At 34.1% G+C, this 72,089-nt stretch overlaps 1 protein-coding gene across 1 annotated transcript; it reads right to left on the bottom strand.

Moving 5' to 3' along the window:
* Positions 1 to 14,230: 14,230 nt before the first annotated feature.
* On the bottom strand, positions 14,231 to 66,651 carry LOC143253670 (failed axon connections homolog). The gene is made up of 7 exons (XM_076507876.1): positions 66,351 to 66,651; positions 59,129 to 59,267; positions 50,515 to 50,711; positions 41,217 to 41,425; positions 32,347 to 32,463; positions 15,893 to 15,995; positions 14,231 to 14,747 (listed from the first exon to the last, which is right to left on the bottom strand). Exons 1-7 carry the CDS (start codon positions 66,533 to 66,535, stop codon positions 14,726 to 14,728), a joined length of 972 nt encoding a protein of 323 aa, XP_076363991.1. The 5' UTR covers positions 66,536 to 66,651; the 3' UTR covers positions 14,231 to 14,725.
* Positions 66,652 to 72,089: the final 5,438 nt, after the last annotated feature.

The following is a 72,089-nucleotide window of genomic DNA, read 5'->3' as shown; positions in this document are numbered from 1 at the left end:
AATTACTGTGAATATCTTTAGTTCGTTCTGAATATCTGTTCTAAATATGTGCTTTCTAATTACTGTAATTAGTTCGTTCTGAATATCTTTATGTGCTTTCTAATTACTGTAATTAGTTCGTTCTGAATATCTTTATGTGCTTTCTAATTACTGTAATTAGTTCGTTCTGAATATCTTTATGTGCTTTCTAATTACTGTAATTAGTCTGTTCTGAATATCTTTATGTGCTTTCTAATTACTGTAATTAGTTCGTTCTGAATATCTTTATGTGCTTTCTAATTACTGTAATTAGTTCGTTCTGAATATCTTTATGTGCTAATTACTGTAAATGAATATCTGCTTTCTAATTACTGTAATTAGTTCGTTCTGAATATCTTTATGTGCTTTCTAATTACTGTAATTAGTTCGTTCTGAATATCTTTATGTGCTTTCTAATTACTGTAATTAGTTCGTTCTGAATATCTTTATGTGCTTTCTAATTACTGTAATTAGTTCGTTCTGAATATCTTTATGTGCTTTCTAATTACTGTAATTAGTTCGTTCTGAATATCTTTATGTGCTTTCTAATTACTGTAATTAGTTCGTTCTGAATATCTTTATGTGCTTTCTAATTACTGTAATTAGTCTGTTCTGAATATCTTTATGTGCTTTCTAATTACTGTAATTAGTTCGTTCTGAATATCTTTATGTGCTTTCTAATTACTGTAATTAGTTCGTTCTGAATATCTTTATGTGCTTTCTAATTACTGTAATTAGTTCGTTCTGAATATCTTTATGTGCTAATTCTAATTACTGTAATTAGTCTGTTCTGAATATCTTTATGTGCTTTCTAATTACTGTAATTAGTTCGTTCTGAATATCTTTATGTGCTTTCTAATTACTGTAATTAGTTCTGTTCTGAATATCTTTATGTGCTTTCTAATTACTGTAATTAGTTCTGAATATCTTTATGTGTTCTGAATATCTTTATGTGCTTTCTAATTACTGTAATTAGTTCGTTCTGAATATCTTTATGTGCTTTCTAATTACTGTAATTAGTTCGTTCTGAATATCTTTATGTGCTTTCTAATTACTGTAATTAGTTCGTTCTGAATATCTTTATGTGCTTTCTAATTACTGTAATTAGTCTGTTCTGAATATCTTTATGTGCTTTCTAATTACTGTAATTAGTTCGTTCTAATTACTGTAATATCGTTCTGAATATGTGCTTTCTAATTACTGTAATTAGTTCGTTCTGAATATCTTTATGTGCTTTCTAATTACTGTAATTAGTTCGTTCTGAATATCTTTATGTGCTAATTTTCTAATTACTGTAATTAGTTCGTTCTGAATATCTTTATGTGCTTTCTAATTACTGTAATTAGTTCGTTCTAAATATCTTTATGTGCTTTCTAATTACTGTAATTAGTTCGTTCTGAATATCTTTATGTGCTTTCTAATTACTGTAATTAGTTCGTTCTAAATATCTTTATGTGCTTTCTAATTACTGTAATTAGTTCGTTCTGAATATCTTTATGTGCTTTCTAATTACTGTAATTAGTTCGTTCTGAATATCTTTATGTGCTTTCTAATTACTGTAATTAGTTCGTTCTGAATATCTTTATGTGCTTTCTAATTACTGTAATTAGTTCGTTCTGAATATCTTTATGTGCTTTCTAATTACTGTAATTAGTTCGTTCTAAATATCTTTATGTGCTTTCTAATTACTGTAATTAGTTCGTTCTGAATATCTTTATGTGCTTTCTAATTACTGTAATTAGTTCGTTCTGAATATCTTTATGTGCTTTCTAATTACTGTAATTAGTTCGTTCTGAATATCTTTATGTGCTTTCTAATTACTGTAATTAGTATCTTTATGTGTTCTGAATATCGTTCTGAATATGTGCTTTCTAATTACTGTAATTAGTTCGTTCTGAATATCTTTATGTGCTTTCTAATTACTGTAATTAGTTCGTTCTGAATATCTTTATGTGCTTTCTAATTACTGTAATTAGTTCGTTCTGAATATCTTTATGTGCTTTCTAATTACTGTAATTAGTTCGTTCTGAATATCTTTATGTGCTTTTTCTAATTACTGTAATTAGTAGTTGTTCTGAATATCTTTATGTGCTTTCTAATTACTGTAATTAGTTCGTTCTGAATATCTTTATGTGCTTTCTAATTACTGTAATTAGTTCGTTCTGAATATCTTTATGTGCTTTCTAATTACTGTAATTAGTCTGTTCTGAATATCTTTATGTGCTTTCTAATTACTGTAATTACTGTAATTAGTTCGTTCTGAATATCGTTCTGAATATGTGCTTTCTAATTACTGTAATTAGTTCGTTCTGAATATCTTTATGTGCTTTCTAATTACTGTAATTAGTTCGTTCTGAATATCTTTTGTGCTTTCTAATTACTGTAATTAGTCTGTTCTGAATATCTTTATGTGCTTTCTAATTACTGTAATTAGTTGTTCTGAATATCTTTATGTGCTTTCTAATTACTGTAATTAGTAATTAGTTGTTCTGAATATCTTTATGTGCTTTCTAATTACTGTAATTAGTTCGTTCTGAATATCTTTATGTGCTTTCTAATTACTGTAATTAGTTCGTTCTGAATATCTTTATGTGCTTTCTAATTACTGTAATTAGTTCGTTCTGAATATCTTTATGTGCTTTCTAATTACTGTAATTAGTCTGTTCTGAATATCTTTATGTGCTTTCTAATTACTGTAATTAGTTCGTTCTGAATATCTTTATGTGCTTTCTAATTACTGTAATTAGTTCGTTCTGAATATCTTTATGTGCTTTCTAATTACTGTAATTAGTTCGTTCTGAATATCTTTATGTGCTTTCTAATTACTGTAATTAGTTCGTTCTGAATATCTTTATGTGCTTTCTAATTACTGTAATTAGTCTGTTCTGAATATCTTTATGTGCTTTCTAATTACTGTAATTAGTTCGTTCTGAATATCTTTATGTGCTTTCTAATTACTGTAATTAGTCTGTTCTGAATATCTTTATGTGCTTTCTAATTACTGTAATTAGTTCTGAATATCTTTATGTGTTCTGAATATCTCTTATGTGCTTTCTAATTACTGTAATTAGTTCGTTCTGAATATCTTTATGTGCTTTCTAATTACTGTAATTAGTTCGTTCTGAATATCTTTATGTGCTTTCTTTATGTGCTTTCTAATTACTGTAATTAGTTCGTTCTGAATATCTTTATGTGCTTTCTAATTACTGTAATTAGTTCGTTCTGAATATCTTTATGTGCTTTCTAATTATCGTTCTGAATATCTTTATGTGCTTTCTAATTACTGTAATTAGTTCGTTCTGAATATCTTTATGTGCTTTCTAATTACTGTAATTAGTTCGTTCTGAATATCTTTATGTGCTTTCTAATTACTGTAATTAGTTCGTTCTGAATATCTTTATGTGCTTTCTAATTACTGTAATTAGTTCGTTCTGAATATCTTTATGTGCTTTCTAATTACTGTAATTAGTTCGTTCTGAATATCTTTATGTGCTTTCTAATTACTGTAATTAGTTCGTTCTGAATATCTTTATGTGCTTTCTAATTACTGTAATTAGTTCGTTCTGAATATCTTTATGTGCTTTCTAATTACTGTAATTAGAATATCTTTATGTGTTACTGTAATATCGTTCTGAATATCTTTATGTGCTTTCTAATTACTGTAATTACTGTGAATATTAGCTTTCGTTACTGTAATAGTTCGTTCTTATCTTGTGCTTTCTAATTACTGTTCTAAATATCTTTATGTGCTTTCGTTCTGAATATCTTTATGTGCTTTCTAATTACTGTAATTAGTTCGTTCTGAATATTATATGTTTTAATTAAACTACAAATTCAGTATTGTTACGTATTACAATTTCAAATAGTCTGAAATTGAGTTAAATGATAATTAAAATTTGGAAGTTAAATAAATGTCGATGTGTATTCATTTTCTGATACTTGCCAACAAGATTGATACGTACAGGTTTGGCCTGGTGGTTAAAGCATTCGAATCTCCGTCACACTAAACATGTTCGTCCTTTGAGGCATGGGCAGGAGTTATAATGCGATGGTCAATCTCACTATTCGTCGGTAAAAAAATAGCTCAAGAGTTGGCGGTGGGTGGTGATGACTAGCTGCATTCCCTCTAGTCTTACACTGCAAAATTAGGGACGGCTAGCGCAGATAGCCCTCGAGTAGCTTTGTGCGAAATTCAAACCAAACGAAACGCACATGTTCTTTTCTTTTTTAATACAAATATATTTAATATATAAACAATAACACAATTTTCAATAACCGTTATTACAAAAAACAGCTATATACAAAAGTTTTACAATATTGTGTCTTCTACCTGATCCAAAGTTTCCTTGATAACTTTTTGAGGGTTCAGGATGAGCGAATTAATTTCGAGCTATTGAAAGTATAATTTATTTAACATAGAGCTAGCTAGTTTTTCCACAGATAAAGTTATATAATGTTTTCATAAAAAATATAATGTTCTATACGAATCTACTGAAATTAGATGGTTTGTAACGTTCGAACTTTGTAAACGTTTCTGATCAATATATCTGAAGTTCCCGATTAATAAGCGTTAATCGCAGTTTTAGCTTCTCAGGTTTATATTATACCAACCATAAGGAATCAATAATATATACTGTCTCGTCGCGTTGGTTACATTTATAGGCGTGAGAAGTGTTTCTGGAAACCAGCTTAGAGAACAATATAGACAAGACACCAGTGTTTACATACACGCGTATATTGTTGATTCTTATCTTCTATAATTTTAATAAACAGGCGGGACTTATGGAATACACAATTAACCGTAGAAGTGTGTAATTTCTAGATAAAAATTTAACGTAAACAAACTTCGATGTTAAAATAGATATATGATAATAAATTCGTCACAGTATCAATTGCTCACAATCATTTGGGTTCTTCCGAGATTATTATATTACTTTATCTCTCCAGTATAAAACCACTCGAACGCCACCTGATACTGATATCACAATTAATTGAACAAGAATTATTATGCCGTGATTAGATGTAGGTAACGTTATTACTATTAATTTTCATGTTCAATTTGATTTTGTATAATATGTTGATATAAAGTTCTTTAGCGACATGGACACCCCAATGGCGTGGGCCCCAGGGCAAATGCCCTGGTTGCTTCCCCTCCTAAAATTGTCACTTAGGTAAATTAATTTTTTACTTTGCGATTTTTTTAGATATTATAATTTATTTCGGACAAGTCTCCGAATATGTTATGTACTTTATGTATTGGTATTTTAAATAACTAGGGCTTTTTAATATTACTCAGGTTGTGGGTTCGAATCCCCGTCGCACCATACATGCTCATCCTTTTAGCCGTGGGGGTATTATAATGTTACAGTCAATCCCACTATTCCTTGGTAAAAGAGTAGCCTTAGAGTTGGCGGTGGATGGTGGTGATTAGCTGCCTTCCCTCTAGTCTAACACTGCTAAATTAGGGACGGCGAGCGCAAATAGCCCTCTAGTAGCTTTGCGCGAAATTAAAAAAAACAAACAAATAATATCACTCACTAATTTAAACAGTATTTTTTGTTGTTACACAAAAAGCAACACAACGAACTATCTGTGATGTAATCACAACTTGTACCAAACCACAGATTTTAGTATTATAGGTCTTCAGGTTTATTTATGAACCACTGCAAAGAGGGAACACTAAAATGATTAGGCACAGTAATAGAATTTGTCGATCAGCATTTATTTGGGATATTTGTACTGTGCTCTTCTTGGATATCGAAACCGGGTTTTTAGCGTTGTAAGCCTTTAGTCTTACTGTTGACTCGCTAAACAAGAATATAGCACCCTAATGAAATGCGTTGATCAGCATATTTTTCTTTGTTAAGTGCATTATTACTTGGGTTCATTCTGGAGAATCTTTCTTTAGGTAAGTGTATTATTACTTAGGTTATAATTTTGGAGAATTTTTCTTTGTTAAGTGTATTATTACTTGGGTTTAATTTCCTCTTGATCTTTTCACTCTCAAGTCTACAGTTAGGTGAAAGATCAGCTACCATGGACCAATGGCAAACAAAATGAAAACGGTCTTTTTAGCCGCGCCGTAACGGCTCTGAGTTTTCTTTCTTGGCCCGGCATGGCCAAGCGTGTTAAGGCGTGCGACTCGTAATCTGAGGGTCTTGGGTTCGCATCCCCGTCGCGCCAAACATGCTCGCCCTTTCAGCCGTGAGGGCGTTATAATGTGACGGTCAATCCCACTATTCGTTGGCAAAAAGTAGCCCATGAATTGGCAGTGGGTGGTGATGACTTCCCTCTAGTCTTACACTGCTAAATTAGGGACGGCTAGCACAGATAGCCCTCGAGTAGCTTTGTGCGAAATTCAAAAACAAAAGTTTTCTTTTTTCTTTTTCTAGTACAAACGTTAACTCATAGCTCCGTCATCTCTTAACTGGTTATAAATGTAATTACAGTTTTGGACTCACGAGATCAAACCCTGTCGGTTGATGTATTTCACCGTGCACAAGGTCTCATAAATTAATTTTACTTTAATCCTGCCTAAACGAATTTCAGTCTGAGTTGACATCCTGGTGTGTAATAAAATCGAGTTGGTATAGGAGCGCCCCACGCTTGGTATTGTTGGAGCACAAAATATAGCTAATAAGAAGGGGGAAAATGTCTAATACATTAATTTACTCTAATCCCGCTTTAACGAATTGTAAGTGCAGCGGCTATTGAGGATTCCTATTGTTTATTTAAACTCAAGTTTGAAACAACACAAAATTACTTAACTTACTTCCTCTTTTTATTTAGTGGCCATTGACTCTTCTATGCTGAGACCCGAATTTGTTTTGTTTTTTTGGCGGTATTTTGTTCAACTTGAGGTATGATGGTGGATAAAAGAAAATACGTGACCTGTCTAACTAATGATTGAGTATTTACTGTAAAATTATTATCAATGTCATAAGTGTAGTTACCAGTTTGTCCGCCCGTTTTGATTTCGTTTAAATTGTACATTCAATCCTTGTTGGTCACACCTTTTTTCACACCTGAGGTGTTTCTGATTAGATACCATGGCACTCAATATCAATCAACATTAGATTTAAAATCGCAACCCTATTATTCGGAACAGGCGTTTACTTTACAGAACCAAATAGATTAACACTTGTCATCACTCGCATGCATTCGGTATAGCCGTATCAAGCATAATTATTCATGCTGATTGCTTAAGCTAATACCGAGTGACATTAAACCATTTTTAATTAAGAGACTTTCATTAAATCTAGCAAATTTATCTTATAAGTTGGCGTTGGCAATGAATAATCGATAATAGTCGTCTACCCATATGATTATTTTGAAAACTAACTTTAAACTGCTACTCTAGTTTACTTGGCCTAACCAATACTTATGTATAAGCACATTATTTCACCCTATAGTTTTGTTGCTCTAAATCAGCCCTCTTTAAACCAAATGACTAAGAAATTGTCCACCTTTACTCGTAAAACTGTAGTACAAATTTTAGACCGATAGGTCACGTGACCTTTTGCGTAATTGTGCGCAAAAATGTTGTCAAAATTATACGGTTTTTGTTGAATAAATTTGCATATGTAGCTTATACGAAATTGACACCCACTTGTAGGTTGTAACGTAATTTACTAAATTTGCAAAATCCATGAATGTTAAGTGTATTTCTCTATCAAATAAAATTTTCGTAATAAAAGAATTTGGAAAAAAAGAGAATCAGACAAGTTGTAACAAACTAATGCAAAAATAACAATTTTGCATTTAAACTACAAGATCACTTACGTCATCGAGTAATAGCCCCCAATGACATTCTTCAGGTAAATCTCGTGAATTAACTTGTTACAACTCAATGTAGGGTTTTTATGCACTTGTTAGAGCAAGAGATAGATCATGTATTCATAATTTACGTACTTTTGTGCATACTATCACTTCATAATTTACATACAATAGTAACTATGGGTCTATACATTACTAAAACAATACAAATAAACTGAAATGCATTTACTGAAACGTAATACAATGAGAACAAGAATACCAATTAAACGGAATACCCTTACTGTATACCACAAAACCTGAAGACGAAAGGTGGAAGACTTTTGAAACGTCGTCCGCTATACTTGTGTTTCTACAACAGGCAGCTGCCGTCCATCAACTTTGTTTCATCAGTAGCCAAAGAGTTGGCGGTGGGTGGTGATGACCAACTGCCTTCATTCTAGTCCATACCGGGCCACTACATCAGGGACAATAGCTTACATATAAAATGAATACCAATAAACCAAAATGCATTTCCAAGTAGTTAAAGACATGAGAGTCGCTGGTTTCAAATTCCTGTCTCACCAGAAATTATTGCCCTTTCTGCCGTGGGGGCGTTATAATATGTCAGTCGGTCACACTGTTCGTTAGTAAAAGAGTAGCCCAAGTCTTAACGGTGGATTGTAATGGCTATCTGACTTCATTTTAGTCTTACACTACTAAATTAGGGACTTTTAGCGCAGATAATAGCCTTCGTTCACGTTTTGAGGCATACATTACAAACATGAATACAAATGAACCGTAATACACTCACTGGAACATTAATACCTATTTACCAGAATGCACTTCCTTCAACATAATACATTTTGAACATGAATAACAATAATCTGAAACCACTTACTGAAATATATCACCTTAAAAACATGAAAACCAGTAAACTGAAATGCACTTACTGAATCATATTTAGAATTTATCTGCCAGTTAAACAGAATATACTTATTTAAAAATAATACATAACGAAAATGAAGGCCAAATAACCGTAATGCGTTCACTTGTACGTAATGCATTACGAACACCACATGAAATAACCAGAATGTATTTACTGACACATAATAACTTACAAACATGAGTACCAATAAACCGGAATACACGTACTAAAACATTTTATAAACTTGAAAACCAAATAACCAAAATGGACTTAGTGAATCATACTACATTACAAACAAGAAAACGAATAAATCAGGGAGATTTTGAACTGTTTTTCCAAAATATTTAATTTATAGTTTTACTATCTTTCCTGTCGAGCTTGTTTACGTCATTGGTTATTTTTTACCTTACATCGATGGTTATATTTAATTTTTCATGTCATGACGGTATAAATCAGAGGTTGATCAGTTCATGACCTGCAACATGATGGAAATAGGTCACAATTATAAGATCATAAACCAAAGATTAGCCCTTTTTTGTTCTACTAGATCATGGATATAGGTTTCAGTTATAATGTTATAAACCAAAGACTGGTTCTTTTTACCCCACTGGATCATGGATATCGGTCTCAGTTATAATGTTGTAAACCAATGCTGTGAGGTTTTTGCTCCACTGCTCCATGAAAATAAGTACCGAAATATGAAATTGATTTTAAAAGTGCTCACAAAGAGAGGTTTGTTTTGAATTTCGCGCAAAGCTACAAAAGCTATCTGCGCTAGCCGTCCCTAATTTAGAAGTGTAATACTAGAGGGAAGGCAGCTATCATCACTACCCACCGCCAACTCTTGGGCTACTCTTTTACCAACGAATAGTGGGATTGACCGTAAGATTATAACGCCCCATGGCTGAAAGGGCAAGAATGTTTGGTCAACGGGGATTCGAACCTGAGACCTTCAGATTACGAGTCGAACGCCTTAACCCACCTGGCCATGCCGGGCCCACAAAGAGAAAGAGAAATATATCTACTGTGAAAAAATGATCCGAAACGCCCAGTGTGAGAACGACAGTTACTCAACAAACACCCAAAAGGAGAAACAAATACTGTTTATTTTAAGCATGAGAGATGAACTATCTATAATGTGCCCACCACGTGTATATAAACCTGGTTTGCAGCGATGAGATCCCTCAGAACAATAAGTTAAAATTTTGATTTTACGAGGAAAGGTGTTGGCAGAATCAGAAGCAATTATTTTACTGAAATAGGAAGTATGAATCATAAAGCTTACTTTGGAATGGTTAATTGTGTTCAACTATCCTTTCTTCACAAGCATCCATACACTACATATGAGTAGTTTAGGATGAAAAATTTGAAAACCACTGGCAAACACTCATTCCTGTGTCTTCGCCATGTGGGTTGAGGCGTTCGACTCGTAATCTGAAGGTCGCAGGTTCGAATCCCCGTCGCACCAAACATGATCGCCCTTTCAGCCGTGGGGTCGTTATAATGTATAGTCAATCCCACTATTTGATGGTAAAAAGAGTTGTCCAAAAGTTGGAGGTGAGGGGTGATGACTAGCTGCCTTCCCTTTAGTCTTACACAGCTAAATTAGGGACGGCTAGCGCAGATAGGCCTCGAGTAGCTTTGAGCGAAAATCAGAAACAAACCTAATTTCAACAATTTTGAGCTTACCTGCTGAACTACAAGGTTCGGCCTAATTAACGATGTAGTAGAATTGTCACACGTAAAACTTTATTAACCCTGACTCTCACCTTTAATCAATGTAGTTATTACTGTTTAAGAAACTCGGTGTAATACTGTAAATAATTTAAATATCTATATTAAAAACAAACATTTTTTGGGAATAATGAAATGTGAAGTATGTATTGTTTCAGCTGGTTAGTTTCGGTAACACAATTACAATAAAGCTTGTAACTTCAATGGTTGAAGAATAATACAGGCTACGCTATATTCAAAAGCTCTAATGAAACTAGTAGGACAAAACAATTAACACAAATTCATCTTTCACTGTGCCGAAAGACGTTGTTTTTATCTAATATGCCTGGGAAGAAGCATTTTGAAATAGTTAAATTGAATACTTTAAATTATAACTTAGAAAAAGTTACAACCTTACCAGTCACCCCATTAATTCATGAATTTTATTCCAGAGCAACACATGAAAACATGAACTATCCCAGATAATTTGTTTTAAGTTTTAAAATTGTGATTTTCATATTTGAAAATGTAATAGAGATTTATTTTTAGCCGTAATAAATAAACCAGTCAGTTTTTATACCAAATCAAAATAAGTGTCTACTTTAAATTTTATTTTACAACTAGAATTTCAAGAAACAAGTGTATTTATATGTGCCTTAAAAGAAGAAATTAAAAATAAAATCATAAATGTACGCATGATTTTAATAGAAGTACTAACGATCGTATCAGTAGCATGTACGTCCATAATTCCTGGAATAGCTTTAAAATAAACAAATTGCTGTTGAATATGAGAACTATCACATTCTTCTTTGGATACATAAAAAAGGCCACAATGTTTAACTATTGGTTTGATACCGTCAGTATGTAAACATCTTCGGCACTTTGCCTTGTTTAACGGCTACATCAGCAGAGAATCTGACACTAACTCCAGAGTCATCACATTCCCATGTCCTGCCTCTAGATAATTCAGTGTAGCATTCATACCAAAGTGCTGTTTATGTTAACACACCATCATGTTTACTGATTTATTCCTGTACTGCGATACTGGTTAGATTTAAATTGATTTCAACTGGGAGTACTCTCCCAGTGTCATCGAAATTAATTTTTGATCATATTGTTTACCTTATGACATTATGTGGCAGTGCTTACGTCAACTGTGCTTTCATGCGACGTGTTGTGGTCTTTCAGGAAATAAATTACTGAGGTCAGCACGGTTTAACCATTTCTGATGTTTAGTAGGCAGATTGAACTTCCTCTAGCACAAAATAAATATGTAAAAACGGATCGTTTGGATAGAGGAGCTCCTCTACGTAAAAATTTTTCTCAACCCAAACGAGCCGTTTTTACATGTATATTTTTCTTTACCAGTGGGTTTTCACGACATCACTAATTATTCCTCTAGCGCAATTCTCGTAAATGTTTCAACAAAGTACATTCATATTAAAACATGACATTCTTTGAAATTTTCTCTTAGTGATTTAATTTCTCTTTGTTACTTGTTAATTCAATGCACATGTTGTCTGAGTTAGCCAGCATCTTTCAGAAACAAATTACTGAAGTCAGAAGAGTAGATTGCACCTGCTTCCATCATAGTTTCTTTTTCTGATGCTTTCTTCCATTAATTGAAGTAGCTTCGATTATCTTGAGTTACATCAGTTTTGTTCTCCATTTCTTGTGCATCAAAATACACTTTTCCTAAACTTGCTCCACAATTTTTCAATACTCTGAGCGCCATGTTCTGTTGTCCAGAATATAGACATATGCTTATATTGCAGAAATTCACCAGCAAAACGTGTTTTCTCGAAGTGTGCAAAATAACGATCTTGATATTTTAGGGGGATTAACATTCTTCTTTTTTGCCTCCTTGCCAATAGTCTTTTTTTTCTTCATAGTTTATGATTCTCCATGAGATCTACCTGATATTTCCAGTACCTTGAGGGTTCTTTCATCAATGTTTATTTTCTTAAAGCTCTCATTATTCTGCATTTCTTTACAATCTTCGGAGACAAGGCCACTTCAGGTTTTTTCTTGTTAGGCTAGGTCCTTTGCTAAATATCCTCTCCCAGTACATCTGTGAACAACCATTTCTTACCTAACTATCTTCTGGGACAGAGTTCCATGTCCTTTTGCAAATTTTATGAGCAAATTTAGTGTGTAAAGTGGTAACGTAATTGTTCATTTGTACACATGGCCAGGTAAGTTAAGGCATTCGACTCGTAATTTGAATGTTGCAGGTTCGAATCCCCGTCGCATCAAACATGCTTGGCCTTTCAGCCGTGGGGGCATTATAATGTTACAGTCAATCCCACTATTCGTTGGCGAAAGAGTAACCCATGAATTGGCAGTGGGTGGTGATGACTCGCTGCCTTTCCTCTAATCTTACACTGCTGAATTAAGAACGCCTAGCGCAGACAGCCCTTGAGTAGCTTTGTGCAAAATTAAAAACAAAATAAAAAACAAATTATTTGTACACTTACCCTACTTGCTGATGTCCGAACTTATTCCAGGAATCCTTCTTTTCTCAATAAACAACTTTTATTAGATCTCTCCAATGACTGTTTATTGTTCAAATGTAACCATCATTATCGATTTCTGAACATCATTTCATGTACTGACAAGCTCTTTTACAATGTACTTTATTAATTTTTTTGCAGCATAAGTTATTTACTCTTTCATTAACGTCTTTCTGCATTTTTTTAGTACAGCCTCTGATGGTTCATGTCTACTGACATGTATGGCTTTCGTTTCCTTATGCACTTTAGAAGGATCTACTTTTTTTTTTTTTTCTCTCTACACTGTATTGGTCCTAGACAGAACCAATCCCCAAATGATACAAGTAGCGTTATTAGTCCATCTATAATGTGTATTGAGCATGCTCGTTAGTTTAAGTTTTCTTGGTTCAGACCAATTCTTAACATCTATTCAATATCTGGACCTGTTTTCAGGTATTATATATGTAAAAAAACGGCTGGTATTGGTAGAGAAAACACTATGTAACAGAACAAACAATGTTTCGACCTTCTTCGGTCATCATCATGTTCACATACCAGTAGTTTTTTACATAATTTTCTCTACAAGTGAATTTTTTCATCATTGCGGATTATGTTTTCAGGTGTATTGAGACATGTTTGTAGAAGTTAAAGAAAACAACTTTTTTTTGTATTATCTTTATAATACTGCAAATTAGCCACAGTTGTTATGCTATACAACATATGCCAGAATACGTCTTTGTACCTATTTTAACACATTTCAATACAAAGAGTACAGTATGAAAATGAAAACACAATGTAAAGTGTATATGCTACCTTAAATTAGAAAATGTACTATTAGTCATTTTTGTGCAATCTTTTAAATATTTGAGATTTTAAGTATCATCCACTTTTGACAAGTGGAACCTCTCTAAGTTGCAGATAATAAATGGTTAAATCCTCATTATACGTATTAAATTATTTTAATGCGTGGGCCTAATAAGTTTTTAACCATTGATGACTGCCATGCACAAAATATGACTATCAATCAGATTTCCTCCTGTGAAAAATACTGTAAAAGCTTCAATGCAGTTCGATTTCAGCAACTTTTGTACAACCTATTAATAGAGAATAAAAGACAAGTGTCCTAATATTCTTTATAGAGTTGAGCCAATCAGATTTGTCACTTACTTTAGTTTGGGTAGAAATGCTTGTTTAAATAAACATTCAAAAGAATCTATCTTTCTATAGTTCCTCAGTAATTATCCATTTTATGATAGTCAAGGTGTTAAGATTCGACTTAAATATAGTCTCCTGAAACCTCAAACCCAAAAAAACATACATACACAAGTCATAGACCAATCACACTTTATTACAATATAACGAAAATACATCACAAATTCAAATAAGTTTTCAGCCTACAAAAGTATTTTATTATACGATAGAAATGTATCATTCTAGAGTATGAAAGTAACCTATACAAACAGTATATCAAAACTATAGTTTGACTATCAACACTAGATGTTATAACAATAACAATAGAAAGCTCAAAATTTCCCACATCAATATACTAAGCATTTTTAACTTTGTTCAAAATTACTAATTTTACTCAAAAACATTTAAGTTAAAGTAATACATCAAAATCCACAAAAGAGGAATGAAAAAAAGATGGTGGCTAAAGTTGGTTAAACTCAAACGTTCTATACTCTTAGTAGAATGGTTTGAGGTACTTCGCACAACTTGAGAGAATGGGTCTCTAAAAGTTACATTAGAATGCTGATACAAAAAAATCTGACTTCAAGGAAATGACGTCTTTCAGACAAGCAATATGCATATTTCCACCATTTCACAGATTGTACTGGGCACCGCTAGAAAAGGTGACAAAAAATTGAAAATGGATGAATAGAAGGAGGTAATTTAATGAGTTTTCTGAAAAGTATGGAGAAGCTCCAGGAAAACAAATCAAAAACCAAAAAACTGAGAGGTGGATTGATGTTAAATTTATTTAGTTCAGTCAGTATGTCAATGTGACAAGAGTCAAGTTCTACCATAAGAAAATGTTTTAAAAGAGAGTGACCAATTCAATATGGAATTGAAAATACAACTTATAAATGATGGATTGTTTTTTTGTTTAGACTGTTAAATGACTGGTTAAATGAAACTGGCTAAACATTTATAGTTTGTATTTTTGTAATAGTGCAAATAAGAATTAATTTGATATATTTCATGACTCAAAATATACCAGATAAGAGTCAATAAGGTGGCAATAAATTTGGCAGGATACATTATATTCTTTATAAAGCAATAGGTGTTTAACACTAAACTATTTTTAATCTCTTGTATCATTGTAACTTTGAAAACAAAAAATATTAAAACTTAATTACAAGAACTTTAGCTAACAAGTACAGTATTATTAATACTGAAACAAAACATGAAATGGAACAATTTGAAGTTAACATTTTAATACTGATTCATCAAATAACTCCATGTGTGGGACAGCATAAAATACAGTCTCAATCTTCAGAATTATAACCACTTCAGAAAGAATGTAATTAAAATTAGCACTTATAAATTTATTTTCAGAAAAAATTAATTTGATAAAACACACTGGATCTTGTGTCACAAACAATAATAATTTATCAGTTAGAGTCCACAACCACTTAATAATAAAATGATTACATGTTAGCAATTAACATTATAGACAACTATCATGAAGGCACTGTTAGCTTCATAATAAAGTGCTTTCACATTGTTTTGTAAGCTAAACAGTAAGTAACAGTATATTAACCTATTTTATTACAGAAGACAGAGAACATGAAGTTCTACAGAAATGACACAGTTAGGAATCATTGCAATTAGAAAAACTCTAAAATAAAAGAAATAAACTTCTAAAAGAACAAAAAATGTATTAAGAGTTTATAAAAATCCAAATGGTTGTAATGTCTGCTTTTTATTAATCTTAAATCACTTCCACATATAAATTCCTTCAGTGGCTTAGGAAACCAACACTCACTGAAGCAGAGCCCTAGGTCGTGGAGGATCCAAGCAACTATCCCAGTCATCCCAGTAACGTTCCTTCATACGGAAACAATAGTCTTTTAAGTTGGAAAACTCTCCTATAGCAAATGAAAATCACATTCATTATTTACAAGTTACACACAAAATAATCATAACTAGGTTTAAACTGGTTGACACTGAGCTTAATTCATAATAATGAGATCCTTCATTAATATGTAGCATCTGTATAAAAGTTTAAATTTGTACATTAACACTGGCACCTCCAAAGTTTAATTTTCTTGGTATATTAATCAATAACTACGTTTCACAAGCTGCAGTTTTAGGAACAAAAGTATTTCTACATTATACACTCTTTAATACTGCAGATCTTTTCTATACTTGAAGTATGAAATGACAAGTACGTATGAATGATACATAACATAGTATTATTCATACAAGTTATATCCAGGTATTTGTTCATCTATGCCTTAAAATGTAATCTTTCATGAAAAAGTTCTTGAAAAGATTTGTTTTTAAATATTAATGGAAAAAGAAATTTTAAAACAAAACAAGGCTTGAAATTAGCAGGGATCCAGGAGCTATTGGCCCCTAAAAATGCCAGCAGGACTGTAAAGTGTCTGATAGGTAGTCCACACGACCTAAAGTGTCTGATAGGTAGTCCACACGACCCCTTAAAAATTAAAACAGTAATTATCAATTTTAACTTAATGACATCAACAGCAAGATGTGTAATTCAAACAACTGACACCACCTCTATTGAAAAGTAATGGAACATCACAAATTTCCTCTTCAGTAACCTCTCCAAAGAGCTACAATAAACAGCTTCCTGTACTGTACCTGTGACAATACTGTACATCACATGATATACAACTGTGCTACATCTGCAGCTCTGTGGAGAAACTTCATATTTTGCATCATGCACATCATGTATACTATGGTACTTTTGTTACCCTACCTTTGTTACTACATCTCATGTTCTTTCACTTCTATACGTAGAAGATAGTTTAATGTCCAGATCTGGGTAACCAGATGCAGGTGACATGAAAGGATGCTCCAACCATTTAGAAAAACGCTCACCTGTGTCTAAGGGCTGATCCTTAGACTCTGTAAAGAATTTCCCAAAAAATGGATCCTGGAGAGTTCCTGTACCTTAAAAATAATTGAAAATGGCCTGGACCTCAAGTTTTAATTGAAGACTTTACATCTGGTGCAGTATTCTTTTAGTGTTGTGTGCAAAGTTAAACATGGTTTCTGTGCATTTCTTTGGATATGGATATAAAAACACAGTGGCTCTAACTATTTATAACGATCAAACATTTATTATATGCATAAGTGATGTTCTCTTTGCAATATTCTTCAATCTTGTTGGGAAGGATAGAGGAAGACTTAAGTAAAATTAGCCTGAAAGACTCTGGTAAGACCTTTTTCATAGTAAATTCTCTAACAACTGGCCTTACATCCTGTGAAATTGACACCGAAATTGCATAAACATTAAAAATTATAACTTAGATATCTGTACTGTGTGTAACCTATTCACCTGCATGGACAAAGGACACAAAAAGTCAAATAATTTCAAAATTACTTTATTACAGGGATTTGTAAACATCTGGGGTACCACCTTTTTGTCATCTTTCCTTAGCAGAGATTTACAAAAGGTATCTCTGAAGCAGCTTAGTTGAGATAGGAGGGAGGTTTCTTTTAACCTCTTTCCAGCTAGCTATAATACTAAGCATAGAATAAACATTTGTGGGACTCCATTATTTAGCCTAAATTAGTCTTATGATAACTCTGCAAATAAATATTGTAAAAGCTAGTTCTGATCTGGCAGTTTACATTTAGAGCACACATTTTCTCACAAAAACAAACCATTAGCTAATAAACAGTGATGTTCTAACGGGAAGAAGGAGGAGCATATCCTGAAAACTTTACAGAAGAAGCCTGTCAGACAACGAGCTTGTATTAGCTTTATCTATAGTGTGATATTATTGACCATTTGCTAATATACAGTCCTTAAAGAAATGGTTATGCTTTGCAATATGTAGAGCATTGTTTAACCTATTTTCATTTACTGTATCAATTTATGTAAATAAATGAGAAATAGATAAAGATTGTTTAGCTTAATTTATTTTTTATGTTTAGTGTCTAATGAAAAAAGTAAACTGTACAGTACTGTGATTGTAAGCATGCTAACAAATAACATTTTTGTTGCAAATAAAATGGACTGGGTGATCAGGAAATTTGACAAATTCTGTCAAATCTGATTACTGAACCCAGTTATCAGTAAAATACTGCAAAATATAATGTTAAATTAACACAATTTTTAAACAGGAATAATCATCAAACTCTCATGATGGTCTCTCAAACACATTTGATACATCAATCTCATCACTTAATTTCACCAGACATGGGATTATATAATCACTGGGATTACAGAGGCACTATCTATGTCAACCAGCTCTGCTGAAGCTGAGAGGATTCAGGAAAATAAAAATGTTCCAAATCAAATTGAGATCCTATCTGTGATATGACAGGATTACTGATCGGCTTCTGGATATACTCTACTTGCCTTCAATGAATGACTTTAATCCCATAATAGCTATCCATCTTTGGAACTCAGGATCACTTTGCACAAGGAGATTAAATGCCAGTAGGGTCCAGAATGAAAAACAGGAGTAGGAGAGTGATGAAGGAAGAATTCAAGAAATGAATGTTGTGACATTATTGGACATTGATGCATATCAGATTTCCTTTCATTATTTATTTTGATTAGGAAGGGTCACTAAGTTTAACTCGTCACCACTTAAGCCATTTTAGAGTTTTTTGCATGTCTTCTGGTATGTTGCCAATCTGAGATATTGAATATTACATATTCAGATTGAAGAATGACTAACAGTAATTTCAGGATATGAAAGATTTGGTTGGTTGGTTGATTTAGTGTTTTATGGCACAAAGCAGCTAGGCTATCTGTGCCAAACATCCAGTAAAAAGGTAACAGTAAATTCAGTAAAATTCATAAAAGAAAATTAAGGTAAAACAAAACAAAGTTAAAACATAAATAAGTAGCATAGAGCTCGTTTGCAACAGTAAGAGGGAGTTGTTCAGTGATGGCATTAATTTTTACACTGAAAAGTGTGACACTTAGAACACAGCCCTGAGGGACACCAAGTTCCTGTAGAAAAGAACGGAAAAGTGTCAAACCAACACAAACTTGGAATCTACTGTCCATTAAAACATTTTAATAAAAGTGGGCAAGTGGACATATAACCCATATACATGGAAGTCTTGCAAAATGCCATACTTCCATGTTGTGTCGTAAGCCTTCTCAATGTCAAAGAATATTGATACAAGATGTTGTCGTTTGAGAAAGACTTCTCTGATTGACGTTTCAAGTTGAATCAGATAGTCCATGGTGGAGCACTGTTGTCGGAACCCACACTGAATGAGCGAGAGGAGGTTGCTTGATTCGAGGAACCAAACAAGACAAAGTATTAACTATCCTCTCCAAGGTCTTACAGAGACAGCTCGTCAAAGCAATTGGACAGTAGTTTGAAGGAATTTTGAGATCCTTCCCAGGCTTAGAGAAAGGTAGGACAATAGCCTTGCACCAGGAAAAACATTCTCCTGCCAGATCTGGTTAAAAACAATCAGAAGGATAGCAAGAGAAGCAAGAGATACAAAGCTCACGCTGTCGCTCACCATATTTGCCAAAGACTATTATTTTTGTTTTTTGGTGAAGAAAAATTGTAATTGGTGAATATACCGGCAAAACACTGTTGTTTACAAAATGCTAGACTGGTTCACTACATCAACGTTTTTTTAATGCAAGTACGTGGTAAGCAGATAAAAATCAATAACCCGTCTGCATTCATGCAAGGTCATGGTCAGGATTAACAAACATGTGAAAAATTGTCCAATCAACAGCGACTTAACGGCTTGACACGAATAACTCGTTTATATGTGATTGATTAGCGGCACTATAATTAAAGGATGACCACAAAGATTGTGATGGCTTTCACACCTGTAATTACATTATCTAATGGTGCATAGCTTGGCCGGTAAGTTTAATTAAAAGCGATTACTGAATTAGTACCATAATAAACACATACTTGTAAAAAACTAAATGTTAATTAGTGGAAAGATTCTTTATAAATTGAGCCAATATGCAGCAAATTCATCAGATCTCAGAATATATATGATATGCAAAAACGGCTTGTTTGGGTTGAGAAAATATTTTACATAGAAGAGCAAACAACGTTTCGACCTTTTTCGGTCATTGTCAGGTTCACAAAGAAAGTTTACTGACCGGAAGCTGACCACATGCTTGGAAGGGGTTGTGTAACTGAGTGTCGGAATGTAGAGGGCGGTGTTAGATGTTTGAATATATAATTTTATTTTATCATATCAATATAGGTATAAAGGCATTCCTTTATATTGGTTTATTTTGGGTTTAAGTTGTTGTATAAGTAAGGCTTCTTTAATTTTGCATTTGTTTATGTTTGTTTCTTTATTTAGTATTTGAGTGTTTTTCATGGTTATGTTGTGTTTATTTGATTTGCAGTGTGATGTGAAGGTGACTTTTTGTGTTCTCTGAATCTGGTTTCCATTTTTTACTTGTTTCTCCAATATAGAAGTTGTGGCCATTATCACATTGTATTTTATAAATAATGTTGATGTGTTGTTTGTCAGTGTAGTTTTTACCCAGTATAGACCTTAGTTTTGTGCCTCGTTTTTGAATAAATTTGGTATTAACTGGAATGTCATTTTGTTACTAGTTTTTGCCAAATGTTCGTTATTTGTTTGCTGATGTCAGGAATATATGGTATACAGCAGTATATGGTTTCGTGATTTTTTGATTCGCGAGATACATTTACTTTTGTTGGTTGATTTTGCTTTCTGTCTAGGTGTGTGCGTATAATGTTTTCTACGGTTTGTGTAGGAAACTTATTGATGTTGATGAAGTATTGTTTTATTTTGTCTAATTCATCGTTAATTTTATCTGGTAAGCACAGTTTTATGGCTGTATTTATTTGGTTTCTTAGTACGTTGAGTTTTTGTTTTGTTTCATGTGCTGAGTCCCCAGGAATGCATAGTCCAGTATGGGTGATTTTTCGGTGGATTTCTGTGTCGGATCTTGTAATTTTGAGGTTAAGAAATGATATATGATTGCTTTCTTCCTGTTTACATGTGAAGTTAATGTTCGGATGTATAGAGTTAATGTGATTGAAAAAATTAAGTATGTGTTCTGTAGATTTGAATCCCGCAACCGTGTCATCTACATATCTGTACCAGTATAGTGGTGGATGTAATGCTGTGTTAATTGCTTGTGTTTCAACTTGTGTCAAAAATATTGGCTAGAACTGGTGATACTGGGTTGCCCATGCTTAGGCCATTTGTTTGTATATAGTTGTGGGTGTTGAACATGAAGTTTGTCTTTATCGTTGTGAACTCTATAAGGGTTGCTAATTGGTTGCTGGGAATGTCTATAGTTGGGTTAGGGTCTCGGATATAGAGTTCTGAGGCTATCTTGCAGGCTTCACTGGTTGGAACTTCTGTAAAGAGGGATATAACATCAAAATTGGCCATTAAGGCTTTATGATTAAGGTGGATTAAGGTTAGGCTTGAAATTAAAAGTCTTTGATGAATGAGCTAGCTGATGTTACATATTTGGAGAATGCCCATGCTATGTATTTACCAAGATTATAATTAAATGATTCATATGTGGACATTATTGGTCGTTATAGACAATCTTGTTTATGAGGTTTGGGGATGCCGTATATTTGTGGGGTGTGCGAGTCGATTTTACACAGGTAGGAATAAAGTGTTTGTGAAATTGTGTTGGCTTTTTTAATTTTAGTAGTGATTTGTTTAGTTGCATCTTATGTGTGTTTGTTGGATTTGTGTGTATTGGTTTAAATTTATTCGTGTCTGATAGGATGTTCTTTATTCCTATCTACTAAATAAAGAAACAAACAAACAAATGCAAAATTAAAGAAGCCTTACTTATACAACAACTTAAACCCAAAATAAACCAATATAAAGGAACACCTTTATACCTATATTAATATAATAAAATAAAATTATATATTCAAACATCTAACACTGCCCTCTACAGTCTGACACTCTCAGTTACACAACCCCTTCCAAACATGTGGTCAGCTTCCGGTCAGTTACCTCTTTCTGTGTGAACCTGATGATGACCGAAGAAGGTCGAAACGTTGTTCGCTCTTCTATGTAAAATGTTTTCTCAACCCAAACGAGCCGTTTATGCATATATATTTCTCTAGAAGTGGGTTTTCTCGACATCACTGAGATCTCATAATGGCTTCTTCGCAGGTCAAACGCCCCTAAGACAGTGAAAGTTGTCTGATGCCTCCATCAAAAAAATCCAACTCTGAAACTGACAGTTCACGATCATTCCAAGAAAAATGGTTGAATGAATTTAACTGGCTGAAATACGAAGTCTCTACAAAACAAATGTTTTGAACATTGTGCATTGAAGTACAGAACTCAAACACATTCACAACTGGTTGTGCAGTGATGAAAAAAGACAACCTAACCAAGCATCAGAAAACAAAAAGTATTTATTGACTGAGTAAATATTGAGATGGATCAGTTCAGTTCAGTTCAGTACAGTGACACCACAGACTTATTTCCTATTTCTGTGAACTTTACAAAGCTAATGATGAAAACATTTTTACAAAAGTCATTAGTATGTTATCAGAGAAGGGTATTGAAGTGAAAAATTTATGTAGTGTCAGCTCTGATGGTGCTGTTGTGATGGTTGGGTCAACTTCTGGGGTAGTTACTAGACTAAAGCAATTTGTACCAGGTGTCCTAGCCACACACTGTATCGCACACAGACTAGCTTTGAGTTGTGCCACAGGAGCTGACAGCATACCATATCTTGTCAAGTACCAGGATATTATGAATTCCATCTGTAAGTTTTTTAAGTACTCGCCAAAAAATATGGCAACTTTGACTGCAGTGCAGAGCATTATCAATGTAGAAGAAAAGAGGTTTAAAGAGATCTTTCACACCACATGGTTAAGTTTTGAAGGTGCAGTAGATGCACTGCTTTCCAACTACTCCAGCCTTGTGTCTGTATTTATGGAAGAGACCTCTAGTAAAGCTCTTAGCTTGTATAAACCCATCACTTAATTCAAATTTCTGTATGTGTCACATTACTTGGCTGATTGTTTGAAGCCATTAGCCATTTTGTCAAAAACATTTCAGAGGAAGAATCTTAATTTCTCTGAAGTTCACCCACTGCTTGTTTCAACTATTGAGTGTCTGGAGGAAATGAAACAAAACAAATCTGGTGAAATGCTGTCAAAATTTCTGAATGAGGTGCCAGCTGAGCCTCAGTTAGATTCAGATGGACTGTACACTTTTCAGTTTGGTGGGCATACCATAAGAGACAGCACAGTTCAATGGTCTGAGGCAGAAAACATATGTGATAAGTTCACAGAAAATATGATAAGAAGTCTGAATGACAGGTTTTCAGATAATGATGAGATAGCTATTTTGACTTCCCTCACAAATTTCTTCAACCCACTGCTCAAAGACAGACATTTCAGCAGACATTGACACAATCAATGATTATTTGTCAACCTTTGGCCACGAGGGAACAAAATAAGAATTTATATCATTTTGAAAATTTGTTAGATCTACTTTTGAAAGTGGAAGCAAGTCTGTAACAGACATTAAAAGTTTCTACAGTAAAATACAGAGAGTCCTTTACTGCAAGTGTAGAACTGGCAGAGAGACTGCTGGTAGCTCCAGTTTCAACAGCTGATTGTGAGAGAGGTTTTAGTTAGCAGAATTTAATAAAAATGTGTCTGAGAAATTCAATAAGTACCAGAAACCTGGAAAATATCGTGTCTGTCAATGGATGGTCCAAACACTGGAATTTTTTATTTTAAACGTGCCTTTAAGATCTGGAGTACAAAAAAGAACAGATGTATTCTAATGTAATCACTGAAACAAAGGCACCAGTTCTACCTGTAAATGGGTAGTAAGGCACAACAAAATGACATGCTTCAAGGCATGTATATATTTTTATTTTGTCATGAATTTGTGTTCAGAGTTTCAGCATGAATGTTACTGAAACTTTCAAGTTTAGTTTGGTGATGTTTGAGTGATGATATACATTTTATTAAGCAGGGCTCTCACTAGAGAGACTTGGGAAAAGTGGTCTCCCAAAACTCACCCTTCGTAAGTTTAAGGAAAAGTCATCTTATATAGATTATATTACAGAAGAAAAGAATGCTATTGACTGTAAACTTTTCCATAATTTTGTAAAATTAGAGCAAAACTTCTACCTGGTTTGTAAGTCTAGAGAGACCCCTGTTTAGCAGCACGTAATAACAGTTACTTTTAATTTAGTGACTCGTCTTCCCATGTCATTATTGTAATGATTTGTGTGTGAAAAACATTGAACTTTGTAACTGTGAAACTGTTGTTTTATAATAAATTTGATAAATGATAAATTCATTGAAATAAAATGTATGATAAGAACTTAGTTGTCATTTATTCTTTGACTGTCTTATCGTATGTGACCTTTCAAATTTTGTCCCAAATGAATTTGGATATGTTGGTTGTGAACTTAATCCAAGATTCCTTCTGGCTTTGACGTTTCACCCATCGAGCACGTGCACAGGCCCGCCAGAAAGCAATGCTGTTCAAGAGTGCAGGATAGCTACGGAAAGTATCCCAGGCTCGTTTTCGAGCCTTCCATGCCGCGTGGTAGGCAGGATTCCACCATGGACGAGGATGTAGTGGAAAATGTGTCGAGGTTTTAAGAATACATTGAGCAGCTGTTTGTGCAATACAGTAAGTTACTGCTGCCACACAGTCGTCTATTGATGGCTTACAGACGATGGCAGGATCAAGTTCTGCGAGAGCATTGAAAGAGGGCCAGTTTGCCTGATCCAGCTTTCACCAGGGTATGTGGGTTGAGTGGCATCAACCACGGCCAATTTCTCTCAAGATTACAGGAAAGTAATCACTGCCTCGTGGATTATTGTCAGCCCTCCATGAAAAATGGTAAAATAATGAAGGGGAGCAAATTGAGAGATCAATAGCAGTAAAAGACTGACTAGGTGCATGGATGTAAGTAGAAGAACCAGTATCCAAAAAAGAAAAGTTGTGATCATAGAGCATACGCTCTACAGATCGACCCCTCCTATCAATATCAACACTTCCCCAGAGGGGATGATGTCCATTAAAGTCCCCAAAATTGAAAAAGAGATGGTAACTGTTCAATTAGAGCATCAAGGTCTGATTAATCATGTTTTTCTAGATGACAGATAGAGAGAACAGTGATGGTATGACCCAAGGAAACAGATGACTACTGCCTCCAAGGGTGTGTTGAGTGGCAAAGACAGGGTGGGCACATGCTGATCAACCAACAGTGCCACCCCTCCATGCACTCATCCATCACACAGCCTGTCATTTTTGTATAAAGAAAACTGCCAAAAGGTGACTGTATCAACAGGTTTCAGAAATGTTTCCTTAAGGAGAGACAAAGAGGATGGTAAGAAGCAATCAGTGTTTTGACATCATCCAGATTAGAATGTAAACCTCGACAGTTCCCTTGTATCAGGGTGGCCATTTTTATTTATGTGTAGACAAATTAGGCGGAGAACCCTTCTGTTTACAACCACGCCTTTTTTACATAGATTCTGCCTTGGGTCGATTGGGCAGGTCTTTGCTGTTGGAAGGGTATTCTAGAGACTGAGGACGTGAACAAATGGTTGTTTTGCATTTTGGGGTGAGAGAGAAAGATGGATCTGAGGAAATGCCTGTACCTGGAACCAAAGGATGTGGATCTTGGGGTCTGGTGGAATGTATATCAAAGACAGAGATAGGTGGCAAAGTTGATTCAACTTTTTTAACCATGGAAGTCAATAGACTTTTCATTTGTTTGGAGAATGATTCTTTAGGATGCACAGAGATCTGTCTGCACTCCTACAGTAGCTGTGGAACGAAGTGCAGCAACATTCGTTCGAGATGAGGTGGTGGACAGCAATTTGAGAGCCTCAGGATAAGTCATGTTATGAATCATTTTCAAATGCTGCACATCTTTTCCTTCGAACTATTTAGGGCAAGAACGAAAGTAGAACAGGTGAGAGCCATTGCAATTGATGCAATGAGGATCTGTTTCACACTCATAGGCATCACGGTCCTTGCCACTGCAGAGAGCACATCAAGGAACCACGACATAATGTCTTCGGGTGACTGAACTGTTCACACTGGAAACATCGGAGAGAGTTTGGAATGTATGACTGTACCTTGCAATTAAGATAACCTGCCTTGATTGTGGCAGGTAGACGTGGTGACGTAAATGTCAGAATAAGGACATTGGTGAGCACCATAATTCCATCTTTGCAAGTGAAGGTATGCCTCACTGCAGAAACTTGTGAGAATCTCCAACTCTGGGATGTTCTTCAAATCCCTCTCAACAATAACTCCTTGTGATGAATTCAAAGTAGCAAGAGGTGTAACCTCTATATCCCCAATTGCCTTTGAATGCAACAGGTGTTCAATGTGTTGAAATGTGGATGTTTCCACCAATATGTCACTAGATCGAAGCTTTGTTACTGACTTTGTGGAGCTAGCAAGTCCCTTTACTTCCTTCTTAATGAAAAGGGGAGACATATTCCCTAAAGTTTGTCTGAACAAGAACGTAGTGTAAAGAAATGGAGGTACAGGTGGTAAAGACGGTGAGGATTGCTGTTCAGAATCTTCAAGATGTGGTCGTTTACCTATAGACTGTTTTCTCACTGTTAAGATTTTTAATTGGAGTATCTACAATAAAGAAAAAGAAATTTCGAGTCCACTGATCCCACCCACCATGGAACCCTATGGGGGGGGGATGCACTACAGTGTCAAACAAGGCAACAACACCAGGATTTTGCGAGCACTACACCCAAACACCAGCATCCAATATAATGTCCAGAACACCTGTTGAGGACATCCAACACTGGTACATGGTTCACCCTAGCCTGAGTAAACCAGCTGACTGACTCAAGGGGGGCCACCCCAAGGCTGCCCCATCTACAGGAATTCAAGGCCAAAGTGGTGTGTTAGGAATGGACCCCTCAACCACCAGGATTCTCTCCTCCACTTCAAGGGTTTCCATGAATAGTAAACATGTGGGTGGATGTTTAGATCCCAGAAGAGGTAAATTGAAAGAACAGAACCTTCCCTGGGAGGTCCTCTCACCACATACAGGAATCCACACCGAGGTGAATGAAAGAACTGACTATTATAAAGTTTAGTGGTAATGTATGTTGTATAATATTCCATCTCTCCATCAAAAGTGTTTGTCATTTTATTTATAAATATGTCAACTAGATGGTAATGGGAACAAAAATAGGTTAAAGTGGCAGTGGGACATGAATTTTTCTTTCATTAAGGATTCTACTTTAAACAGGAACAAAATGTTACTGTTATACCATTAACCTTTTCACCATGGATGTAGTCCATAGGACCAACCTAGTAACCATTTTGTACTTCCTATAGTTTATATAGACCCTATACTTGATTTTTTCTCTCTACAAAAGGATTACTTTTTAACTGAATCAGAGGTAGAAGCAAACAAACAAGTTCTAGTGGACATGCATGAACCAGCTCACATGGATCTGCTGATCTGGAGGGAGTAGAAATCTTGTGAAACTCAATAAATCTACAGATGCAGGAGAATAAAACAAAATCCTCTACTGGTATACAGTGCAGACTATATGTAGACAGTGTTATGTTTTAGTAGCTTTATGGCCCTCCCACAAAAATGACCTTGTTGCTCCAAGAAGGGGACGGTGGTAAGAATCAATAGATGTTGGACCCATCTTCAAAGTTATGCAATTACAGTCAAGAGAATACCATAATTTCTAATTAGTATCTATGTTCACATACTTTCATACAAACCCCCCCTTCGAAAAAAAACAACAACTTTGTATCAGGTTGCAAGATTTTTTAAGTAACTATTTTATGAGCATTTATTTCTTTTTGAATGTTGACTATGCAACATACTGAATAATTTTGATCTTAAGATAAAAAATACTTTCATCCATCAGTAAATAGTGAAATTTCACAAGCAAAATCTTTATAACCTCTTAACCTCTTTGATGACCTGAGTGGCAATTACCATACCCAGTTGACATGAAGACCCCATGGTAGGATCATTTTTCAATATTTAGCAACAGGCTAGGCATCTGGCAACTTATTTGCATTGAAAACAACATGTAATAAAGTTGGGAAATTTTGAAGTGAATAAAAGCTAAAGCTTGTAAATTCATAAATATATACTGAATAGAGAAAGAATTATATTTCTTATTTTCCAGGGAGTAAGAAGACAAGTACTAACCCTTGCCACCCCATGCAAATCCTCACATGTATAACTATAGAACTACATTCTACTAGTGGCTTTATATATATTTAAAAAAACAGCTGGTATGGGTAAAGAATGCACTAAAAGAGGAGCAAACAACGTTTCAACCTTTTTTCTGGTCATTGTCAGGTTCACAAAGAAAGAATGGGTTACTGACCAGTAGCTGGCCACATGTCTGAAGGCAGTTGTGTAATTGAGTGTAGGAATGTAGAAGGCGTGCTTAGGTGTTGGATATTTATTAATACAGGTATAAAGGTATTCCTTTGTATTGGTTTATTTTGGGCTTGAGTTGTTTTTCAGTAAGGCTTCTTTAATTTTGCATTTGTTTATGTTTGTTTCTTTATTTAGTATTTGGGTGTTTTCTATGGTTATATTGTGTTTATTTGATTTGCAGTGTTCGAAAGCATGTGAAAATGACTTTGTGTTCTGTGAATCTGGTTTCCATTTTCCTACTTGTTTCTCCAATATAAAAGTTGTGACAGTTATCACATTGTATTTTATAAATAATGTAAGTGTTGTGTTTGTCAGTGTAGTTTTTACATTGTATAGACCTTAGATTTGTGCCTGGTTTTTGAATAAATTTGGTATTAACTGGAATGACATTTTGTTGCTAGTTTTTGCCAAATGATGGTTATTTTTCTGTTGATGTCAGGAATATATGGTATGCAGCCGTATATGGTTTCATGATTTTTAAAATCGTGGGGTATATTTACTTTTGTAAGTGGATTTCGCTCTTTGTCTAGGTGTGTGCATATAAATGTTTTCTACAGTTTGTGGAGGAAACTTATATTGATGATATTACTGATATTGATGAAGTATTGTTTTATTTTGTCTAATTCGTTGTTAAAGTTATCTGGTGAGCATAATTTTATGGCTGTGTTTATTTGGTTTTTTAGTATGTTGAGTTTTTGTTTCATGTGCTGAGTCCCAAGGAATGTATTGTCCAATATGGGTGATGTTTTGGTGGATTCCCGTTTTAAATTGTGTATTGGTGGACATTTTTGGTCAAAATGGACAATCTGGTTTATGAGGTTTGGGGATGCTGCATATTTGTGGTGTGCGTGAGTCGGTTTTACGTCGGTAGGAATAAAGTGTTTGTGAAATTGTATTGGCTTTTTTCATTTTAAGTAGTATTTTGTTCAGTTACGTTTCGTGTCTTTGTTGGATTTGTGTGTATTGGTTTAAATTTGTTTGTGTCTGATAGAACGTTTTTTTATTTCTTGAATGTATTCATTCGTGTTCATTATAACTATAGCGTTACCTTTATCTGCTTTTAGAATTTTAATGTTTTTGTGTTGTTTTAGGTTTTTAATGGAATTAATGTCTCTTTTTGTAAGGTTGTTTTTTAGTTTTCTGTTTAGTGAAATTATGTTAATGGATTTGCAAGAAAATGTTGAAAAAAAATTATGTTTTTAGGTGTTTCTGGAAAATATAAATTAATTTTTTCTGGGAAGTTTGGCTGTTGGATGCCAAAAGAATTGTAAAAGTTAATTTCTTTCTCTTGATTGTTTTCAGTTTTTGTTTTCTGTGGAAAGTATCACAAGTCTCCTGGCTAGGTCTTCTAAACATTTTAATTTCTAAGGTTGGAACATACCTAGGTGCTATTGCAAAGTTATGTCCTTTGTTAAGTAGATGCATCTTGTCTGTGTTTAATTGTCAGTTGGATCTGTTAATTACGAGGTTAGCCAACAGTTTGTTGTTGGTGTCTTAGTTTTTCTAGTTTTTTTGTTGTACCAGATCTTTTTGTCTCTGTCATTCCTAGTGTTGATTTGGTTGATGTTTCGTTGTACAAGTCCGTAATTCTCTGGTTTAATACAACATGCCAGTTGATAGTCTAGGTTCATTTTATGTTTCTGTAAATCATGTAGTTCTTTGTATTTCGTGTTCAATTTTGCTTTAAGTAGTATTTTCTATAAGGTTTGGATAATGTTTGATAGTTTTACTGTTACAAAGTTAGATGTTAGTTGTTCCTTTCTACATTGTTGAATGAAAAAGATGTAATTTCTTTTGCTGATAATTTTTTGTTTTAAGTTTTTTAGTTTCTTTATGATCATATGAGCATGTACTGTTAATAGTAGTGTACTGTATGTAGGTTCAGACATAATGGCTACATAGATAAGTACAAATACATTAAAAAATTCAAAGACTTACACTTTTCGTACAATTGCTATGATGAAATAATCCGCGATGATGAGAAAACCCACTTGCAGAGAAAATTATATTTAAAAACAGAAACCCACAAAAAAAAAAAAAAAAAAAAAATCACTCATACTGGGCTATTCATTCCTTGGGACTCAGCATATGAAACAAAACAAAAACTCAAAATACTAAGAAACCAAATAAACACAGCCATAAAACTATGCTCACCAGATAAAATTAACAATGAATTAGACAAAATAAAACAATACTTCATCAACATCAATAAGTTTCCTCCACAAACCGTAGAAAACATTATAAGCACACACCTACACAGAAAGCAAAATCAACCAACAAAAGTAAATACATCTCACGAATCAAAAAATCACGAAACCATATACTGCTGCATACCATATATTCCTGACATCAGCAGACAAATAACAAACATTTGGCAAAAATTAGTAACAAAATTTGACACTCCAGTTAATACCTTATTTAATCAAAATAAACGCACAAAACTGAGGTCTATTCTATGTATAAACTGCACTGACAAACACTACACCAACATCATTTATAAAATACAATGTAATAACTGCTACAACTTCTGTATTGGAGAAACAAGTTGAAAAATGGAAACCAGATTCAAAGAACATAAAAAGTTACCTTCACATGTTTTTGAATGCTGCAAATCAAATAAAGACTCCATAACCATAGAAAACACCCAAATACTAAATAAAGAAACAAACATTAACAAATGTAAAATTAAAGAAACATTAATTGTATAAGAACTCAAGCCCAAAATAAACCAATACAAAGGAACACCTTTATACCTATATTAATAAATATATCCAACATCTAAGCATGTGCTCTACATTGCTACATGCAATTACACAACTGCTTTCAAAGATATGGTCAGCTACCCTTTCTTTCTTTGGGAGCCTGATGATGACTGAAGGTCAAAATGACCGCTACTAGTGCTTTTTCTACCCATACCAGCCGTTCTTAATGTATAATTTTCTCTACAAGTGGGTTTTCATCACAGTAGCTTTTTTGTGTGTAGGTTTTTAAATTTTCATGTTTGAAATGTGAAAACCTACTGCAGTAGGTTATTACAATTCAAACATGTGAAAATTAATTTTTTTTTTTTTTTTTTTTTAAGATATAGCACATGCCCCCTTTGACTTTGTCCCTCCTTCAAATCCACACGTTGTATATATTTTTACTTTTTCATATACTTTGCACTCATTTTCATACTTCAATTTTTAAATTTTTTTTACACACACTATTTTGTGGAGAAAATTCCATCTTGCATTATTTTGTAAACCAAATTTAATTATTAATTTTTATATTCTTTATAAAGATGCTTGTTTCAATGAAGTTAACTTCATTTATTTTAAAATGTTAATAGTTTGTTCATATTAAATAAATACATGACTGATTTTAGTAATGAAATACTAGATGTACTTTTGCAGGGTTCCTGAAAATGTACTAAGTCAAAAATTAATAAAATCAAAACTAAGAATAACAAATTTTTCTTCCTTTTGAAGTTCATATGCCTTGCTGTGTTGTAGCCTATCAAGTGCATAATTCATGATTTGTGCACACATTTTACTGATGCAGTGACAGTACAAGTTGCAACATTAAGTGTCCTTATATGATTTCATCTTATTGTCTACTGACTGAGTGATGGATAATATACTACTGGGTTTATAAAACATTCCTTTCTATGCTGCAAGTTTTAATTGAAAGCATCCTATTTTTTCTCACATCATGTACTGTATGATGAAAAACTACAATCTTCCACCATACCAAACCTAAACTATCAACACACATGATGATATCAAAATCTTTTTTACCTGCAGTTCAGCTAAAACTAGTAAAATATTAATTTGTACTTCAACCAGTATAATAGCTTGTTTTACCATTTACGAAGTCCTCCAGCACACTTCCTGGAAAGTTCCACACTAGTTGTCCCAAAAGTCCAAAAACTGCACAGTCTACTTCACATGGCTCATCTCCCATGAAGAATGCTTTTTTCCCTGTTCACAGAATTATAAACCACATTAATTTATTTTTAAATGCAATAAACAAGATTCATTTCATATAATAAAAAATGAGGGAAAGAATCTCAAGATTACACACAGGGCTTAAAAAAATCTATGACAAAAATCAAAATATAATTCCTATAGGTCAAGAGTTCCTTGACTACTTGTAGCTAGTTTCTACATTTTAAAATGTACCATGAGTCGAGCTGTATCAAAAAGCTGATATTTTTTTTTGCAACAGAATTTATTTCAATAATCCTACCAGAAATCTTTTTAGGCTCCAACACCTGAAACCTGATTACTCAGAATAGTTTGAAATTGGCTTAGTTTATATGAACATTAATAATGCAACTAAACCTAGATAACACCATGATCACACAGGGTGAGAATAACAAAAAAGTGTCAGACAGAAAATGCACATAACATACTCACAACCACAGGTGTTATATTGTATAACATACTCACAACCACAGGTGTTATATTGTAGTTCAATAACAAATTGAATGATTTACGCAACCAAGGTCTCAAAAAGTGAATATAATTTTATTATTTCAAAACCTAAATTTATAACAAGTTTAAGGTCCTGCCCACTAATATTCAAACATATATCACATTCTAACACTGTGTGGCATATCATAGGTAGTGTAATGCACTAAAAACTAGTCACTTTTAAGAAGAGTAAGCAACATCATTTTCCAATGCTAAATTTTCCATTTGCTTCGATCACAAAGATGTGTAATGAATGGGATCTAGAAGTTTAAAGAGAGAAATATAATTTGTTCTTTATGGCATTAAAAAGATAAAAGTAATATGGATGATGAACTTAAGGTGCAATAACAATCCAGAATGAGACATGAAAAAAGTAGTACTAGTCATGATCCTGAAAGCAGCACATATAGATTTCTCTCCAATCAGGGTTGTTGCAATACATGGAAGGAGTGGTTCATTCAAGACAAAACAGCCTTACAATGGAGTCTTTTTCAATGAAAACTGTTGCAGAGCTCCAAAATTTTAATAGTCTATTCAACCTCAGTACATTAAAAAAATCTTTGAAATTCAAAATTATCTTCCTCAAAATGATTTATAAAATGTATTAGAATGGTTGGTTTGGTGTTATATGGCACAAGGGCAACAAGACTATCTGTGCCAAACATCCAGTAAAAAGTTAAGTAAAATTATTAAAATTCATAAAAGGAAATTAAAAAGTGAAACAAACCAAAGTTGAATTTTTGAATTAAAACAAATAGCATTAAATCCAATTTTTACATCTAGTCTACAACAGTAAGAGAAAAACTACAGTAATACAAGTTGTGAAGAACTTTCTGTAGCATAATTGTAATTATCATAACTCACCAGGAAAACTAACACAAGTTCAAAAACCATCGTCAGTCACCTGAAGTTGGCCTTTCCAGTCCTGGTTTCAAGTTATTTGACTTTACTGCAATTTTCTAATTTAAAATCAAACTAGGTGGACTGATTCTTGAAAGGGAATCACATTATAAAATGTCTAATATATAAATTAAAAAACTTAAATAGCATTAAAAAAAATTAATGGCCTTTGAAAAACTAAAAAGATTTCTAAAGTGACAGTGTCCCCATCACCAATAACACTGTCTAATGTCAAGGATAAACCTTGGGACAAAGCATGTTTAAATTGGTGCTGCTGTTGAGAGTTGTAATGACAAGACAGTAAAATTTGGCTTATTGTGACCTGAGTGTTACACAGACAACACACTGGTGAAGTGATTCCAGAGAAAGAATACTATGAGTTAAAAAACTGATTAATGCATAGTCTAGTTAGGACAGCATCTTTCTGATTCTTATGGAAGCAAGATAGCCAAAGACCAGAGGTTTTATTTGGAAAAGCTTGTTTCCATGTTGCTCACTTCAAGTTGATGGCCAACTGGCATAGAGCTGAGCCTTGAATACAGAACCATAGTCCATGTATGGAACAGGCACAGCAGTGATAATGCAAGAGCAGACAGATGTAGCTGCAATGTCGGCCAGCCTGTTCCCATAAATACCAACATGAGCCAGTATCCAGAAAAACTGGAAAAGAGTAGATGTTAAAGAGAAATGGGCCAGTCCATTTTTAATCTCAGTGAGAACAGAGCGAGAACTAATGTGAAGTGATACTAGGGCCAGTATAAATAGTGTAACTTGAGTACTGCTTAGCTTCTATGCACTCCAGGGCAAAAGAAATAGTCTACAGTTTTTGTGCTCACTGCTGAACTGTACAAGAGATCCCGCACACAAGCACTGAACCATAACAAATCATGGCAGATTCCACACAGTCATCTTATTTTGATCCATCTTATAAATAGGAATGGAAGGATGGTTCCAAAGATGTTTTGCAAATAACAGACAGTATTTCCAATTGGGAGGGGTTTACTTTTCTCAGATGACTTAAAGAAAGATCACACTTAGGGACTGTAATAAGCCATGGTGAAATAGGCTGACCAGTGCATACATCAATGTTATCCAAGGACAGACCCATTTCATCCAACTGCACCTGGATAGGAAGGCCAAAAGGAGCAATGGCAGATCATCTATTCTTAAAAAGCATGACCCACTGAGGAAAAAAAACAACCCAGGAAGGATGCTTTGGTAAGAAATGAAGTTTTGAAGCATATAGTAGAGATAGTTGCAAATGGCAGAGGTGTAGAGGAGGTTTATGAAACTGTATAAGCTCTGAACTGGGGTAGTCCAGAAATCCCCGGTGCAGAGCCAAAGTCCCTGATGATGAATAAGGTCCAGCATCTTTAAGGCTGAAGTCCTGGCAGAGCCATCGACTAGTGATCCATAGTCTAGTGTCAATCTAATAAGAGCATGATATATCTTTAGCAGAAAACATCAATCTGCTCCTCAAGTGGTGGGAGAGAGGACACAGAGGGTGTTCAGTGTTCTTGTACATTTGACCTAGAGCTGCTTGATGTGTGGTATAAAAGGTGAGCTTATGGTCAAAGATAAGCCCCAAGAACTTTGTCTTAGGGACCACAGGCAGCATAACTTCACTGATACGGAGTTCAGGATCAGGATGAATACCCTATTGGCAGCAAGTGCATGCAAATGGTTTTAGAGAAAGAGAAAAAGTTAAGACCCTTTGCTGTGGTCCACTTCAGTAAATAACTGATGGAAGTCTGTAGCTGCCGTTCAATGTACCTCATGTTCGACGACCGACATGAGATGTGAAGTTCATCAACATAGAGCCTGTTTGCAACAGTAAAAGAGAGTTGTTCAGTGATGGCATTAATCTTTATACTGAAGTGTGACACTCAAACCACAGCCCTGAGGAACTCCAAGTTCCTGTAGAAAACAGGAAAGTGTCGAACCCACACGAACTTAGAATCTCCTGTTCATTAAAAAATTTTAATAAAATTGGGCAAGTGGCCACATAACCCATATATATATATATGGAGGTCTCACAAAATGCCATATCTTCATGTTGTATCATAAGTCTTCTCAATGTCAAAGAATATCAATATAAGATGTCATTTGAGAAAGGCTTCTCTGACTGACGTTAAGTCAAATCAGGTGGTCCCACAATGGTGCTCTGTTGTCAGAACCCACACTGGGTAGGCAAGAGGAAGTTATTTGATTCAAGGAACCAAACAAGATGAGCATTAACCATCCTCTCTAAGGTCTTACAGAGACAGCTTGTCAAAGCAATTGGATGGTAGTTTTAAGGAATCTTGGGATCCTTCCCAGCCTTAGAGAAAGGTAGGACAATAGCTTGGTACCAGGAAAAACACTCTCCTGCCAGATCCAGTTAAAAACAATCAGAAGAATAGCAAGAGAAGCAGAAGGTAGATGGTGCAGCATTTCAATGTACGTCATCAGGTCCAACCGATATAGTGCCAGACCAATGAAGGGCCAGTTTCAATTCCACCATTGTAAAGGGATGATTATAGTCAGAGACAATCAGCTCAGAAGGACAGAGGTGATTGCTATGCCCAAGTCTTGATGGCTAAGAAGGTGGAGGAAGAAGCAGAAGTGCTAGATACCTTTCAAAATCTTAAACCTAGAGTATCAGCAATGCTCCAGGTATCAGTTATTTCCTGGCAATCAGAGAGCAAGATTGAAAGGAGGAGAGAAGTATATTGCCCATGCCCATTCAAATCTTGTCCCATATGACTTTGGAACTGGTGGTAGAAGATATGCCAGTTGTGAACTTAATCAAAGATTCCTTCTGGCTTTGATGTCATATCCACCAAGCTCATGCATAGGCCTGATGCAAAGTGATGCAGTTCAAGTGCGAGATACCTACAGAAAGTATCCAAGGCCTGTTTTTGAACCTTCCATGCCATGTGGCAGGCAGAATTTCACCATAGATGAGGATATAGTGGAAAACATGTCAAGGTTCTAGGAATACAATGAGCAGCTGCTTGTATAATACAGTCAGTTATTGCTTCCACACAGTCTTCTATTGATGGCTTACAAATGATGGCAGGAAAATGTTCTGCAAGACCAGTGAAAGAGAGCCAGTTTGCATGATCCAGCTTCCACTGGTGCATGCTGGTCGACTGACATCGATCAATGCAAGTCTCTCTCAAAATTATAGCAAAATGATCACTGTCTCATGAATTATTGTCAACCCTCCGTGAAAAATGGGAGAATAATGAATGGGAGCAAATTAAGATATCAATAGCAGTAGAGGACTGACTAGGTTCATGAAAATAAGTAGAAGAACCAGTATTGAAAAGAGAAAGATTGTGATCAGAAAAAATACACTCTACAGAGCAATCCCTCCCATCAATATGAGCACTTCAAGAGGGAATGATGTTCATTGAAGTCCCTCAGGATTAAAATGAGAGACAGCAACTATTCAATGAAAGCATCAGAGGCTGATTGATCATAGGTCTCTCCAGGAGACAGGTTGGGAGAACAAACAGTGATGGTACAACAAGAAAATACGGATGGCTACAGCCTCCAAGGGTGCTGATCAACCAACAGTGCCACCCCTCCATGCACTCGTCCATCACACAGCCGGTCATTTTTGTACAAAGAAAATTGCTGAAAGGCAACTGTATCGGTAGATTTCAGAAATGTTTCCTGTAAGGAAAGACATACAGAATGGTAGGAACCCATCAGTGCTTTGATGTCATTCAGATTAGAAGATAAACCTTGACTGTTCCATTGTATCAAGATGGCCATTTTTATTTATGTGTGGGTGAATTGGGTGGAGAGCCCTTCTGTTTACAACCATGTTTTCTTCTTTATTGTCTTTATCAAAGAAAGGTCTGTTAATCTCCATGGATCCTGCCCTGGCTTGATTGGGCAGGTCTTTACTGTTGGAAGAGAATTCCAGTGAGTGAGGACATGAGGGAATGATCGTTTTGCATCTTGGGGCGAGAGAAGATGTAATCGAGGATATTCCCATATCCAGAACCAAAGGAAATGGATCTTGGGGTTTGCTGGAATGTATGTTAGGAACAGAGATGGGTATTGATGTTGATTTATCAACTTTTTTAACCATGGAGGTCAGAAGACTTTTCATTTGGTTTCAGAAAGATTCTCTTGAACGGACAGAGAGATCCGTCTACTCCCACTGTAGTAGTAGAATGAAATGCAACAGCATACGTCCGAGATGAAGTGGTGGGCAGCAACTTTTGAGCTTCAGGGTATGTAATGTTTGTAATCATCTTCGAATGCTGCATCTCTTTTTCTTCCACCCATTTAGGGCAAGAACAAAAGTAGGATGGGTGAGAGCCATTGCATCTGACACAATGAGTCCATTTTACTCATAGGCATCATGGTCCTTGCCATCGCAATGATCACACGTCAAAGAACCATGACACAATGTCTTCGAGTGACTGAACTGCTGGCACTGGAAACATCTGAGAGGGTTTGAAATGTATGGTTGTATGCTGCAATTAAAATAACCTGTCTTGACAGTGGCAAATGGATGTGGTGATGTAAATGTCAGAATGAGAACATTGATTACCACCATAATTCCATCTTCGTGAGTGGAGTTACACCTCCATGCAGAAACATCTTGGGTGGAGAAACCAGTGAGAATCTGACTCACAGGTGTTCTTCAAATCCCTCTCAAAAATAACTCCTTGTGAATGAGTTCAAAGTAACATGAAGCATAACCTCAATAGGTATATCCCAAATTGCCTTTGAATGTAAGAGTTCACTTTGTTAAGATGTGGATGTTTCCACCAATACGCCACCAGAGCAAAGCTTTGACTGACTTTGGAGAGCCAGCAAGTCCCTTTACTTTCTTCTGAATGGAAAGGGAAGACATATGCCCTAAAGGTTTGTCTGAACGAGAATGTAGTATAACGGAATTTTTCAGTGCCCACTGACCCTACCCACCATGGAGCCTATTGAGGGGATGCCCCACAATGCCAAAAATGATACTGCAGCAATGCTAGGGTTTCGTGAGCACTATATCTAAACACCAGCACAAGATACAATGTCCACAACACCTGTTGAGAATATCCAACACTGGTACTTGCTTGACCTTTCCCAAAGTTAACCAGCCAATTGACCCTAGGAGGGTCACCCCAAGGTTGTCCATCTTCATGAATTCAAGGCCAAAATAGTGTGTTTGGGTTGGACCCCTAAACCACCAGAATCCTCTCCTCCTCTTCATGGGTCGCCATGCAGGCAAACACGTGGGTAGATATTTAGATCCCAGAGAAGGTAAACTGAAAGAACAAAACATTCCCTGGGAGGTCCCCTCACTACGTACAAAAGTGTTGTTATAGATTCTAATACAGACCCAATAAATCTGTGCTACATTTCATGAAACGTATCACCATGTATTGACACAGTACAATGTTACAAAAAGCATTGAAATACACACAAAATGTAGAATATTTTTTATTATTTTGAATGCAAAAGAACTAGGGTGAGTTCCTGTTATATGTTGCATGACACGACATTGTTTCGTTATTAGAGCATTCACCAGTTACTGTGCGTGCGTGTGTACACACCTATATATCTCACAATGTTGCCTTGTTACTTCAGCAAATGAACAACAATGACTACTTTGTCAGGTGTAATGCTCAACAATCACTACCAATACTCTTGAAACAATGTCATCTTGTTTCACTACTAGTGTTACACACCTCTTTGCCCAGGCATCTTTTATTGTTCTTGTCATTAGGGTTTCAGTGACATTCAAAATTTTAAACTACTTTTTATGCTACACTAATTACTTTGGTATAAAAATGTAGTTAATAATCCATAATTTAACACTATACAAGATTTAGGTTCTTAATTTCATAAGGCAATATTAAGAAAATCCTGAATTCTCTTACTATGAGAAAATACTTTCTCTAGGCATCTCCTCTTTTCTGATTTATTTACCACCCCTCCAGTTAGCATAATTTTATTAGCCTTCAATCCTGTGTGGTTACAAGCTATATTCCCATAGAGAAGATAATGTGGTTGGTCAAAATCAACTGAATCTGGAGTACTTGACCAGGTGCAATGCTCACTTACTGCTGTACTACCAAATGTGTGTGTAAAGGAACATTGTGTTGTCAAGATGTAAACATTTTTGTTAAATAACAGGAGAATGTTCTTTTGTTAAATAAAAGTTTTAAAAATTTCTACTTTCATCCTGTACAATTTTATTCTCAACAAACAAGGTTAGAATAAAGATCACGTTTCATTTAAATGTATAATATCTTGATAACATACCTAGAACAAAACTGTCTGCTTTAAGTTACTGACAAATACAAAAGCATATAACAGAATCTTCACTATGTACAAACTTTTTCAAAAACTGGGATATAAATATTACTAAGGTTGTTTAATATATGCCTACACTTGAAATAATTAGTCTAACTTTACATCCTTCTTCGTGAATCTTGTAAAATTCATAAAAATATCATTAGTCTGATTGTTGGGCTCTATTTAAGAAGGGTTTTCATGCGAGGCAGACTAAAATCTTGGTTAACTTATCAAACTGAGATCCATGTATTGTATAGGACCTGACAATGGTGAAGTTGCTGACCAAAAGTTTAAGACTGAATATTTTATGTTAAGACTATGTATACTTCTGATTTTGTTTTTAATTTCTCTTATAAACTTATGTAACAGTTTATGCTCATTGTATATATATATATATTTTTTTTTTTTTTTTTTTAATGGTGTTTAAACCGTGAAATTCTCAAACTTCTAATTATCATACCAGACTTTCATTTCTTCACATATTTAGTCACTATCATTTCCAATCACATAAAGAAACCACTGTAAATACAAGATGGGATACTTTAACTCCTACATAATCATTTTGACACTAAAAGTAATATCTTATCCAATGATGTAAAGTAAAAATGAAATGACTAACATGAAACAGAACATTACTATACTCTAGCAATCTTTCTAAAAGACCCCATTAAATACACAATTAAGTTAATGTTTTTCAAAACTCATTTTCAAACAGTACTGTACTTGCACTTGTTACATGGAAGCAAATAATTACACTAGACTCATGAAAAATGTGTATATTTTGGTACAGTATGCAATTAATACAAACAGGTGAAGTATGCATGTTATAGGTGACAAACAATTCTTGCTTGACAAACTATGCTACTTTACTAGTCATTTGAACCAGAACTTCAAGAATTATTAGCAGCCTGTCATGTTTACTGATCTCACTAGTGTTGATTTTGCACATGCAGCTAATACTGCCACTTAAAGTCAGCATGTATATAGAATATATTCACAGTACAAAACTACCTAGTGGATAGAACCTTGCATCAATAAATAAATATGATGTTACATACCCAGAAACACAGAAATTGCTTGCAAGTCTTGTTTCAGCATCTTCATTATTTCTTCTTCTGAATGACGTCCAATGCCATGATACCAGCTATTTTTTCTCATGTGTTCCTTAACAACATGATAAGCCATAAAATTCCATGGAAATGGCCATCTGGAAATTTTCATTATTGTTTGATTCTTGTCAAACACCCAGCGATGTAGAGCAGCACCCCTAAAATGTAAAGTGAAAAGAAGAACACTAAATTTCGTATCTTCATAAATAATAATGAGCATGATTATAGTTCCTTTAAACTAAGATTGAGAATGTTTCAGATTTTATAACAATAATGAATTTTGTTTAGCATTAGAAACTACTGTAATAATTTAAACACACATACACACACTTGTACTTACTCATTGATACAGAATATAGATGCATTTTCAGTACTTAAGGTTTACCAATGTCCAAAGCCCAATAAAACTGAACAATGTATAAAAGCTCTTCTAATATGAGCACAAATCCATATTAAACCAATACTGTTCATACCCACATTAACAGTGTGGTTCACCTGGTCAAAAAATATCCAGTGGAAGCACATTGCATAAGGCTGTGGGTTTCATATTGTGTATGAAAGTTATTGAGAGATCAACAAGTGCAGATTACCTTGACAAAAACATCCAGAGGAAGTGTCTTGAATTGAAAAAAGTGAGTGCATAATACAAAATATAACAACAGCTCTATTTTCATAGAGTACATATGAGTTAATTACCATATAAATCTTACATGTGAAGAAACCTCCATGGTCCACCCCTTCTTCAGTGACTGGAAACTAGAGATAACAAGGACTCCCTTTTTTCAGAAGAAGAGGGGGTGGTGTGGAGAAAGACAGAAATGGCCATTAAAAAACTAAAAACTTTATCAAGGTGGACAGTGTTATGGACAAACCCTGGGACAGAACATGTTTAAAATAGTGCTGTCGTTGAGAGTTGTAATGATGGCAAGAAAATAAAATATGGCTTTCACTGACTTGAGTGTTACACAAACTACACACCTGTGCAACAGTTCGAGATAAAAGAAGACGATGAGTTAAACCGTGACCAATGCGTAGTCTAGTCAGAACAACTTCCTCCTTCTGAACCTTATGGAAGCTAGACGGCCAAAGCCCAATATAGGGATTTATTTGAAAAAGCTTGTTGTCACTTCAAGTGGACTGCCAGCTGGCATGGAGCCAAGCCCTGAATACAGGACCATAGTCCATGTAGGGAATAGGCAGTGGTGATAGTGCCAGAGCAGAAAGATTTAGCTGCCATGTCTGCAAGCTCGTTCCTGCAAATACCAACATGGCCTGGTATCCATAAAAACCGCATAGAAGTAGATGTTAATGAGAAATAGGCCAGTTTGTTTTGAATATCAGCAAGAACAGGGTGTGAGCCAACATGAAGAGATTCCAGGGCCAGTAGAGAACTAAGCAAGTCAGTATAAATAGTGCAGTTGCAGTACTGCTTAACTTCAATACGATTCAGGGCAAGAGATATGGCATACAGTTCAGCAGTTAACACAGAAGCTGTAGAGAGGATTCTGCATGCAACCACCGAACCACAACAAAACATGGCAGAGCCCACAGAATTACCTGATTTGTAACTATCCATATAAATTGGAATGGAAAGATTGTTCGAAAGATGTTCAGTAAATAAAAGAAGGTACTTCCAATTGGGAGTATCTGCCTTTCTCAGATGACTTACAGATAGGTCACATTTGGGGACTGTAATAAGCCATGGTGGGATGGGCTGACCAGTGGATTCTGCAATGTTATCCAAGGACAGACCCAATTCATCCAATTGTGTCTGGATGCAAAGGCTAAAAAGGAGCAATGGCAGATTGTCCGTTCTGAAAAAGTATGGTCCACTGAGGAAGGAAAACATCCCCAGATGGGATGCTTTGGTAAGAAACGAAGTTTTGAAGAATATAGTAAGGACAGTTGCAAACAGCAAAGGTGCAGAGAAGGTTCATGAGATTCTATGCATAAGCTTTGACCTGGGGAGGTGCAGAAAGCCCCAGTGCAGAGTCGAAGTCCTTGATGATGAATGGGGTCCAGCATCTTTAAGGCCAAGGGTCTGGCAAAGCCATAGACCATTGATTCATAGTCGAGTTTCGATCAAATAAGAGCATGATATATCTTTAAAATAGAACATCGATCTGGTCCCCAATGGTGGTAGAGAGGACACGGAGGATGTTCAGTGCTCTTGTGCATTTGACCCGTAGCTGCTTTAAGTGTGGTATAAAGGTCAGCTTACGGTCTTTGAGTGGCTGAACCTCTGACATTGGAAACATCGGAGAGGATTTGGAATGTACGGCCGTACCCTGTAATTTAGATCACCTGCCTTGATGTTGGCAGATGCATGTGGTGATGTAAATGTCAAAATGAGGATATCTGTCGACAGTGTAATTCCATCTTTGCGAGTGGAGATGCGCCTCACTGCAGAAACTCCTTGAGTGGAGAAATCAGCGAGAATCTCCGACTCAGGGATGTTCTTCAAATCCATCTCAGCAATAACTCCTTGTGATGAATTCAAGGTAGCATGAGGGGGTAACCTCAATAGGTACATTCCCAATTGCCTTTGAATTCAAGAGGAGTTCAGTGTGTTGGGATGTGGATGTTTCAACAAATATGTCTCCAGATCTAAGCTTCTTTACTGACTTTGGAGAGCCAGCAAGTTCCTCTTGTTCATTCTGAATAAAAAAGGGAGATATTTGCCCTAAAGGGTTTTCTGAAAGAGAATGTAATATAAGAAAATGAGGTACGTGTGTTAGAGATGTTGAAGGTTGCTGCTCAGAGTCAAGACGTGGTCATTTACCTGTTGACTGTTTTTTCACTATTATATCTAAATTTTTCATTGGACAATCCATAGGAAAAAAGGAAAATTTCGGTACCCACTGACCCCACCCACCATGAAGCCTTACGAGGGGATGCACTACAATGCCATGCAAGGACATTGCAGCAACGCCAGGGTTTCGTGAGCACTACACCCAAACACCCTCATCTGACACAATGTCCAGAACACCTGCTGAGAACTTCCAACACTGGTACTTGGTTGACTCTAGCCCAAGTGGACCAGCCGATTAACCAAAGGGGGGGCCACCCAAAGGCTGCCCGTCTACAGGAATTCAAGGCCAAAGTGGTGTGTTAAAGTTGCACATCTCAACCACCAGGATCCTCTCCTCCGCTACACGGGTTGCTACGCACAACAAACACATGGGTGGATGTTTAGATCCTAGAGGAGGTAACCAGAAGGAACAGAACCTTCCCTGGGAGGTCCCCTCACTACGTACAGGAATCCACACTAAGGGGTAGGAAGTGAAGAGTGCCCCCCCCCCCAAATGAATAATTTATTGTGTGGGGATTAGAAAAAATGTTTTCCAACTTAATGAGGAACTCAATCCAAGCAGACTCTTGAAGAAGGAAGTTGGTGTGAGTGACAGACTGGGCTTGGAAAAATGCAAGCAGTAGCTAGTTGTTCATGTTAATGAGTCCAAAGACTCAATGACTGAAATACATGACAGAACACGTATGAAGCCAAAATAACAAATGGCAATGCTTGGAACTGAAAGATCCAGGTGGTGAAAAGCAGCCTCAAAGTTGACAAATGGGCCATGGTGCACCACAGAAGGATCCTGAATTCTGTTGGGAATTGATCAAGAGACTAGTGGAAGGATTTAGATAACTATAATCAGGTAATAACACAAAATAGTGTCAAAAGGTGAATTTTCGAAACATGACAGGTTAAAATAAATCAAAATATTAGGATTCAACCTTGACAAGGGAAGGAGAAGATCCACGTATTGAGAATTCAACTAAAGATTCAAGGCACAGTGGTAAGCAAAAGGATCCTGGTCCAACAGTTAAAGAGGATCAGGAATACCCATACCATACTACAATTAATCAACAAAACAAGTATGAACAAGGATGTTGGGTGAGGGAGGAGGTTTGTCACTTAACATGTAAAATTTGACATTTCTGATCACCGAGTTGTAGAAAAAAGATGTGGTTGGCAAATTTTCCTGACTGTCAACATTACGCAAATAACAAATAATTCCAGGACCAGAAAAAACAGAGTTGAAATTGTCCTCATTCTGATAAAAAATGTCCTCACAGAAACATTAATGGGGAAAGGGAAAATGAACTGAGAAACAAGCCAGTGTCTAATTCCCTATAGATTCAAGCTTGATCCTCCTCAGACATTGCCAACCTGTCATGCTGGAGGACTAATGACATGACCATGGTTCATACTGGTGGGAACTTCATCATTCACAATAAAATTGAAATTCCGTATTCAATTCTGACTTCCACAAAAAAAAGTCATAGATGACTAAAAATATATGCAAATAAAGCATAGAAATTAACTATTAACTTAAAACATAAGATGAAACTAGAAAGGAACCATATATGAATGAGCAGTATTCACATGAATAACAGAGTAAACACACATTTAAGTACTGTAATGTTAATCAGGAAACTAAAGATTGTGCTATATAGGTGGCACAGTATAACTGATGGAGGGTAATCTGATGATTAGCACCATTTTTGCAACATTGCAGCAACATAAGGGCTACAAAAAACTTGTGCACTATTCAAAATTTTAACAATGCTCAGACAACAAATCAATTTCAATATAGCTTTAATTTAGAAACAGTAGTAGCATTTTGGAACAAACTTGAGTATTGCATATCTCAGAACAGCTGATATGGGAATTAACACTTATTTATAATGAGAGAACAATGTTTTGATTTACCATTGCCAGACACGTCTTAGAGACAAGAATATAAATGGGTATGGGATTGTAGGGGGAGTTGCAGTAAACGTTAGGTTATTAATTAGTGTAGGTATAAAGGTATTCTTTTATATTGGTTTAATTTTGGGTTAGTTGCTGTACAAGTAGGGCTTCTTTGATTTTGCATTTGTTTCCCTACTTAGTAGCTGGGTGTTTTCCATGATTACGTTGTGTTTATTTGACTTGTTCAAAAACATGCGAAGGTTTTTGTGCTCTTTAATTTACTCCACTTTTCTGCTTGCTTCTCCAATATAGAAGTGATGGCAGTTGTTGCATTGTATTTTATAAATTATGTTGGTGGTGTGCTTGTCAGTGTAGTTTTTTTTTTTTACATAGTATGGACCTTAGTTTTGTAACTGGTTTTTGAATAAATTTGGTATTTACTAGAAATGTGTTTTGTTACAAGTTTTTCCAAATGTTCACTTTGTTTTCTTATGTCAGGAATATATGGTATGCAGCAGTGTAAGATTTTGTAGTTTGTTGTGTCTTGCGATTTGTTGTTTGTGGTTGGTCTAGGTGTGCACGTACAATTTTTTCCATGCTTTTTTTGAGGAAATTTATTGATGTTGATGAAGTATTGTTTTATTTTGTTGATTTCATTGTTAATTTTATCAGGTGAGCATTGTTTTGTGGCTGTGTTTATTTGATCTCTTGATATATTGAGTTTTTGTTTTGTTTCTTGTGCTGAGTCCTGTGGAATGTATAATCCAGTATGGGTGATTTTTCTGTGGATTTGTTTTAAATTGTGCATCAATTCTAATGATTTTAAGGTTAAGAAATACTATTTGGTTAGTTTTCCCTGGTCAGAGGTGAACTTAATGTTGGGGCGTATAGAGTTAACCCGACTGAAAAAAACTAAACATGTTCTGTAGATGTGAATCCAGCAATTGTATCATCATTATGCCTCTACCAGTATTGTGATGGGTGGAAGGCTGAATTGATCACTTGAGATTTAATCTGTGTTAAAAATGTTGGCTAAAACTGGTGACAGGATTCCCATACTTAGGCCATTTAGTTGTAGGTAGTTTGGTTATTGAACAAAAGTTAGTTTTGGTGGTAGTGAATTCTATTTATTTCATCCAACAATGCAGAAAGGAATAACTAATCCCTAAGTTTGTGAAGATAAAACTATCAAAGAATTTTACCCAGTGTACAAACATTATCTTAATTTACAGAAAACTAATAAAAGCCATATTAGACTCAAAATATAAAGAACTAAATGACCTAGAGATAAACGAACCTAGACTATTAACTGGCCTGCTGCACTCAACCAGACATTTATGGACTCATAATGCAACAATCAACTCAATAGTAAGAACAACAAGGAAAATAAGGTCTGCCAAAATAAGAAACTAGATAAATTAAGGTGTCAACAAAAAAAGACGCCAACACAATGAACCATAGAAAAACCTTGTAATTAACAGATCCAACCAAAATATTAAGTAAAGAAATACAACAACTAAACTTCGAAGTAACACCTAGAAATATTCCATCCATCGAAATGACGACCTGCCTGGAAGAGCTAGTTAGAAGACTGCTGATCCACTCTACACAAATTGAAAAACACCAACAAAACAACCAGAAAGAAGACAACTTCGATAACAATTCCACTGACAACCAACAACCTATCTTTCCAAGTAGAACTGAAAAGATCCGTTTCCCTGAAACACCTCAAAACAGTATTTTATGCAACTTTTTCAAAGAATTTTCACACAAAACTATCAACATAATTTCAAAGAAAAACCTTAAAACAACCTAACACAAAAAGATTAATTCTATAAACAACTTAAAACAAGACAACATCAAAATTCTAAAAGCAGATAAAGGCAATGCTATACTTACAATGAACATAAATGAATACATTTAAAAAATTAACGTCTTATCGGATACAAACAAATTTAAACTACTAAACAAATCCAATAAACACACATGAAAACCAATTAAAATACTACTACAAGTGAAAAACCAACATAATCTCAGAAAATATTTATTCTTGCCTATGAAAGATCAACTCACGCACACCACAACTATACAGCACCCCTACAACCCATAATGTCGACATATGAATCATTTAACTACAACCTAAGTAAAATATATAGTGTGGGCATTTTCTAAATGCATAACATCAGCTGGTTCCTTTTTCAAAGACTCAACTTTAAATTCATTCTTAAATCAACTAAACCATAAAGCCTTAATGGCCAGTTTTGATGTGATCTTCCTCTTCACAGAAGTTCCAACAACTGAAGCCTGCAAGATAGCTTTAGAACTTTATATCCAAGGCCCTTAGCCATTGATACACATCCCCAACAACCAATTAGCAGCCCTTATAGAATTTAACTATCATCAAAACTAACCGTGTTCAACAACAAAAACTACCTACAAATAAATGGCCTAAGTGTGGAGAATCCTGTGTCATCAGTTCTAGCCAACATTTTTATGACACAGACTGAATCAAGTGATCAATTCAGCCTTACACCCACCACTATACTGGTACAGGTATGTTGATGGCAATTGCTGGATTCGCATTTACAAAACAGTTGTTTCAGTCACATTAATTCAATGTACCCCATCATCAAGTTCACCTGTGAATAGAAAGAAATTAATCAAATAGCATTTCTTAACCTCAAGATAACTAGAACTGATACACAATTCAAAACAAATCCACAGAAAAAAATCACCCACACTGGACATACACTCCCTGGGACTCAGCACATGAAACAAAACAAAAACTCAACATGTTGAAATACCAAATAAATACAGCCACAAAACTATGCTCACCCGATAAAATTAACAATGAAATCAACAAAATAAAAAACACTTCAAAGTTTCTCCAAAATCCATGGAAAAAAATTATATGCACACACCTGGACCAAGAACAAACAAACAATAAACCCCAAGATACAACAAGTTAAAAAACCTTATACTGCTGCATTCTATATGTTCCGTGACACCAGTGAAAAAAAATAACCAACATTTGGAAAAACTTATAACAATACAACATTCCAATAAACACCAAGTTTATTCAAAAGCCAGGAATAACTAAAGTCCATACTATGTAAAAACTACACCAACATAATTTACAAAATACAATGCAACAACTGCCGTGACTTGGTAAAACAAGCAGTAAAATGGAAACTAGATTCAAAGAACACAAAAACACACCTTCACACATTTTTGAACACTGCAAATCACATAAACACAACATAACCATAGAAAACACCCAGATACTAAGTAGGGAAACAAATATAAATAAATGCAAAATCAAAGAAGCCCTACTTACACAGCAACTAAAACCAAAATTAAACCAATATAAAGGAATAGCTTTATATCTATATTAATTAATAATCTAATATCCAACTGCAGTGCCCCCTACAATCCTGTACCCAATTATACTTTCATCCCTAAGACATGTCTGGCAATGGTCACTTTCAAAAACTCTCTTTCTTAGCCTGAAGATGACCTAGGAAGGTCAAAACGTTGTTCTCTCCTTAACAATAATTAATACCCAACACCAGCCATTCCGAAATACATTGTTATTTCAAGTGGGTTTCTCGTTATTAAGAAACTTGTGTACTGCTGAATATTTACAAACAATGAGAGTTATTTACTTTAAGTCACTTCTTACAATACTGTAAAGAAGTTTTAATTCAGACACCGCATTATTGTTTTAAATGTTTATAAAATCACATAGATGACACTATTGGAGTCTTAAATACTGTATCTATGATTACACAGTCACTCAAACACTTTGTAACTAGCCAAGGGAAATGCAAAGTCATAATGAATTTTAAGTAACAATCTAGTATATTACATATTCTTCAAGAAGCCTACATTTAAATTCAAAAACAAAATTTAAAATCTCAGTTCATCTTGTATAACAAAATATTTTGATAGCTATAACTTTACATTACAGAGTTTGAAAACTAAGAATAAAAAAATGTCTATTCAGCTTATTACTAAGTTAACACTGCTTATCTTTACACTAGCTACTGTGATGTTTTATTTTTACAATGATGACATAATAATGGTTAACTTTTAGGAAGTTACCTGGGTTAAAATGGATTGTATGTTGTGATTATAGTCTTAGTCCTTTTACATCACATCCATTCCAGTTTTTGGGAAGGACAATTTCCTGTGTAATATTATCATGACTCACTGATCAAGTCCTGTTTTTATTTCCTTTCCTAGTGATCATGTCCTTCATTCAGTCCTCTTGCTTCAAACTTGTGTTTCTTTCTCATTTGCACTAATTAAAGCATTTTGATTTGAGTTTAATACCTTGTCTTATTTCTCTAATTTTTGCTGCAGTACATTACTACACCTGTTCTTCAATGCACGGAGATTGAGTTATTGTGATCTATGTTTATACTTTAATTATCACAATAACAGTTTTACCTTCCCTACAAGTATACTTTCATTTGTTTGACCAGCAATATTAAGTAATTTTGCCAAAGAGTACAATAAAAATTCTAGACAGAAAAAAATGCTTACCAGTATGTATAGTTTTCAATCATGATTCTGAAAGCATGTGCAATGGATTTGTCAACATCACTCAGTTTAGCATTCAGGTCAATACTGAGCTTGGAATTCAGGAATTCTATAATAAGTTGAGAGTCAGCAATATCTTCTCCATTAAAAGTGATGAAAGGAGATTTTCCTTTAGGTCCAATGAAGTCAGTAAAATCATTCTGTATCATAATAAAATAAAATAAAAAGTATACTATCAACACTAGCCATACTGTATACCAACATTTAATGGTCTATGTAGAACCTCATTGCTATAAAAAACACACACACAATTAAACCACAGTTATCTGGTCATTGGTGTGAAATCTCAAATGTAAAATCAAGCCGAGAAGTGAAATAGCTTTTAACACTTGTTATGAAGATGTATAATATAACCAAAGCTCTTAATCCTCACCAAAAGATATAAAGTTCCATTCTATACCATTAAACTAGCTGATAGAACTCGAGAATTGCGGTTTCCAGCTGGTTTTTAGTAGCATGCTTTGACACATCTGTTATGAAAGATTCCAATGAAAATACTTCTGAAAACCTAATTTAAGACAAATATCTTGAAAAGTTAATATTTCAGATTTCTCACTGGTTAGGTTTTGTAAGCCAAATATTTTGTGAATCTTAGTTGTATACATTCCATATTACAAATAAGATTTGATAGACATAAGCAAAATATAATCACACAGATATTAAAAATGAACATCTAGTGGCTACCATGAAAAAATGCAGGTACAGGACTGACACTGATATTTCTGATTAGCAGTTAGAGTCTGAAACAGATTTTTCTTAACACTGGATATTCAAGCAAGACATCAGTTAAAACAGTTTTTGATTTAAAAGTGAAAATATTAAACCAGTCAAAGCATATCACACCTACTTTAGGTGCAACTAGGCCCAAAACTGTTGTGCAGGGAATAAGAAATTAACTAGTATTTAGGTTTTGATGATCACATTGGCTATTAGCCAAGAAAATAAGGACACATACATGCTTAAGAATTTTTAAAAATTGGTATTTACTTTTCATAAACAAAAAAGTATTTCATGTCAAAAAAACTGCAAATGTAGAACAAGCAGCATTAAATGTTACTAGCATAAACTTAGACAAAATGACATCCATTTTTGTAGATGCATTATAAAAACTCAAACTTAGCCCTTTTGAGATGGGTACTGGGTTAAAGGCCACATCACACACGCTTACTTGCATTCAAGATTTTATTGAACTACTAATTTATAAATTTATGTTGATAATTTTGGAATCAAACTGTAGATTATAATACAAACTTTAATATTGAGTTAAAGTCTTAATATAAAAGTAAATATTAAAAGAACACACCTGATATACTGAATGCAGCACTGGTTAAAATTAGATGTCTGCGATGTCAAAATACTAAGTATAGTTTAGTACAAATTAAGAACTCAAATTATAATGCCAAAATAGTTTTGCAGAAAACCTCTAACAACAATGAGCACTGAGCAAGGGAAGATGGGTTTAATGCTTTATGTTCTTCACTTGATGCAGATTTCAGACAAGCACTCCCTATGAGGCAATGTTGGCAACTGAAAGAGTTTTGATGAAACCAAGCATAAGGAACATGCAACATCTGATTTGACAAGTCTTGCCTCTTCTTGTTTTTTGTGAAGGGACATATCTTGGAATGTGTACAAAAATCACAGTACACATATGGAGGTGCCACGAAACATGAATGAACAAAAAACAAAACAGGCATAACTTGTCCAATGAGAACTTGTAAGCAGACCAGAGAATGACCATTGGAGAGAGGCAAAAACCAAAAGGCACATGATGCCACTCAATGATATTACTAATGGGAAACAAATGGATATTAGATGTAGTTCATGTATCAGCCTTCAAAAATATCCTACAAAGGCTGAAAACTAAAAGAAGCGAAAGGCCATGACATGCCAAAACCAGTGATTGGAAATGAAGAAAAAGCATACAGTCAAACTCACTAAAAGAATGTGTGTGAAAGATGTGCTAGTGAACCCAAACAGTCGAAGCGTAAAGGGACAAGCTCAAAAAGATGGAAGTCCACCATAGTAAAAGCAGACAGTAGCTTTTACGGAAAAGCAGCAGTCCAACAAGACAGCAATGGACAGCTCTAACTAGACATAAAAAATAATTGGTATTGGAATTATTGTACAACATAACTGAAGGAAAAGTGGGGGGGGGGACTTCAATTTGATTTGCACTTTCACTTTTGTTATGTTGTTTCAATATATAAACAAATAATTCACACCAAATTTTATACATTAAATAACACTTAAGGTTTCCCAAAGTTATTTTAAAATATTTAGAATATGCAGATATAATGCAGGCTATAATGTTCTTGAATATTCTGAGTATTGTGAACCACTCTCAAATATTCCATAGTATGCTACAATATTCTAGAATGTGCTAGAACATTCCAAATATAAATAACTCATCTCTTGCTTTTAACTACTGGAATATTTTTATGACCAGCCAGTAGTTTCTAGAAATTCTGCAAGATTATAAAAGGACTTAAACAGATTATTCTACAATGTTTCAGCCAACTTCATTGGTCATGATTACAAATGGGTTATATAATAAGAAGTAACTAAACTTTGGCTGCTTGTATCAGAAGATACTGAATTAATAGGAAGCATGCTGCCTTCAATTCAAATAGACAAATGTACTGTGTTTCTGTCATCATAAAACATTAAATACAGTTCAAGAACATCAAGTCATTGTCAACCTGGAGACGTTTTTTGAAAAGTGTAAAAAACTGAAGATAACTAAGAAAAGAAAGCTGATATGTAGCAAGTTTATGAAGCAGAGTTTGTCAATAATACGTTTTTTTTTCTTCATATCACCCGTAATGATACTCTTATCCTTAAAAGTCTCAAACAACTTATTTTTAATCAATTCCAGCAATATTGGGACTACATGAAGAAGCCCAGATGTCCCACTAGAGAAGAGGAACTGGACAAGGGAAGGCAAAAGGGATTATTGTCTAGCAAGAGGTGGAAGACTGGACAATATAAAAGGCTGCACTGGTTGAATTACACCAGACTCAAATGAAATAAGATAAGGAAGAACAGGGAAATCATGTTTGACAACTCATATATAGTGATAGAAGGCTAATAATGAGCATAAGAAAAAGGGGAACTATGGAAAACCCCCCATAGAACATGCAAAAGTGGGGAAATTTCACAAAAAAAATAAAAATGTGACAAAGTTGAATGAGGTTGACTGAAGAGAAATCTCTAAAGTGAATCAGTAAAACATCATTTGAGAGGTTATAAAAAGGGAACAAATCCACAGAGAGACAGAAGGATGCGAGCACCATTTTATGAGACAATTCTTGTCAAGGCAAGAAGAAAAGCCACATGATACAAACCCCAGAAACAAAACATGCCATGAACAGAATATGATGACTAACCTCAAAAAAAGAAGTCCAACAGCTGGTAGTTGAAGTAATTACATAGCACTGTCAAAGTAGATCACCACAATATTATCAGAAAAAACTAAGTCTGATAATTAGCACTCTTCTTCAAAAAGGTGGCATGCAGATAATGTTACTCTAGAGATCAGACCACAGATAGAGTAATGGTGTTGAGAATAGCTCCCTACTGAACCAGAAAGATACTGGTGTAAATATGCACATCAGACCAAGAAAGGAGTAGTACAAGTTGTGTTGGAATGATCAAGCTACCAGAGTGATGCAGAAACAACAAGAGTTTCCAAACGTGAGAGAGATTCTCTGGACACCAAAACCTCCATGGCATGAAACAGCAAGGGAGAGGGTTGAGCTCACCCTTCACAGGTGGACAAGAAACTGAGTGGAAGTTAAAATGAACTTAGAAAGTTATAACAACCAGCTGAGAAGAGATGCCTCCCAATGAAGAGTGTAAGAAGCAATTACCAATTCTTATCAAAAATGGGCAAGAAAGACCTGAACAATCAGATAAAAATGGAAATAAATGCAGAGGAAAGAAAATTATGATCCAGCTGTAAATATAAAGGGCCATATATGGAGTGAAGGAATGGCAAAGAACTGAAAAACATGGTCATTGAGAACAAACTTGAGGAATAAAATAACACAGAATAAATAATGTCAAAGAAATCATTTGAAATGTATACTATGGTCAAACAGCCTGGAAAATAAAAAAGAAATGCCAAATTCCCCACTTTGTGGGGATGACAAAAACTGGAATAAAATGCCCAAAGTGGTGTGGGAAACAGGTTTTACAGCTCCCACTACCAACCAAGAAGAAACCCCATCTTGGATATGAAGAGAATCAATAAGAGGATAAAAAAAAGAAAAATGAGAAAAGATGGCATAAGAAAGAGGACAGAATTGATTAAAAATCTGTGGAAGACCCCAGAGTTACTGATAAAGGAAAAACATAGAAGGGTATATTGGAAAAATGAGGCATTGATAGGATCAGAACCCAGGACTGGTTCTAAAGAAAAGGTATCAAGAGCCATAATGGCTAGCCAAGGAACAGGAGAGAGGTAGCCCTACATAACTTCTGAGGATGGCAGTAGAAAGAGGTACCAGTGGACCAATGAATCAGAAAATCAAACAAATAGCAGAATCTCACATGTGGTATCCCAAAATCCAGGATTCCAAGACAAACAGGATATGCCCAAAAAGGAATATGTTTTTTTTTTCAATATATATTTAACCTATCACACTTTGTTGACAGTTGCCTAAAATAAAAATGTGGTGGCTCAAAAATTTCAATCAGCTGGATATAGTAAAAGTGCAAAGCAATAGCAGTGAAGCACTACAAAAGGAAAAGCAGTCAATTAAAGAAACCAAAAACTCAAAAACTACAGGAAAAACACATCTGAATACAGACAGTGCTGAGGAAAGAATGAGCCCATGATCATATACTAGTGGTCACAGGATTACTGGCAGAGGGCTGCAGAATTATGATTACATCACAATCATTGATAAATCAAAGCCAATTTCTACAACATGTTAATTGAAATTAACATGTGCAATACATGTAGATAAATCTAAAAGCGGAAATTTTTAGTACACACAGGAAATTCCACGGCATTTGTGCACGGGAATAGCTTTCAGTGACATTCCACGGCATTTGTGCACGGGGAATAGCTTTCAGTGACATTCCACGGCATTTGTGCACGGGGAATAGCTTTCAGTGACATTCCACGGCATTTGTGCACGGGGAATAGCTTTCAGTGACATTCCACGGCATTTGTGCACGAGGAATAGCTTTCAGTGACATTCCACGGCATTTGTGCACGAGGAATAGCTTTCAGTGAAATTACCCGGCATTTGTGCACGAGGAATAGCTTTCAGTGAAATTACCCGGCATTTGTGCACGAGGAATAGCTTTCAGTGAAATTACCCGGCATTTGTGCACGAGGAATAGCTTTCAGTGAAATTACCCGGCATTTGTGCACGAGGAATAGCTTTCAGTGAAATTACCCGGCATTTGTGCACGAGGAATAGCTTTCAGTGAAATTACACAGCATTTGTGCACGAGGAATAGCTTTCAGTGAAATTACACAGCATTTGTGCACGAGGAATAGCTTTCAGTGAAATTACACAGCATTTGTGCACGAGGAATAGCTTTCAGTGGTATAGAAAGGCAAGTATCATTTCAGAAGTACCTCTAAATATGGTAATGCTTTGTACATGTATCCTTACAAAAAAGAAAATGTTTAATGGAATCAAGAAACAGTGTGTCTTGGAAGAAAAACCCTACAGGACACACAGAAGTTATAATTTAACAATTTTCCACCTTCCATAGTTCAGACTGTGGTAGTACAAACTATACAAATTTTAGTGGATGGGCTTTATCAAACTCTTACTTCACATACCAAATTTCAAGGCAATCCATTAACTCTTGCACCACAGACTTGGTCCCTGAGACTGACATTGTAACCATTATGTGCTTGTTATAGTTTTCATGCTACAAACCTAAATTAAGCCCATGTTAATGTAATTTAGCAGATTATCAGAAAAATTAAAATGCTTTCAGGTGTAAAGTATCAAATTTAATTATTACCAAGTTTTAAGATTTGTCAACCACCGATATTCACTCCTCTTATTTTTGTACGTTGCCTATCGAACGTACAATGTAATTTTAATTTTGATATCAAAAATACTTGTGTATCAGAAGATTTTCAAATTTCACACGCAAAATCTTTATATTGTCCAGACAGTTAAAATATTTTCCAAGAATAAAATATTTTACCTGTTATTTTCACTTATGAATCTCTGTACAGGTTTGGTAGAATAGATTGTTCTTATAACCACCAAACAAGAATTAGGAAATAAATAAAAATTATGCATCTTTCATTCTCTAATTATAACAGAAAAACAAATGTTTAGATAAAACAGCTAAAAATCTCATAAAATTACACATTTATTATTTTTATTATACTGACATTTTAGTGATGCCTGGCTAACAATACAGAAGTTGCAATGATGCAGCATGTGTGCACTTGTGTTACTGTATCTAATAGTATAAAACTGACCTTTAGTCCTTACAATGTGAACCTGTCTTGCCTGTGTTTTAATAGACAAGTATTTTGTAAGATACAGTTACATTTAATTATATATTATATGTATATAGATATTATTATTATTTAGAAATAGGTTTTAAAAACTTATTTTTAACATATAGGACAGTAAATACAGAAATAAAGCAAACAATTATTTCATCTAGCTAAAACCTTTGAACTTGGTTGCTGCTTGATGTAAACTTAAACTTGTGCACATGGAGAATGTGAAATGAAATAATTTATTTTAGGTTTTATATATACAGTTGAATAACCAAAAAAATAAATTACAATATTGATACCAAAGATTTCCACTATAATTCAGCAAGCTTAGAAACTAAATTGTACTTAGGTCTAAAAACATGAAAGTTCAAGCTCCTTGAAACCTTGGTTCAAAAGAATGTGGAGGACTTATAACACATTAAAATAGCCGAGAAAAACCATTAGGGAGACATTCAAAGCTGTTAATTAATTACTTAAATGTCATATATTGAAGTACATGTACATAAAGGGCTATTTCTAAAAATAAAGAGATGAAAAGGGTCACCATGTTTGATTTATTACATAAGCCATATCTCAGCAAAATGGAAAGATACGAGGTTATTTTAATTCTAGCTTTTCAACATTGGTAATTTAAATGCCTAATTAATAAGAAACTATAGACTTAGTATGTTGACATAATAAATATCTAATTTGTACCAATGTTGCATTCAACATACCATGTGGCATACAAATCGATGTTTAACTTTAATATTTACTTTTAAATTTAAAAATAACATATAATACTAACATTTGAATTATAATCTACATGTGGATACCAAACTTACTGAAATAAAATCATAAAAGAGTAGTTCAATCAAATTGTGAATACACGTCAACAAATATGATGACATGACCTTTGACCCACATGGAAAGGGTTAAAAAATACCCGAGATGTAACATTTCAAATCTTGAGTTTTTTTTTCTGTTTTCATACCAAAAGTACAAAAAATTTATTTGATAGAAAAACACTTCAAATTTTGCACAATAGATTTTTTATGACCTACAATTACAAGTCTCATTTGATGTGAATATAAACCACATGTCCAAAAGATACACAGTTCATAAGAGTTCACTGTTAGAAAAGTGCAAGATACCTGCTTTTCTGCTTAACCTTGACAGAAGCATAAACAATTATCAATAAAAAATAAAAATTACAACATTATGAATTTCAAATATGGTCAGTCTAGAATAGAATGTTGTGAATATTTTCTTTATCATGTTTTTGAAATTATTTAAAAACTTGACATTCCAACAAATTGTTATCTATAGCAGTGCTTCTCAATTGGGTGAATGGCTCATCTAGGCATTAAATGAGATCAGAATCAGGGTGAATAGGTATTATTGATTATACAATAAATATAAAAAATTCATTGGTTATTTATTTTACTTGTTTTATAAATAAACTTATTTCAGTGGTGTATTTGACTGTAGGTATGCTCTGCCGTACACTTAAGTCACAATAAATAATTTTTCATTTTAATTTAAAGATTTTTTTTCTAACCAGGGTAAATGAGCTGTTGTGAAAAACATAGGTATGAATGATATTGGGAAAGGTTGAAAAGCACTTATAGTATAACACAATAAATTTACAATGCAGTACATGTTTTTTGAAGTTCTGTAGAATATATAGTGTTTAGTTCATCCAAATATGGCCTGAACATATAGCTGAAGATTTGGTACTAAGATGGAGTTAATGTGATGTATATTGGTTCTCAGTGAGAAATGTCTTAAATGCTTTGACAACTAATTATATTAAAATTCATAATTAATATGCTAATGATGAAAATTGCAGAATGTCAATTTTATATGTAGCATTTAATGCTGTACTTAATAAATCACTAAACAATAAAGTTTAGCAGGTTAGATAATGTTAGATTGTTTATAGCAATAGGCCACTACATTCTACAATAATCTATAACAATGCTAAGTTTATCCAATGATGAAAAAAAGAAAGCTTCCTGTTCCACTCCTTATACTAAATGATATAAAAAAAAAAACAACTGAGGACTAAAACTTATATCTTACCTCATATTTAAGGTTTGCCATTCTGAGATAGGTTTCCAGCTTAAGTGGAAAGGGTGAAATACTTGGTGCATATAGTCCACGTGGAAACTGATGTAAAATAACTACATCTTTCTTGGCTCTACTTTGTTGCTGGCGGTTTCTGAAACATTACACGATAGGACAGTTCTGCATGTCAGTGTTTACTTATACGGCAAAAATTAGTAACATTTTAGGTAAATAGAATGGAACTGTCAAAATTTTACAAGTTATTGTAAAACTAGTCAAACACTTTATATTTTGAATGAAAAACAGTACATTTTACATTTATCATTGAAAATATTCAATTGTGAATTGTTTACTACAGTGATAACTATGCAAGATTTAGTGCTTGAAGATGGAAAATTCCACTTATGTGGATGTAAACACACACACAGAGAAACATCTTACCATTTGTTTTTACTGTAGCACAGTAGTTCATAAATTTTAAACTTTATTCAGTACTAAATATGTTACACTAAAATATAGGTCATAAAGATGTACAATAGTACACTATTACCATATAAAAGTTCCATCAGCAACATTATATTAATTACTGCTACTAATTTAAGTTACTCAAACTTACCAGAATATAAACAATTTTATTTATTAGCAATCTCCTATAAACTACTTACATTAAGATACAATAATCACTGACTACACCATAATAATGTCTCATGCAGCAACAATACTCCAATTCTTTATAAACAAAGAATTACTAATAACTGTACAGAAGTTTAAATGTTAAACATATTCATAATGAAAGCTTGTGAGAAACTTTGTACACAGCTCTGTACATCAATTAGTGCTTGCAGCTACAGAATCACAGATTAATTCCAAACTTTAAATTTCCACATAAATTCCACTAAAATGTGTTAGTCTTATATTTCATGGAGTTATTCTCATTACCAGGGTAATTTTTAGTTTTGATTTCAATACCCAACATGGTGCAATTAAAAGTTAATATTAATCTTTCTGGATACCTTTTCCTGTTGATGGTGTAGTCACAAACACCTCTGGAATAAAGACTCACCTGCTATCAATACAACTCTTCTGTTTCAACAATAAACAAACTGATGAAGTTGATGCTGGTTCTAGTGACTTTCTATTGAAAAAAACTTGTACTGTTTGGTAACTTGTACTCATCATCAGGTTGATTTTTATGTTTTCACCGATGTAGTTAGTTTTCTTTAATTGGAATTTAATTTGCATCACTCTAGTGGCCTTCTCATTTTGATACTGTGGTTAAAGCACTCATGGATCAAATCTAGCTTGTAGTTTATGCAGTGGTTATCTTAATGCCACAGTTAAGATCCTGGATAAAAAATTCTGCATTCATGGGATGCAAAAGTAAAGATGGATCTTAACCCTTTTGAAACAGGAATGATGTTGATGATGGAGGAAATACTCAACAAAATTATTAAATAACATCTAGCATCCACTTAAAGAAATCTGCATCATTTGATTTAGTTTTTCCTATCATTTTCTATATTGTGAAGGGTCCAAAATTATCTTACAATTATTTTATTTTTATTTATTTTTTTACAAAATACTTCATTTTGGAACTTCAATGTTTTGCACATGCATATAGATAGTTCAAAATACAAAATTTGCATTAATTAATATCAAATTAATATTTGACACCTTTAGGTTGAACTGCAAAAATTGTGTATTTATAGACTTATTGTAAGAAACTTCAAAGTAAATGAACCAATAGCAAATATATGGTTCAGAGTAACTTTTTTTTTTTTAGCTTGAAACTTGCAGAACAAAGTACAATCATGTTCACATTGCAAGCCCATCTTGGTAAAATGGCAATATATTATTACATTGGGCTGGATTTCATAAAGAGATTTTTCTTGAAAGCTTATCTCCCTCATTTAGCTTTACCTCATCAGTACTATCTCTGAGTCAGTGAAATATATTGGTGATATTGTCTATTTGCACTTCATTGTGCAAATAGAACCCAGAGGAGGGCTTACTTTATGACCTCTAACTCCATCCTAATTCTATCTGTGAAAAGCTTCAATGTTCCACTACTCATATTCAGCATGCTACTACTCCACAAGACATTGAATGCCAAGTCAGCTCTCTTGATGTCTTTGGTATAAAAGTCATCTGTGGCTACAATGACAGATTACTGTCAACCATTGTTTTTAAATAAGCCATTATAGGCTTCTACAGCTTCACTATTAAACCTCCACATTTTTGTTTAGGCTGATTTACACCAATCCCAGTGGTTATTGAACAAGGGATAGAGATAGGGTGGTCACAAGTTATTTCATTAGTTATTATGTAGCACCTCTCCATCCACAACTGGATGTGGTGGTGCCTTTTAGCCAATTCCCTATTTAGTGACCTTGAAGAGTCACTACATAGCTAAAAAAAGCCTAATTGAAAAAGACATTAGCTCAAAGATGGAATGTATGGTCATTACACTACAACATGCAAGTGAAAGAAAATGTTTTTCTAAGTGTCATTGGTGTTCTTTGAACCTGCCAGGGTTTGCAAGGTGCTAAAGAGCTTTAGTCATACTCATCATTGTTAATTCATTAAGATGGAATAGATAAGCCTTTGATAGGGCACAAGAATACTGTGTTCTTCAGCTGTATTTCACACTGCAGTTTTTGGTGCATGATGCTTTTGGTAGCTCTGGCAACCATGGTGTTAACACAACTGGATACTCTAAGGTACTTCACAGCACACCTTTAAGGAGGATTGTAGTGCTTGCAAAGGATTGCAATGGTTTGCCCTTCCCAGTATCTCTTACATTGGCTGTGTGTTTGGCAGGTTTGATTACCACTTGCATTATTGCACCATTTGCTCATCCTACTCAAGAATAATTGCATCTTGCTTTAGATTTTGGTTTTAGTACACATTACCAATTATGAGCAATTTTTTTCAATAACAATGAACAGTTGGACTATTGTAAATATCTTCTAGATAAAGTTACTACCAAGGCATTCTGACCAGCTTCAAAACTTTCCCATGTGTTAGCTACATTTATCCAAAGTTCTCATCCACTGTGATAAACTAATGATAATGGTGGTAGTGATTCAAACTCACAGATAAGTCTTGTAGTTACAAAATTTTGAGATTTTGCTAATAATGTTTTGTAGGGCAATGAGTCAATGGCTCCTACAAAAAAAGTAATCTTTCTTTGGCTGAGTAAGGATCTGGTAAAGGCAAAAAGTCTTTCAGAAATGCTACCTGTTGCCCAGCTGTGTTGATACACCAACACTAACTTGTAACTTCATGATTTGGCTTCTGTAAGTTTCTTAAAAGGTGAAGTTCTTATATCACATGAACATGGAGTTATCTTTAAATGTATTTAGGACTTTGAATATTTCAGCCAAATTAAAGATGACTTCCATACTTGCATATAATTGCAGCTCAGATAGGGACAGTTGTAACTTAAGTCTTGTGCATGTAACTATTGTTGCACTGGTTAACGTACATGTGCGTGAAGGGTTTGTCTTGGTCTTTTTGTATGGAATGGAGTACTTTCATTATCATAAATAATTGGCTTCATCGTTTTGGTTTTCATGCTAGCCATAAGATTATAAAAGTGCCAGAATGAAGCACTTATGAGACTGGACTTGAGCAACAGTTCATTTCATTTAATTTAGAAACTAACTTTTGTAGAGGACACAAACTCTATTCTGTACAGTCCTTGCCTCATCTCAAACATACTGAATCAGGCCTTATCAGCATGAACTCAGCTCAAGCTTGACTGCATGCCTCTCAGGCTTTAAGTTGTACTACTCCATCACAACAAGAAGTTCCTTTGCATAAATTAAATACATTTGTCACAAGAAAAAGTATCCATCTCTGGTGATGGAAAAAGTGAAGTCAATCTCTCAATTAAAATTATTGTATGGACAGGTTAATTTTGTCACACTCTTCAATTCACTCAAAGTCAAAGCTCTAAGATACTTAAAACCCTCACTAAGAAACATAATTACTGAGCATTGCAGTTTTTCTAAGATATGATGAACATTGATACATGGTAAAATCTACATTTTTATTCCTTACACCACATTTTGAAACATGAATGATAGTATGACTAATTCCTAACACCTTAGCATAGAATATCCTGCTTGGAAAATGAATTTTGGCATCAATGTTATGCCTGTTCTCCCATCATTTAAAAAAAAAAAAAAAAAAAAAAAGTGAATGTTGAACTTTTCAAAAGGGAGGCAGATGAATGTTCAGACAAACACCATGGTTTGCAATGTAAAGAATTATGTTAGGCTTATTACATCTTTTGACACTATGTTCTTAATCTAATTCCCTAAGGACCTTCAAAGATCAGAAGTGTATAATAGTTTTTCAAATATACTATATTCATTACATCCACTGCTAATGACACATTTTGCTCAATCCAAACTTTTTCAGGCCAGCTGGGATAAAATGAACATAGAGATAGAAACACAATATATCTTTTGTTACAATAATATTTGTTTTGGTGTGTACATCTTTTACGGACAATAATCTGATGTTACTTAATGGTGAAGAGATGTTTGGGATGTGAATTATGCCACAACATATCCATTTATGGGTTTGTAGATTGGCTTATATAATTTTGCCTTTCAGTTTTCCTGTATACCTTATATGAGATAATCACTAACTTGCCAGGTGACATGACACTGATGGTGGGTTATCAAGAGCAAGGTCTACATGGGAATTCTAGTTGTTTCACCTGCATTTAGAAATACAAGGTCAGTGACTATACATTGCAAAGAAGTGTGCAAACCTTTGCTACAAGTGTTTACCTACATTCAAAGTGGAGTGTCTGGAACCGAAGTTTCTTACTTCAACATAAATTGGGGTAACATTGGGCAAGAACCTCTTCAGCTTGATGTGCTGCATTACCTTTTATGCACAAATTGGTGATTCAAGCTTGTGTATGTTTTGGTGATCTATCAGGATGGCTTGCAATGGTGACTGTTCCACTGGGAGCTATCAATGTTCATGGTGAATGCTCCTGTCACACTGAATGCAATGCTCAGCTCAGGATGTTGTATGAAGTTGAAGCTAGCAAGAGTACAATATCATGTTGTAGTCTTTTCAAAATTATGATGTCACAAAATTCAGAGCTTTTCTCCCCCTGACATTAGTATGCTACAATATGAAATGTACCACTTTTGGAAGTTTGTTTCACATACTGACCAATATAAAATTGTACGAGACCTTTTACAATCAAACATATAGACATAATTTCTCAACCTTTTTTTTTTTTTTTTTAATGTACTATACTACCTTTTCTAGTTGGGTACAAATCAGTTTTCTGCAATTGTTTTCCCTTTCCTTGGCATGTTACATAAACACTTGTGTACACACAATTTGTCACTTTTCCAGACAGATTATTTTGTGTACTGTTGCCTAGGCATGCAGACAGGATCTTCCAGTGAACTTTGTGCTTATGGATGTCCACTTGTCAAAAGATACATGTTGATTATGAAGTTTAGGCATGACTTGCTGCAGATTTTTCTATATAGTTGTAGTGCTCCAAGATGAATAATATTAGATGGATTTCCAAAGCTGATAATTACAAGATATATTGGTTTTAGAAATTCTAAATTCAGATAATTTGGCAGTTAACAGGGTTATACGTTAGTAAGTTTTTAGATGCTTATCTCTCTGTGTACTGAGCACTCTTCAACATAAAATTTAACAATTCCACTTCAATAATTGTGGATTTAAAAATATTTTTGAGCTGATAGTTTGTTATTGAGTATCACTTACAAAATTTAAATTAAAAAATGTTTCATGTTTCATTTTTGCTCAGCTGAAGAAGTGACTGTTTGCACATTTAGATTTCTTTTTAAACTACATATATTAGCTAAAGCACTATCATCCCTTATGAATACACTTATTTATATGTTGTTTTTAGTGTAATTTTTCTTACACTTCACTACAGCCACCGTTTAAAGACATAGATGTTGACTGAATTAATGAAGTTGAATTTTAACAAAAGAGTTAAAGATAACATTAAAATATCAAATGAAAAAATTTACATCATTTTATTTTTACTTATAATATTTTCTTAATTCCACATATTAACATTCTAAATTTATTGTTTACTATTGAAATGACTGGAAGCACTGTATGTAGTCTATAGCTATGTGTCAATTGGTTTAAATATTTCTTCACTGTATTAGTTAAGTGATTCTTTTCCAGACTATTAGAGAAGATAAACTTTGATTTAAGAATTGTGTTCATTCAACATTATATAAAATAAACATACAAGTAGTGCAAACTGAAATTGATTCTGTGTGTGATATGAAGACATGTCTATTTCCTGCCAAATGAACCCACCTGGACCCACCCTGCAAATTCTGTGTGCTACAAAAATACACTAATTGATTCTAGCAGTTAAAGTATTTGCTGATACACAATACATCATTATGTTTAATCAGGTGTTTATTCCCTCACAGTCTTACTGAAAATATTTCTACCAAGACAAAGCACTTTGAAAAGGGCTAAATGACAAAGTTCACATGTCATTGCACTAAAGCTCTTCCATGTGAATGAAAATAATTATTTTTCCAAATTTATTAAGGGTTTATTTATTTGTAATGAGAAAAACTCTCTAGACCAGCATATTTTTCACAGATAAGGCACTTAACTAGCATTAAAATCTGTAATAGTTTTGTAAATAGTTTTCTGTGGCTATTGCATCTCTTAAGGAAGAGTTGGATAACTATCAGACAGCTTTTACTGATTTAGTGTTATATAAATTGAAAAATGTAGCATTTAGGCAAAATGAACTTGCAAAGTAATATTAATAACCTCAAATAGTTTAGGCTGTACCACAGTATAGTACATAGTACCAAAGACATCAAACTAAAGATCTGTAGCACCCTTACTTTCAAATATTTAACTTAACGTCTTAAAACTAAATATACTTTACAGTGACTATATACATACAGAAACAGTAAATTATATTTTGTCATAATAGCCTTCTGTTGGGTAATGTCCCCAGACGCTCATATATTCTAAAGTGGGCTACAGGAGCTGCTTTTAATCACTTTTACTTTTTTAGTAACAGCACTAAGTACGCATTGCTGCTAGTAATACTAATACTGTGATTCTCAGGTCGTCCTCCTTTTAAGTAATACTACTATTAATAATATAATTATATTAAGTTTGTATCATGTAAGTAGTACTATTTCTAGTATTACTAAATCATAAATGTTCTTACTTCCTCCTTTTCTCAGCCCTTATCTTTCGGACAATATAAATGCCGGCTCCAACTATTGCAATTGTTGCAACAAATTTAGAAATTCTACCAAACGTTCTTCCATGCACATGCTTGAATATTTCGGCATGCAATTTAATTGTATCCCATGGTTCAGCAAAATATCCACGTGAATTAATGGCTGGCATCCTTGGAATAAAACTAAGTCAGTGATTATAGCTCTTCCAGTCTACCAAACGAACGACTTCAAGCTGGTCAGACGGCACTCTTTCGACGCTAATTTTATAAATATCAGAACTTATGGCGCTCACGTGATACGCCTTTCACAAATAGAGGGGTTTTATGTTTAATAATTGTAATGTTTATATATACATATATATATAAAGAGAGAATATTAACTTTTGGACCTATTACTTGCATGGATAGGGTTTACTGTACACTAGGCTTTTCAAGTAATCACTAATTAAAAATTAATGTTTTATTTCTGAAACTAAGTTTGAAATTCGCAAGTTTCTAAATTCTTTATCTTTTTCCTAAAAATGTACATTCTTTTTTTCTATCTATACATGATTTAGTGGCACATGAAGTTTCTGGTTGTTAGTCATCACCATCTCATGATTCGTTTTTTTCTTTTCTGCAATATTTGTAAACATTTACTTAATTTCTATTTTAGGGTCGATCACACCTGCACATTTCACTGTATCTCTTCAAACATTCCGGAAAGAGCATTTCAGATCCGTAGATCTTACTGAGGATTCATACAGCACAACCTCAATTACTACATCTTGTACAAGTTACATTTCAATAATTATAGACATTTTGTATTCAGTTCTTCTATGAACTTCCGGTGATAGCAGGAACAGGTTAGGTTTGTCAGCATTTTATTCATGTCAAAGCTTGATAGTTAACACAATTTGTGTGTGAAAGAAGGGCTCCTCTGGTCAGTGACAGCTTTTCGCCCTCTTGATACAAAAAAAATGGTGGGTTCAATTTTCTCCCATCAGTAAGTCTTATTTTGAGATATAAGTATATCCTCGTCGTGTAGCACCCCTACTATAATAAGTATAAAGGCTTATAACGCTAAAAATACGGTTTTATTACTCATGCTGGGCACAGCATAAATAGCCTGACGTGTAGCTTTGTGCTTAATAACAAATAAATTCAATACAAGTTTCTATTGTCTTCAGCTTTGAAAAATAGAATGCATTAATTTCATCGAGTCATTTATCCTTTGCCTATAAATTAACCAGTAGCAGTACACTTAATAAAACTATGAAACACTGGCAGTGCTAACAAAATGTCACATATCAAAGTGACGTACCTGGCGAATGATGACATGCATTTTATTCAAACCACAGATGATATTGAAGTATCAGTATGAAAATGTTTGTATCAGGTGATAGAATGTAGAAATGAGGAAGAAATGTACCTTTTTCCTCTTGACAGGTTTTTAGATTTTCTAAATTTTCATATGTTTTATTGCATTTATTGTCAGCTATACAACATATAATTTCTATTTGGTAACTTAAAAAAATATTCGCATAGCTTCTCATAAATAAATAATATCAAATTATTCTCTGTTGTACTGGTGTGTAAGAGTTTCTTAGGAACTGTTCTGATTGGTATAGAATCTTTGCACGAATGAGCAATGCCACTTATAAAAGTAGCCTGAAATCTGTCTTTGGTGATCTGATTCAGATGGTTTTACATTGCTTTGGCTAAAATTAAGTGCACACCATTGTAATAATGTGACAGTTTGTTTGTTTGTTTTTGAATTTCGCGCAAAGCTACTCGAGGGCTATCTGTGCTAGTCGTCCCTAATTTAGCAGTGTAAGACTAGAGGGAAGGCAGCTAGTCATCACCACCCACCGCCAACTCTTGGGCTACTTTTTTACCAACGAATAGTGGGATTAATCGTCACATTATAACGCCCCCACGGGTGAAAGGGCGAGCATGTTTGGCGCGACCCTCGGATTACAAGTCGCACGCCTTACGCGCTTGGCCATGCCGGGCCAATAATGTGACAGATTTGCTTCTGTATGAGCAAATATATGATCTAGTTCTTGACATGTGCTGGTTCTTTTCTCATCAGAAAAACTATAACATCAATAAAAACGACAGCCTTTGGAATGAACAAACATTTTCTTGACAAGTGTCTGTTTCTGTTAAATATTCTAAATTATATAGTAATTTATTCCCATTGGTGAATGGAAGCTCTAATGCATTTGTTTGAAAGAGAGCATGATTTTCTCCGTGTTTGTTTCAGAATATAATTATGCCACTACGGCCATTCTATTTTGTTTTGTGTATTAACATTTTAAAGTCTTTATATGCTTCTAATTCATCATTATCATTCCATAAAATGTTATGTTTTTGTCTTCAGATATGAATGCTTTTTCTTATGAGCTTAGAAAAATTATCATTGTTTCAACTTCAATGGAAAATCTTAATATTCAGATGCAACTACTCAGCAATGCTATTAGTTGAAGTATGACATCATAAGCTTTCATGTTTTTTTGTTTTAATGCATCTTCATTGCTAATGCTACACAGAATGTTTTTTTTTTAAATTTGTGCTACACACCTTAGTTTCCTTTTTTTAAGGTTGCATGTATTTATACAATGCATTCTGACTCACATTATGCATTTTCATACATCGGCATACTTTAGGTGATCATGTCTAATGAAGTATAAATGCAATTAATTAAGAAAAAAGACTGCAGTATTTAACCTTTACGTGTATGGAATTACAAGCACATGTTTGCGACCCCTAGATTTCTTATAATCACAAATATGATTAATTACACGAAGAAAATGCATGGAACTTTAGGAAAATTGCATGAATTAAATATACCAAAATGAAAACATATCGTAAGTTAATTACAGGAAATTTAATTTGATAGCTGTTCCAGCTACGAGAGCCCACACCTCTCTTTATGTCAAGGCTTTCCTAGAACCAAACATTAATGACAGAATTATACAGTTAATAGGTCGTAACATCTTGTATTAGTGTTTCCCTGGGACATACACAACATCATAACACCTATACAAAGATATTTAAACAGGAAAAATTTATAACTCAAACTCTAGCAACACCGACAAGCTGAAATGAAAATTCACATAACCAAATAAAATACATACATAATATCGAAAGGAATATCAAAAGTTAATAAACATAATCACACTATAATATCCAAAATAAATAATTAAAGTACCTAACAAAGCTTTCCATTTTTAACATAAAATTACAAACATATATGTATTTAAAAAATAAGAACATAATTAACAGATAAAATTAAATTTTAATCGTATTACAAATGAAGAATTAAAAATGCAATTCCAACCAAAATTAAAATTAAGATTAACGAGATTGGTGAATGTACTTATATATTTATCTCTCAAATACAATTGGTTTTCAGGTTAGTTCATAAAATTCTTGTCTTCATTAAGAAGTTAAGATTTCAAACTACAAGTTAACTCGACCATGATGGGTCAAAAATTTAGCTGATAATGTAAGGTTAAATATTATAATCAATTAAGTTACGAGTCTATTCCTTCTTTGAAATATTACTTAAATGTAGCACACGTGCCGCGGATTAATCCAATTGTGATGAAAGCACTTGACACATTGATGTCAGGACAAATCTGTTCTAAGCACTAGCGGATATATTTGTCTAGGAAAATGCACTCATGACTGTCTTGAACAGAACCTTGACTGCAATGACCATTTATTAAAGTGTCAAGTATATCACAACACCTGAGCTCGTCCATCATTGTTTGGTTCATTGTGCTTATGCCCAGTGGCCGGGGGGTGAAGAAACTATAAGAAGATCTTGTATTAATTAACCAAAATTTGGTCAATTACACTGTAGTCAGTGAATAATGCTTCTAACCTTGAAGGTTTCATAATCTATTTATTTACAACTTTAGTCTGCCTTTCAGTTGTAATTCGGTTGGTTTATTTAATATTAGTTCGCAGTAAAGTATTCTAAAAAATAGTTACTTTATCATTCAAGGATATAAGATTTAATCCTCCTTCTTGAAGAAGTAAAGATAAAGTGTTTATATTTACTCAATGAACTGTCCTACAAACAAACCACAAACAAATGTTTTAAAAGGTAGTTATCAAATTTCTAGATGGTTCTAATACCTGAAATACCACTAATAATTTGATTGAGAAGTGGTATTTTTCCTTTTAATGATAAAAAAGGATTGAAAACGCTTTCAGAATATAATAAGCTAACCACAATTCTCTTTCAGTTCATCCCAGTTTATCTGAATACACTCCAAATACTTTTATTCCTTGATTCAACCATGTAGAACTTGATTTATTTTCCATTCGTGTTTTTCAAATGACAGATCGGAAACTTCGAGATTTTTTTCATTAAACATTGCTTCTGCATATCCTTCAAATTCCTATACCGTATTTTGAATAACATTAAATTTTAGCTCCTGTCTAATATAAATATTTATATCGTCAGCATAAAATGACAAAATAAATCTCTGATGATAATTATAATTTGATATTAATCTTAAGGGACTAATTTTTCTTTAAATTATAAAAAATAGTTATATTGCTAGTGTAAAAAAAAACACTTATTGGATTTCCTTGTCTTACAATGATTTATATGGTGAAATAATTTTTCAAGACTTAAATTTATAATAGCTAAACGTTCGTTATCTTGAATTGCGATATTTATCATATCACGTATAGCATAAATTAACATTAAATACATCTGTCTGGAAGAAAATATGTCTGACCCTCATGAATTAGTTCACTCATAATGGGTTTTATTCTGTTTGATATGACTTTTGAAAGTACTTTATAATCATTACATAAAAATCTTCCTTTTTAAGTATTAACTTTATTATTGCGTTTTTTCACACTTGTAGAACCTTGTCTCTAAAGATTAATTAAAAACATCTAGTAGATATAGAAAAATATACAAAAAACTAAACTGATTTAACAATTCCGTTAATCTAGCAACTATATGAAATCTACGTTCTCCCGAAGGTATACGATCTAATTCTTTATTCACCGTTACATGAAAGCCTCCAGCTAAACATACAAAATCATAGCTTTATATTTTATTCAACTGTTTTCAGTGGCGGCGCCAGGGGGGAGGGCTTGAGCTCCCCTCCCAAATGAGCCAAGCCCCCATCATCCCCCCAATATTGTTACCTACATATATTCATAAAATATGGAAAACACAATCGTATTGGTTGCTTAACAATTAACATCAAAGAGACATAAATCTGTAGAATTCAAGACGGAAGTATGTGTCATGCATCCCATAGCAATGCACTGAAACTCATGCGCTGTATTGCCGTTCCTTGTGTAATGCCATTCTATCTTGAGCGTTGACGAAGATTAGACAACCACATTGATTTCAAGTTACAACAGAACAGGCGTATTGTTTTGAAGTAATATTGACTATAAACACAACATAATGAAAGATAGTTAGCCTGATAGTGACCTTACTTTTCCTCATAGTGTATTAACTTTACATGGGATATTTCGTTTCTGCTATGTAAACTATGTCTTTATTTTATATTTCTTTTGATCTGTAGCTTCACTCTTAATGGTATATTAAATGTTCAATCTAAGCTAATCTTGATTTTCTTTATTACTATGCATTACTTTGGGTGTAATTTAGGTGAGCTTCCTCTTTTACATATACGCATATTTTCATAAACAGATTATTTCTAATTTGTAATAATGAATTATTAATCAGAGTATGAG

This window comes from Tachypleus tridentatus, chromosome 6, assembly GCF_004210375.1.
Source record: "Tachypleus tridentatus isolate NWPU-2018 chromosome 6, ASM421037v1, whole genome shotgun sequence".
Lineage (NCBI taxonomy): Eukaryota > Metazoa > Arthropoda > Merostomata > Xiphosura > Limulidae > Tachypleus > Tachypleus tridentatus.
Note: the sequence above shows the minus strand (reverse complement) of the source record. Positions and strands in the feature narration are given on the sequence as shown.

Bases quoted from the DNA above. Each gene is read 5' to 3' on its own strand.
- LOC143253670 (XM_076507876.1), bottom strand. From the start codon at position 66,535: ATGCCAGCCATTAATTCACGTGGATATTTTGCTGAACCATGGGATACA. The intron at 50,712-59,128 runs GTAAGATATAAG...ATTATGATACAG, and splicing joins TGGCAAACCTTAAATATGAG to AATGATTTTACTGACTTCAT. The intron at 32,464-41,216 runs GTATGTAACATC...TTCTGTGAACAG, and splicing joins AGCAATTTCTGTGTTTCTGG to GGAAAAAAGCATTCTTCATG.